This window comes from Apium graveolens, chromosome 6 (genome assembly GCF_009905375.1).
Source record: "Apium graveolens cultivar Ventura chromosome 6, ASM990537v1, whole genome shotgun sequence".
NCBI classification, from domain to species: domain Eukaryota; kingdom Viridiplantae; phylum Streptophyta; class Magnoliopsida; order Apiales; family Apiaceae; genus Apium; species Apium graveolens.
Window position 1 is genome coordinate 246,577,514 of NC_133652.1, and position 60,948 is coordinate 246,638,461.

General features: G+C 36.0%; 2 protein-coding genes and 1 pseudogene across 8 annotated transcripts; 2 read left to right on the plus strand and 1 right to left on the minus strand.

Moving 5' to 3' along the window:
• The first annotated feature begins 36,870 nt into the window (after positions 1–36,870).
• LOC141667005 (uncharacterized) lies at positions 36,871–39,904 on the plus strand. Its single transcript, XM_074473279.1, has 3 exons — positions 36,871–37,068; positions 37,886–38,056; positions 39,506–39,904. The coding sequence occupies exons 1-3, from the start codon at positions 36,964–36,966 to the stop codon at positions 39,587–39,589; spliced, it is 360 nt and encodes a 119-aa protein (XP_074329380.1). The 5' UTR covers positions 36,871–36,963; the 3' UTR covers positions 39,590–39,904.
• A 1,176-nt stretch (positions 39,905–41,080) lies between these two features.
• Positions 41,081–46,808, plus strand: LOC141667006 (uncharacterized; annotated as a pseudogene).
• Positions 46,809–47,125: 317 nt separating this feature from the next.
• On the minus strand, positions 47,126–59,483 carry LOC141667003 (BTB/POZ domain-containing protein At5g47800). 7 transcript variants are annotated; one of them, XR_012552445.1, is made up of 7 exons: positions 52,266–53,911; positions 50,291–50,400; positions 50,122–50,191; positions 49,477–49,887; positions 48,632–49,372; positions 47,700–48,503; positions 47,126–47,579 (listed from the first exon to the last, which is right to left on the minus strand). XR_012552445.1 is itself a non-coding variant. In XM_074473275.1 (7 exons), exons 3-7 carry the CDS (start codon positions 50,353–50,355, stop codon positions 47,913–47,915), a joined length of 1,878 nt encoding a protein of 625 aa, XP_074329376.1. In that variant the 5' UTR covers positions 50,356–50,400; positions 52,266–52,396; positions 59,465–59,483; the 3' UTR covers positions 47,581–47,912. The 7 variants fall into 7 exon arrangements, 6 of the variants coding, with proteins under 6 accessions (XP_074329376.1, XP_074329375.1, XP_074329379.1 ...); XM_074473275.1 differs by lacking the exon at positions 47,126–47,579 and adding an exon at positions 59,465–59,483 and having other exon boundaries at positions 47,581–48,503; positions 52,266–52,396; XM_074473274.1 differs by lacking the exon at positions 47,126–47,579 and having other exon boundaries at positions 47,581–48,503; positions 52,266–52,396; positions 52,586–53,911.
• Positions 59,484–60,948: the final 1,465 nt, after the last annotated feature.

Genomic DNA, 60,948 nt, shown 5'->3' on the forward strand with positions numbered 1-60,948 from the left:
TCTCTGGATCTCTGACTCATGGCAAGTCTGGACCTCCAATCTCCTCAAGCTCCTCTAGAACCCACTTAGCCCACTCCACTAGAAAATCAGGGGTGATGTCCTCATGTGTAGCCTCAGCAATCCTCACAGCAGCTGCTCTACGAAACACCTGAAGCCTCTCTCTGAGTCGCCTCTCACCACTCCCAACCTCTCTGGTACGCATGATATGTAATAACTCCTGAATCTGACCCTGTAAGAATCGCTGCTCCATGAGGCAAACCTCAAACTGATGATATGGGACATGATAGGAAGAGAACTGGAAAGGTACTCCTGTAACTGAATGACCAGTAAAGCCTGAATCAGCAGGTGGGGGTCCTCTGATAGGTGGCCTCATGCCTGGGGGTGGAATAGCCTGCAGTGGTACGGGTTGCAACACAGGTGGAGGTAAAATAGCCAATACTGGTGAAACAACAAGACATGGATCTGAAGATGGTACTCCAACTGAAGGCTCTGAGTGATCAGCTGATACGGGGATGAAAGAGTCGGCCATCGCTGCTATCTGAAATCATATCGCAGTATAAGAATCTTGAACCATGACGCGAATTATACTAATACCTATTATACCGTAGCACTCAACCTCTCAACGTTCTATCTTTCTATTTCTTACTTCTAATCCTAACCCTCTACCCATTCCCGTCAACCTAGGCTTGTGTCAGTGACTTATAACCTGTAGCTCTGATACCAAACCTGTGGCGCCCTCCAAACCCGGGTCAGAAGCTTGGGGTCCACACACACATACCTTATTTATAACCTGCTTATAACAATAATAAATATAATAATAATAATATGCAGTGACCCTACTTACCAGCTACCACGGACCGCAACAGGTTAAAGTATGCACACAAGCCAAACACACCTACTTATATTACAAACGTTGAAATCCCAACTATCCAAACTTAGAACTGAGTATTAAACATTATTACAAACTTTTACAAACTTAAATTACACCAAAAGGTGCCTACTAGCTTAACTTGATTAACCTGAACCCCTAGCTCTCGCGCTGGACTGGGGATCCTCGTTACCTACTGGTTCCTTCTTAACTGGAAAAGAACATAAACAATATCGCACAAATGAGCTAACTAGCTCAGCAAGTCACAGTGACAAAACTGAGAATAATGATCATCAAATGGAAAGGGTTATGATATCGAGTGAATAATGAATTATGATTTAGAATTGGATATTATATTTTTATTTTAAAAACCAAGGTTAGGCTGCTGATCAGTCACGCACTTACCCCGAGCAAAGCACACAGCACTGCTCTAAAAACTGGATCCAAGGCACACATTGGCCTAACTTGACCATTATATGGTCTGACCAAGAATCTGGTCCACAATTTTATAAAAACAAATCCAATTCTAACATAATAACAGAATTAACAGTAATAAGCAATAAACAGAATCATTAACAACATTGGACGTTCAATAATGAAATGGTTTCAATCTTCATAAGGATCAATATGACATTTTCAAAGCTTGGTTGTTAGGTAATGAAAGAATTGGATAACAAAGGAATCAATATTTCAGGGTTACCATGAATTGGTCTTTCAAATCATAAGGTACAATGGTTTGAGTATATAAGTAATTCGATTCAGTGTTTGGTATTTAGTTTGTATGTATTTGTGGAGTAGTATCGTATATCTGTGGTTTGTATTTGGGTGTACAACAATCAACGGTTTAGAAATAATAAGGTTTACGGCTCAAGATCAATAACTGGAATCAGGGTTTTGGGTTCAGTGCTTCAAAGCACTTGCAATATAAAACAGGACTATCAATCCACTACAATATATCTCGAGAAAGTTCAGAACACTTGCCTGGTACTAGCTTGCTATACTGTACCAACTTTCAATCACAACTGTCTTACTCCTCGACTATCTGTTTCCCTTTCCTACGCCTTGCCTCTTCTGTTCACATATCATAAGCATCTATCAATATTCTAATCATACGATTCTATTCGAAACACACTTTTATCTACCCTTCATTTCACCCAAATCCGATTAACGGATTGAAAGTTACGCTATAACCAAGTAACCACCGAACATATAGACCGACAGTTAACTAACAAGTCACATATAGCACATAACACGTCAAACAATCAATGATATATCATTTATAATGGAGTCTCGGGTCATAAACAGGCTTTCAGGTATTTAAAATGATTTTTAAAAATATTTTTCGGAATTAAAACGGGTCGTTGGATCAATTTCAGAGTAATAAACAGGGTTCGGCTAACCAAATCTGGCTTCAAAACAATTTTATAATAATTATCGAGCCTTGAAAATAATTTAAAATAATTTAAAGCTCGAAACTATTTTTCGGAATTTTTAAATCATTTTTAAATAATTAAATATAATAAATAATTAATTAAAATCAATTAATAATTAATTAAATTAATTAATCAATTAATTTTTGAATTAATTAACCAATTAATCAATTAAATACTAACTGAAATTAATTAACTAATTAATTCAGATTTATTTTTGAATTAAAAAATAATTTTTGGAATTAAAATAATAATTTTTGGAATTTTCAGAAATTAAAAACGGATTTTTTTAAATAAAATAAATAGAAAATATGATTTTTAAATATTTTTAAAACAGGAATCCTATTTTTGTAAATTCTGGAAACCTGGGGGACTAAACTTCATCACCTACTAAAGTACAGGGACTAAACTGCAATTTTGCAGTTCAGTCGCCGGAAAATACAGGGGTGGCCGGAGAACACGATTCCGGCATCCTCACCCCACCATCTGCTCCAGATATAATCTACAGATAACCAGGAACACAACCATGCAATCAGATCACATCAATAATCCCTGTCCTGGCCGGAAAATGGCCAAGAACATAGCCGGTTTCCGGCGAACCGACGAAAACTTCAAAATACAACTCCCTTCGATTCTGACATCCTCTGTTAACGAGCTATATACCAATCGATTGCAAATTTCATAAGGAACACAACCCACTATAACACAACAGCTAATAACCCCTAAATCAAAAAGCCCCAAATTTCAATTAAAAACATTCATACGGGTTATAAACCCTAATTTTAAAATTCGAAGATTAAACTCAATTTTGAACATGTTATTGAACTCCAAATCAGTCATATGACATATGAAAATCATCAGGAAAACAAGGTCTACAACATGCAATCATCAAATCATTCAAACAATCATCCGAACAAAAATTCATATTTTTAATAAAAATAATTCGAAAATAAATAAATTTCCAGAAAATAAACCTTTGACTCTGCAGGTGTATGGATCACAGATTCTGGTAGAGCTCTTCAAGACTTTCAATTTGGTTACTCGAGCTTTCCAAACAAAGATCAATAACACCTTCAAAAGTTGGTTTGATTTTCAGAAGATTATATGAATATAAGTATTTTCTCTGGAAAATTATATAATTACTGACTGCATATGATTTTTGATACGGAATAAAATACGGTAAAGGCTATTTATATTTACGGAAAATTAGTATTCCATTGGATCATTCCAGATACAAAATGGTGCGTTTATTTATAAAAACTGATCCAAACGGTATCGGTTTTCGGGATAATTATCCAAACCAGTACAATTTGTACTGCGGTCTTGGTCTCGGTGCCTGGTTACACATATTACGAGGTGATAATTGTGATAGTTTAATAAAAAGATCTCGTTTATCGAAAATACGAGTTTTATTGATTTACCGAAATGAATAATGTATCGAAAATATTGTGCCGGGACCCGCACAGGACAAACCGTACGCCGAATCGAAAAGTCGAAACATGGAAAATGCTCGGAATATAGTAATTAGGTTAGGAAGGAGTTCTCGGAAGAGTTTCGGGTTATAAAAACGTAACAACGGATGATGTCGGTTGGTTCCCGATTGAATAAAATAGTTTTTAAATACTCGGTAAAAGATTTTATAAAATCCATATATTTCCTATAAAATCATAAATCATCATAAAAATAAATAGGAAGATATGACAATTATCTATATTTTATTTTGGTCATATAAAAATTAAAATACTCAATTAATATTATTTTTAAACATCCAAACACATTTAACACTTTACAAATAATTCACAGAATAGATACTGAACACATATAATAATTATTTATTAGCAAAATAATTACACGATATATCCTGGATATTACACTTAATATCTAACCATACAGTCCACACCTACCTTATCGAATTCTTCCAAGAAGGTAGCATAATCATCATTCATGATTTATGAAGAATACTCCTAAACTTGACATACATATGACATGAAGCAGATAAAATTGCATGATTTATGAAGAATACTCCTAAACTTGACATACATATGACATGAAGCAGATAAAATTGCAGAAGAGTTTCAATAAAAGCAATTATAGCAGGTTAATACCATTCTTAATCATATGTCTTTATTAGGAGACATGAAGTTCAATAGTTTATTTAGTCCTTTCCCAACATGGTCCTGGCTAATCTCAAGATAGGACCTTCTAAGATAGGTAGCCCGCTCACGGAAATTTAATGAACTCAATCTTTACAAAACTACTAATACGGTTGGGTATTGCACAGTCATCAGAAGGAATGTCAATCTTCCATACTACAATATAACCTTTATGGTTTCACCCAGTCATTACTATATTCCTTTGGCTCGAGTACCTACAATTATTCTCTTACACTTAAAGTGTCGTCCACCTCATTGGCCTTTCCTGATAGTAATAGTTCCTTATAATCAATGTCTTTTGAACGATCTCCAACTAAATTTTCTACCTCATTTCCAATCAATGCTTGTGTGAAGATGTTTTCCTTAAAATCTGGTGGGAGAAAAAAAAATCACCATTTTTCCATAAGTTATTTCCTCGGTCTTTGGGGGGTAAAAGTATTAGTTTTGTTTAGGCAGGTCCATGAATTGCCTCATAGGAGTACCGTCTTGGTGCTCCCTTCCTTGCTCTAGTTCTGTTTTCTTAGTCTAAATATTTCTTCTTGATCCCCATAATCAAGGTCATCTTATATTTTAAAATCCTCATTTTCCACTTCATTATGTTTTGGGTTCCTTATATCTTAATTATGACCTCCCTGATTATCACATTCAGGGTTTGCCCCAAATCTTATTCTTCGTGGGGGCATAATGCTTGGAAAATTTTGAGAATCTCTTTATATTTATCTTACTTACTTTTCTTAATTCTTTCCCTCGTTCAGTCCTTACATGATCGTAAATTATGAATTCTCAAATTGTATAACTTCATCACACTCTTAAGTGTTAATGGTGCAATTAACAATATGAACTTATTCACAAACAAACTGATCTGAACTGAAAGGAAAGAATATATTCATAACTATTTATTCGAGGGTACAACAACTAAACACCTGAAAGAGAATTACATCATTTGGCCTGATCGCTTCTATCCTAAAAGTACTACCACAGATAATCATCTAGTCATTAAAAACTAATCATTCATAACTTAGGCTAAACCTCCAAAAGCGGTGGTGCATGAAATCCTTGTCTGATTGCTCATACTCTGCACACTATTATGGATCAAGAAATGCGGGCACGCACGACATCCCTAACCTGCTCCATTAAAGCGGTGATGAGTTCTAAGATAGTCGCCAGTAGATCTGGATCAATCTGACCCTCAAGATGGGCTCTAGCTGTAATCCGGGTGGTAGCCTCAATCCTTTCCATGCTATAAGCTAATCCTGCCGGAAGTACCCCACCCTCAATCCTTGGTGTAGTAAGTCGATCCAACAGATCACTCCTAACATTACGGGCCTCAGACAGGCCACCCAAAGTCATATGATAATCAGCGATAAGAGAAGCCTGAACGGTAGCATCTAGCATTCCATGGGGTGCATGTGGTGCATACCCAGGAGATCCAAATGGATAACCAAGCATGGTATCAGGTGACAATGGTGCAGGAGATAATGGTGGCATTTCCTCAGTAGGTGCTGGGCTATGTACAGGGGAGGGAACAGAAATTGGTGGAACCTCATGAACGTCTACAAGAACCTCTGGGAGAGGGTCTGCTACTGGTATAATTGGTGTTGTGGAAGGTCCCACTCCTTATGCCCTCACTATCCTTTGTGCACTTGGTAACTCTTCATCATCTAGTACCACCCTCGCGGCCATCCTAGCTCTGGTAGTCGCCCTGACTACGGTCATTAATTCCTCAGCGTTCCTCTCCTTATTCTCGTCAGGATCCTCCTCAGCAGCAATCCCTTATAGGATAACATCCTCGACCGCAACATTCTCAGTATGAATCTCATCCAGTCCCTCGTTAGGGTACTCTATCGGATTCATAATCTGATCTCCAACATGTAATAAGACATCCTCATGCTGATGCTCCTGAACCTCAGGGTTCGGTGCCCCACTTTCCTATACGATAACGAACTATGTTACTATCATGATACTTATAAGGGTTCTAATAAGGGTTTTAACTGTCAGCGCTACTTTAAGTAGTCCGACCATGAACTTGGCAAGAGTTCTCATTATCTTTATGAGTTTATTATTATATCGCTGCATCATCTATGAGGTTTATAACGCTTAGCTCTGATACCATTTCTGTAACACCCCCAAATCCGGGTTCGGGGATCCGGGTTGTCACGAGTTCCATTTCCCTTAATAACACATAATTCTTAATAAACAATCAACTACTGCGTACTGTGACCCCACAATATACACACATACCATAAGTTACAGTCTCAGAGATGAATACCAAAAATAACACGAGTCATTTTATTCCACAATTATAAGTCATTACACCTCAAAAGAGTTTCTGAATAAATTTACATATTCTTTGCCATTATTACAATTCATAAATATACATAAGTCTGATACATCAACAGTTGAAAACCTGGCCTATTAGTAGTTCCTACCTCAGCTACAGCATCATCAACACCTACAGGAAACTGCGGAACGTTTCTTATCCGCTTGCAAATTGGGAGCTTAGTCATGTTCATCTTGTCTATCTGTTGTTGTGTAATGAAAGAAGAAAGCAAGGGTGAGAAACAAGCCCACCAAAATAATATGTATAATGATTAACAATATATGAGCATTCTCATAATAATACTCATGAAAGTCTTCGTCAAGCAGATATGAACCAAGTTTGATATCTTAACGTGACCAAGTCGCAAAATATTCAGTATATATGTATATATACTTTTTCAAAATCTTGGAAGTCCTCTTCCACGCATAATATACACCGAGTTCCAGTTTATAACTGTATAAAAATATCGTTGCAAGGTGATCTCATATATCTAACCTTATCTTAACGTCTTTCTGAAAGTCTTTGTCATGCGTAAGATAATCATTTACTAGATATATGTTTAAAAGATGAAGTTACAAGATACTCCAATATACTTATATCTTTTCCGAATACTACTTGAACTGCCACCGTTCAAGGTATAATCAGTTTCAAAAGTTCATCACATAGATGAGACTACAAGATAAGACTTGAATAGATTCAATCTTTGAAATATCATTTCAAGAAATAAAGTTACTAGATACTTCATTAATTCCCGATATATATATAAACCTATATATATATATATCTCATACATTTCTTGAAACCCTCTGTTATGAAAAGTATAAACAGAGTTATAATACCCAATGAATTTGGAACGAAGAGAATTTTGGCATAAACCCGATATCTTGCTGATCAGGCAAAGATACCAATAAGTAACCTTTTCTACTGTAGATGGATGAATTCCTCGCCGATCATCACCCTGGCCGCATTAGGTACTCGCACTAGACTGTTACCCGGCCACTCACGCATGGATGGACTGTCACCCAGCCTCTTACACCTTCATAGACCGTACCCCGACCTGTCGCTTATGCCGACTCAATTAGATGGACTTACTTCCCGAATATTGGGCAAGTAATCAAATTGTTTTCTCAAAACTGCAACCTTGTTGCGAATATAAAATACACCACAGAGCCGGATCCCTCAGATTTTTGATCGAGTACTCAAGTCCCCTTCGAAAGGAAGATCTTAAATTTGAAAACGAGTTTTGGGATCTGCTCTAACTTTTAAAAATCATTTTGAAGACTCGAAAATATTTTAAAGAATGTTTAGAGTAATGTTGATTTAATAAAATAAATCAGTCCCAATTTGTTAGAGAATATATGAATATTATTATTTAAATAATATTCCTATAAGGATTATCTTTATAAAAATATTTGAAGTAGAAGTTTTAAACTCATACTTGAAATGAGTAATAAATAACAAAAGATATACTTATATGAAAGTATGATCTTTATTTGAATAATTGAAAATAGTTTCATTATTATTCAAAACTATCGAATATACCTTATCCGATTAATAGTTATAGAAAACTATATATATATATATATATATATATATATATATTATACTCGGGAACATCGACTCCCGGTTTAGAAAAATGTTCACCTTTGGGTCCCCTATACTAAGGGTATACGAAACTACTGCTTATCTCTAGCATAGATATAATGCAACTTATAAGCATTTGAATTGACAATAGAGTATCAAGATTACGAAATAGGCATGCATATAAATATCATATCACATGCTCCAATATATCGCAAGTCTTTGCTAATAATAACCATGCACTTATCTCAAGATAATGCATCAATAAATTACATCACAACAATAATATAACGGGTAGAAAACTTGTCTGAGTGTTCCGGGATAGACTTAAGCTTAAAGTAGGTCCGGTAACCTATGAACAACAATATAATCCGGAATTAGACCTTGGTCACTTAAGAAACTAGTCAAAACTCACTCAAACCCTAACGGTCGCTTACACACTCAACAATTCACATAAGTCACTCGAGTACCCTCAGCTCTACCAACCGTTATGAATTTTAAGGCGACGTTTTCACGAATACCCTACCAACTGACCCTTTAACCTTACATAATTATTTCATACTCCAAATAGTCACTTAAGGACCTTAACCAAGGTTTCAAAGTAAGGTGAGGGGAAATGGTTCATTCGCGAAACGCCGTTACTTAAAACGATCGTTTCTCCTAAACCGTACATCGGATTCAAGCGAACCACATATCAAAACGAAGCTTACGACATAATCTAGCTAAAAATGTCAAAGTCACAGATTTAACAGTTAGCTCTAGGTCTTGAACACTAAGAAAAAGCAGTTGTATAAAAACAGGCATTACGACGGCTATGTTTACGCGATTAAGTTTTAACTACTTCAAATCAATCACAAACCAACTCACAACCAACATTACAACCAATATTCATCCAAAACTTACTACATCAGTCCCAAACCTCAAGATTTTCCAATTTATTAAACCACAAACATGAACTACTAACTATACTTAAGTTTCATTAACTATAAACAAGATTTCAACATCCAAATCACTACAAATCCAATCCAAATTCTAAACACACAAGCATCATGCTTCTCATTTATATAACAACCCAAACCATCATAATACTCAAAGTAAAGTTAGGGTTTGGAGGTGTTATACCTTCCTTGGAGTGATTAGAGTAGCTAGGAAGCCTTTAGAAGCCTTGAGATAGCTTAGGAATGCTTAGATCTTAAAGGAAAAACAAAGAAAACAAGTTAGTAATCTTGAAAACACTATTCATCATCTTCTTCATTGATTTATTGGAAGAGATTCATGATGAATTGGAGGCTTAAACTTCTAGGATAGCCATAACTAATCATAAGGAACCTTGGATAATTACCTTGTAATTTAACAAAGCTTGAATCTTGATTTTTGGAATTTTTCTCTTCTTTGGGATGAAGAAGCCGAGAGCACTTGTTCTTGAGAGGGTTTTTACTTTGCTAAATGAGTTTGTGGTGGAAAATGGAAGTGAATGGGATATTTGGGCGATTAATTGGTTAAATAAAGTGAGTGGAGTGTGACTAAACATGACATCACCTTGGTGACTTCATCATTTGCCACTTGTCATCACTTGGTGGTGGAAGCATCTTTCATGATAATTCTTGCTTAGTTGCTTGATTATCATCCTTAATCCTTGCACTAATCTCTCTTGCATTACTTGTCATTTAATTGTTTTACGACTCCTTTATCGTTCGTTCTTGCTAATTGTTTGAGGGATCATATACGGGATCTTATTACTTGGGTTCCCTTAAACCTTTCTCAATATTTTATATTCCTTTTATGATCCTCTCTTATAATCCTTGAATTTAAATCCTTTTAATCATGTTACCTTATACTCAATTATTTCGGTATCTGGTGGATTTTCGGGAAAAATCAAAGTGCTTGAATTTGGATTCTGACGATCTTTACATACACTTATATACCATATAGAGTACTAATAAGATCTCAGAATATCAATAAAAGAACTGCTACATAGTGTGGCATGAAAGGTTTTCTTAATCAGTAAAATCACTATTCATAAGGGTTACAAAAAGTCCAAAAATTGGGGTTATTACAAACAACATACAAAATGTAATCTTCTTTTATTACACTCAAATGTACTTTACAGGATCTCAAACAATTATTTATAACCTCTACATGAAGTTACAATAATTACGACTGATATCTTATATCTATCTGATACTCTAGCACACCTAAGTCCCACACCGGCATACTGGTTATCTGTTGTGTTGTGTCATTTAAAAGAAAGCAAGAGTGAGCTATAATGCCCAGCATAATAGTGTACAGTATGAAATGATTGTATGATAAACTCAAGTAAAATGTCATATATGATAAATACGTTTTCTTCAAAAATAGTTTTCCTTGGTGATACACACCTTCTTATGAAAACAATCCTTTAGTGAATTTTATTAACCTGCGAATACCTTAATAGTAAACCCAGCACCTAGGCTTGGGTTACGGTATTGCATCACAATTCCAATTGGAAGAATAGGACACTCGTTGGAGCCACTGTATACGATGATCAGTCGTAATACGATAATAGTAACCTTTTCTACTAGTAGAAGGACGACACATTTGTATCCCGGTTATCACCCTTGCCGCATTCGGGCTACGTGTCCCATTTTTAGGTATACACGTACTTCACAAGTTCCTGAGTACACTGAGTACCTTCGCCTGCGGTACCTTTGGTAGTCCATCTAGCACACATAGTACCAGAGTCTACCCCTCCCTTGTCCTTTTTTTAAAAATAATTCTATCATATCTCGAGAACTCGAACCACATCGAAGTTCCCCAAGCATTTTGCTTGTTGATAGAACAGCTTATCTCACTAAGATATAAATGTATATATGTATATACGTACTTCCGAGATTTTTGGAGGAAGTACTAAGGATGTGAGTTGACCGTTGTCAATAGATAATTAAATAAGGGGGAAAAGTTTCTCCTTGAAACTATATTCAAAACATTTTAAAATAAGTCGAGATAATATTCTCCGACGATCTGAAATTATTCGAATGATTTTCCGAAAATCAGAAAGTATTTTAAATCAGGTTATATGATTTTAAATCATAAATAAACCCTTTAATAAATAATAAATAATTAAATGATAATCGATAAATAATTAACCTCGAATGGTTTTACTCTCTAAAAGAATATTTAAAATAATGTTCCTCAACTAGTTTATGTCTACATAATTAATAATCTTTAATGCTTAATCAGGTTTGAGATAAATATTCACTGAAGAATACTTCTCCCAAAATAAATGAATAGTAAATAGATATTTATTATCCGAACGATAAAGTATAGTTGAGGGAACGCGATCTTTGGAAATTGTTTTAATAAAAGTTCGAGGTGTCTAGTATTTCGTAATTGGAAGTTGAGTCCCTTTAAAACATACTACTATGGACTTATAACCGTCCTATAATATCACCGGGATGATTTTCGGGTTTATATATTTTATAAAACAAAACTGACCGACTCTCGGTCTTACGACTTATACATCACGCTCTACTATAGCGCTAATATTCTTAAATAAGCACCTCCGGAATACTTCCGGGTTTTCATCAATCTTAACTGACCGATCCTCGGTCTAAAATATATACACACCACGCTACTCGATAGCGTTAACGTTCTCAATTATAAACTCCTCCGGGATACCTCCGGGTTTTTATAAGCTTACACCGACCGACTCTCGGTCTAAATATAACATTTCGAACTCGGTATGAACATATACTAGAAATTATCAACAATTGAGTAATGTAATACATCTCAAACTTCGTAAAACAATTTAAAACAATCTCATGCATATATCACAGTTTTGTAAAATATTCACAACACAACAGTTCTTAAAAGGTAGGGTTTGAAAACTTGCCTGGGTATCTCGAGGTGGAGGATGCTCTAGGTTCCGCTTGGAAATCTATAACCATAATGCGCTACTTATTATGCACCCTCTCAACTTATACTACCTTTATTTTTTCTTTAAGTCCTTATCCACATCATGGTCGCTTCATTTTTCTAAGTAACTTAGGTTCATTCTCATTATCGTTGTCGGCTCCGCTTATGGATTCTTACGGTTTCTACTCGCGCGATCTTGTCTCCGATATTTTTATAAAATTTAAAACTTATTATTTTCACTTGAAATTTTTATTTCAATTATGAAACTCAATATTTTACCCTCTGTAAAAATTTCATGATTTATGAACACTTTTAAGTCGATCCTTTATATTTTCAAAGTTCGTGATTTGTAGCAGTTTTTGTCGCGTAAATCACTTTTACTAAAACGACCATAACTTTTGATCTGTAAATCGGAATCAAGCGATTCAAGCGCCTAAAAGATCCTTATAACATTTCCTATCATAATCAAGGGTTATTTTTCAAGAAACAACAGTTTAAAACTTCGGGACTTTCTGTGAAAACTTTAAGTTACGATTCGTTGGTTTTAACGGAGTTATGTTTACGATCGGGGTTTTCGTTTATGCCCTAACTCTTAACACAACCACCAACAATCATCATTTCATCATCAACACACAAAATCCTCTTAATAACATCATATTCTTGAGACAAAAACAATCAACCTTAATTCTACTTAACGTAAACTTCAAGATCTCAACAATACCACTTTTTAAACTAAGTTTTCTACCTCATACTAAATGGATCTTAAAAATGAATCTTAAATAAAGTTGGGCCAAATATTTTTACCTTTCTTGAAATCTTGAGATGTGTTCTTGAGGATGGTGGAGGTTTGGAAGTGCTTGGTATGATTTTTGGAACCTAAAACCACCATTGAAATCAAGAAACCAAAGAGAGGTTACTATTCATACTATTCACTAGTGAGTTTCTTGATTTTATTTCACCCATCAAACCTTGATAAAAAGAGATGAAATAATTTTATTACCTTAATTTAATTTCTAGGAGGCTTGACAATTAATGGGATGATTTTACCATGGATAGATTTTGAGATTTGAAATTGAATTCCTCATTTTTCTTCAAGGGGGCCGAATGGAAGAATGTGCAAGGAGGGGGGGTATTTATACTAGCTTCCCTTGGTTACTTAGCTTGGTTGCTTTGTTAGGTTGCTTCTAGGAAATGGGGTGGAAGATCTTGCACTTGATTTTTATTCTCCTAGGTTGAATCCTAGGTTTATTCTTGTTGCAAATCTTAGGGACAAATCTTTGTAGCTTGCTAGGTTACAAGCTAAACTACATGTGTTAGCTTCCTTAGCACACTATTTTGCTAGCTAGCTTGATCATCATATGGTTAGCTCACTATTTGATGAAGAAACCATGGTTACTTTCTTACCATGATTTAGTTAGTGCGTTACGTTTATTTAATCGTTTACGCGTTCGCTCGGTCGCTTAAACGTTTTCGTAATACTTATTCGTAAATGGTTCGCGACGTAATTCCTTTAGTATTTATTCCTTATATTTTTAATTATCATACTTGAATATAAATCCGTAGGGTTTTAATCTCGTAATTATATTGTGATTCCCGTAATCCTCGATGATTCGTAAATATGGTCATTTTTCAAAGTTCGTTTTCTTCGAAAACTAATAGCGTTTACATACACTCATTTGGTACGTATAATCGTAATATCAACTCCGAAACTCGTTTTCTCATGCACTACATAGTGTGGACTAAAAAGTTTTTCCCGTCCGTCAGGGTTACTATTCATTAAACGTTTTATAAGGTCTCAAAAATTCAAGTTGTTATATTACTATTCATAAAGGTCTTTTACCGATGTCAAAAATTTGGGTTCTTACAGAAATGGCTAATAAAGATAAATTACCCGTAAGTCAATTTTGTCCTAGATGTTCCCTAGAGATTTTAGGGTATATGTTCCCTGTTGATTTAATACCCTTCGAGTTGGGAGACTTTGATATTATTTTAGGAATGGATTGGTTGTCTTTATATAAGGCGAATATTGACTGTAAGAAAAAGAGAGTTGTTATGTACACCCCAGATAATAAAAGGATCGGCTACAAAGGACAAAGACAAGATAGAAAGTTCCTTTCAGTAATGCAAGCAAAGAGATTGTTGCGGCAAGGATGTGAGGCGTATTTAGCTCATGTGGTAGATACGAAGAAAGAGACCCCTATTTTGGAAGAGATTCCCATAGTGAGAGAATTCCCTGATGTTTTCCCAGAAGAGTTACCAGGATTGCCGCCTGATCGAGAGATAGAGTTCTCCATTGATTTGATCCCTGGATCTGAACCAGTTTCTAAGTCTCCATACAGGATGGCCCCAATGGAAATGAAAGAATTGGCTAAGAAACTTCAATAACTATTGGATAAGGGAGTCATTCGACCCAGTGTTTCTCCGTGGGGTGCTCCAGTGCTATTTGTGAAGAAAAAGGATGGAAGTATGAGATTGTGTATTGACTACAGAGAGCTGAAAAAGTTGACGATAAAGAATAAGTATCATTTGCCACGTATCAACGATTTGTTTGATCAGCTTAAGGGAGCATGTTATTTCTCAAAGATTGACTTAAGATCTGGCTACCACCAATTGAAGATAACGCCTGAAGATATCCCCAAGACTGCATTCAGAACAAGGTATGGCCATTATGAGTTTCTAGTGATGTCGTTTGGATTGACGAATGCGCCAATGGCTTTTATGGATTTGATGAATAGGGTATATAAGGAGTATCTGGATAAGTTTGTTATTGTATTTATTGATGACATCCTTATATATTCGAAGAATCCAGAAGATCATGCAATGCATTTATAGATTGCCCTTCAGAAGCTAAAAGAAAAGCAATTATATGTAAAGTTATCCAAGTGTGAGTTTTGGTTGACAGAAGTGCAGTTTCTTGGACATGTGGTGAGTAAGGAAGGTATTAAAGTAGACCCAGTAAAGATTAAAGCTATATCAAAGTGGGAGCAACCGAAGACACTGACGAAAATAAGAAGTTTTCTTGGGTTAGCAGGATATTATCGAAGGTTTGTGAAAGATTTTTCGAAGATTGCATCCCCATTAACCAAGTTGACCAGGAAGAATGAGAAGTTCGTTTGGACGGAAAAGTTTGAAGAAAGTTTCCAGGAATTGAAGCGGAGATTAGTGACGGCTCCAGTATTAGCATTTCCAGATGAGACAGGAAACTTTGTGATCTATAGTGATGCTTCTTTGAAAGGATTGGGTTGTGTGCTAATGCAACATGACAAAGTTATTGCTTATGCCTCCAGACAACTAAAACCTCATGAGCAGAAATATCCGGTTCATGACCTTGAGTTGGCGGCTATAGTGTTTGCTCTGAAGTTATGGCGTCACTACTTGTATGAAGAGAAATGCGATATTTATACAGATCATAAGAGCCTGAAGTATATATTCACGCAGAAGGATTTGAACATGAGACAAAGAAGATGGTTGGAACTGATTAAGGACTACGATTGTTCGATTAATTATCACCTAGGTAAAGCCAATGTGGTGGCTGATGCCTTGAGTAGAAAAGAAAGATTGAATATTATTAAGGTTGTGGAGGAACTAGCACAAGACTTGGAAAGAATGGAGATTGAGGTTCGAGTACCTAGTGAAAGTCAGGAGCAATTATATGAAGTTACTTTCCAGCCATCATTAATGGAAAAGATCCAAATGTGTCAAGAAAGAGTTATGGAACAAGAGTTGGATACTTTGACGGGAGAAGAGTTGTGTACTCAAAAGGATAATCAAGGTTTGTATAGATTTTCATCCAGAGTTTGGATTCCTAATGTAACGGAATTGAAGAATGAAGTATTACACGAAGCGCGTAACTCTAGGTTTTCTATCCACCCTGGTAGTACTAAAATGTACCAAGACCTGAAGAGAAATTTTTGGTGGCCAGGAATGAAAAAGGATATTGCCAATTGGGTAAGTAAGTGTCATGTGTGTCAAACGGTGAAAGCAGAGCATCAATGACCAAGCGGATTGTTACAACCTTTGGAGATTCCCCAATGAAAGTGGGAAGGGATTGCTATGGATTTTGTAGTGGGATTGCCAAGGACGAGAGCAAATCATGACGCTATTTGGGTAATCATTGACAGATTGACTAAGTCAGCGCATTTTCTTCCAATCAATGAAAGGTATTCATTGGAAAAGCTAGTTAAGTTATACTTGGATGAGATAGTTACTAAACATGGAGTGCCAGTGTCTATAGTGTCAGATCGAGACCCGAGATTTAATTCCAGATTCTGGACTAAGTTCCAAGAGTGACTAGGAACAAAGTTGAATATGAGCACCGCTTATCATCCTCAGATGGACGGCCAAAGTGAAAGAATGATTCAGACCATAGAGGATATGTTAAGAGTCTGTGTTTTGGATTTTAAGGGTAATTGGGATGAACACCTACCTTTGATTGAGTTCTCGTATAATAACAGTTACCATGCCAGTATCGGGATGCCGCCTTACGAAGCTTTGTATGGACGTAAGTGTAGATCACCGTTGTATTGGGATGAGGTAGGAGAAAAGAAAGTGTTAGGTCCCGAGTTGGTTCAGCAAACCAGAGATGCCATAGTGTTGATTCGGAAAAGATTAGAAGCAGCCCAAGATAGACAGAGAAAATATGCAAATTTGCATAGGAAGGATATGGACTTCGAGATAGGAGCTCTGGTGTTACTAAAAGTATCACCTTGGAAAGGGTTAGTACGATTTGGTCAGAAGGGTAAACTCAACCCTAGATTTATAGGACCCTTTGAGGTTTTGAAGAAAGTGGGAAAGGTTGCTTATGAGTTAGCGGTATCACCGCAGTGGCAGCACATTCATAATGTGTTCCACGTATCTATGTTAGAGCCCTATAATCCTAGTTCAAATCAAGTCATAGAATATGAACCGATTAAGCTTCAGCCAGATTTGTCCTATGTGGAACAACCGATTCAAATTCTAGACCGTAAAGAATGAGTCCTTAGGAATAAATCGATTCCTATAGTGAAAGTCTTGTGAAGAAATCCTCGAGTAGAAGAGTCTACTTGGGAATTAGAGTCAGACAAGCTTGATAAATATCCTCATCTGTTTAGCTAAGTCAGATTCTGGGGACAGAATCTTTTTAAGGGGGGAAGGATATAGCGACTCGTGAATATTCTTTTATTTTTATTATATTCAAAGTGTAAGAAAGGTTTACATAATTAAATAAAATGTGTGTATTGACTTTGGCAGCAGTGGTTGATTGTTATTTATTTATTGGTAATATGTTGATAGGAGGATTGGATTATGTGATCTATTCGTGAGTTATACGATTTTATTTTGCCTGTAAAAGTGATTTTATTATAGTTTTAATTCCATAAATATTTGGATTGTTTCTAAAATTGGTTTTATAATTTTATAATTCCAATAATTATTTTTGGGATTTTATAAAAATGAGAAATCAATATTTTATTAATTATTTATTTTTAGGTGATTTTCTGAGTGTGTTTATTTGTAAAATCCATATTTAATTCAAGAATTCTTTAAAAATCATGAAACTTGTATTTTATTAAGTTCGTATTATTCCGAGAATTTTAAAATTATTTTGGAAATTTTCGGGATTCGTTTCACCCGCGCGTCGTTTCGTTATTCGTTAAAAAGCAGGTACAAAGCGCACCTTAAAAATTGTTTTAAAATTTCAAAATTTATGTTTTACTTAACTTCGGGATATTTAAAACCTTTTAAGACAATTTTCGTAATTTTCTGAAGTTGTTTTAAGTGTAACTCGGTTCATTTAATTGGAAATAACGAGTCAGAAATTAACCAAAAGAGTGACACGGGACATGTGTCATGCTCTCAGTTTAATAAAAGGCTGAGTGTTTTTTTTGGTTACACGCGGCAGTGTACTGTGAAATCTGTAACATCAATCTCTTTGTTCTCAATCTCTCTCGGCTCTACTCTCTCATTTCTCTCTAATCTCACTATTCTCTCCCTCTCTTAATCTCTATCTCTTTGCTTTCTCGCACTCTTCCTCCCCCGCTCGCTTCCTCCTCTCGGTAATTCCTATGCCGCCTGTCTTCTTTTTGTTTCATCGCCGTTTTTTCCCTTTCTGGCCGCTATCGCCGCCGGTTCTCCGGTTTGGTGGCGGCGGTAGGTGATTATGTGTGTGTATTGTGTGATTATGTGTGTGTATTGTGTGATTATGTGTGTGTATTAAGTGTTTGTATGTGTGTTGTATGTGTGTGTCATGTGTGTGAGTTGTATGTGTGGTTGCAGTGTATGCGCGCGAGTGCGGCGCGTGTGTGCTGTTGGCCGTGTGGTTCATGTGTTGTGTTGCCTCTCTGTGATTGATATCTATTTTGGCTTGATTATTTGGGCCTTCTGTTGGGCTTGTTTACGCAGTTGATTTGGTTATTGTAAATTGATTTTATTTAATTTTCTGCAGGGAAATAAATGAGTATCATTCGTGAAATAAAAAAATTCGTTGCGGGAAAAAAAATTATTTTTAATCGGTGTAATTTATTTGGGAACCCGAATTATATCGGGCGCCAATAAATTATACCGCCGTTGACGATGAACTTCGGTGAGTCACGGTGGATGGTGATGACGATGTTCTGAGTCCGAAATTTTATAAATAAATAAAATAATTTATGAAAATACTTTTGGATTTCAATAATTAATTATGAATGGTGTTGTGATGTACGTTGTATAAAATGGTGGAGTTGATATTGTGGATTGTTGTGATTGTTGACGTCGATTGTAATCGGCGGGTAGTCTTATAAACAAAGAAGTTGCTGCCAAAATTTTCTAAAAATGTATTTGTAAATGTACATATTTATATTATATGTGTTACCCCTATTTGTGTTAGAATTACGTGATTACATGATTATGTATATAATAATTATACGAGTCGGGTTATCGGATTGGGTTACTAGGATTTAAGGATATCAAGCATGTCGGTATAACTGATTAGGGTACTCTGTATTTGTAGATCCCAGTCGAGTTTCCCCAGGACCGAAGTCAGCGTGAAAGCTACTTAGGGTTTTGTAAAGCGTTACAAGGCAAGTACCCCTGACCATTCTTTTATGGTTCAGTACGTATGAATAGCTAAATGTTTTATTCTCGTAATGGAACAGAAACATTTTGAGTTACGTATCCCCTGTAGCTATAAATCACTGTTTTCAAATTATTTTGGGGAAAAGTAACTTCGGAAGGTACCTATCTCGACTAAAATGATTTGCGAACTGGATTTTATATGTGTGCTGGTAAAACAAATGATTTTGAAATGAGATAGGTACAAGTGTTTTGAAAACTGGATAAAACGATCAGATATGGGATACATTGGGGCCAGAGTAGGCCTATTGAGGTGGCGTAAGAGGCTAATTCGGTTGCGTGCAATATATAACCGATTAGTCCAGCAGGTCAGAGAACTAGCTAGTCTCTGAGTTCCGGAACAGGTAAATGGGATGGCAGTTAGAGCCATCTGGTGTTGATAGCCTGATCAGCTGTCTTCACATATCCGTTATGTATCTGATTTGGATTTGTGATTCCAGTAAGGGTATAAGTAGTTGATACAATGGTTTTATAAATGTGATTAACATGCCAAAATTAGACTCTGGTACTTACACAGCACACTACTACGTTGTTTTGATAAAGCATGCTAGTTAGTGATATCCAGTTATCTCTGATTTTCATTATATAATGTTGATATCATGATTACAGCTCTGTTCCGATTATTATTACATTACTGTTTTATTCCGTTATTCATAGGTTGGTGCTGCTGAGCGATTATGCTCACCCTTGCAAACTGTTATGTATATCTCGCAGATGCCTAGAAGACCAGTCAGACAGACCCATGTTCCCGCCCCTTCAGGATCCGGCTCCTCTGAGGTAGTTTGTATCAGGCCATGAGGTCTGATAAGTTGCTGAATAAAGTTAGAGTGTGTCAGATGTTGAATAAATGGTTTGTAATAATGTGAATATGAATCATACTTGAACCTGGATCGGATCTTGGTTTGGGGTCAAGTTAGTATAATTTAATAATAATCTTGTTGTTTATATTTTGGTAATTGTGTTTGGTGATGTCAACTCCTGACCCCAGGGTTGAGGCCGTCACAAAAGTGAGCCGTTTAAACCGAACCGTTTAAAGCCATGGATTAGTTGGGTTGTTCTTTACTTGGGCTGTTTACAATGGGTCGAGACAGATTTTACCTATTTGAAACCTTAAACCAACCCAACCCGGTTCTATTGTTAAGCCCAACCCATTTCAAATTTATTACACTCTGGACCATTTCAATTCAATTACATCCCTAACAAAAAAACCTACAAAAATATCTATATGTTAATAATTTCAGTATATAACTTATAATCCTAGCAGTGGCAGCCTTACTCCTCACCTTACAAATGCTTGAAACTATATAATTCATACAATCAACCTTGTAAAGCTCTACTTGAAGTTAAAAGGAAACCAGAATAATAGAGCCGAGCTGAATAATATACATATATGTTCAGAAATATTTAGAGAAGTAAACCTGAAAATGTTACGAATAATTATCAACTAAGGTAGTTAAAATTTATGTGATTTTGTTTAAGATTCATGGGAATGCTTTGGTCTAACTTTACTTGTATATCCATATATATCTTTGATTATATAATTATATTCGCATCCTGAGTTTATATAACACAACAAATTTAGTTGCATATAGTTAAAATGATTATCATAATTTTAATTATTTCTCCTTCAAAGATAAAGTGTTTGGCACAGAGCCACAAAGCCGGATCCCTCAGGTTTTGAGAGAGTATTTAAATCCCCTTAGAAAGGAAGATCTTAAATCTAAAAATGAGTTTTGGGATCCGCTCTAACTTTTAAAATCATTTTGAAGACTCGAAAACATCTAAAGAATGTTTAGATTAATGATGATTTAATAAAATAAATCAATCCCGATATATTAGAAAATATCTGAATATTATTATTTAAATAATATTCCCATAAGGATAATCTTTATAAAAATAATTGAAGTAGAATTTTTAAAAACTCATACTTGAAACGAATAATAAATAATAAAAGACATATTATACGGAAGTACGATCTTAATTTGAATAATCGAAAATTAGTTTAATTATTATTCAAAACTATCGAATATACCTTATTCGATTAATAGTTATAGAAAACTATATATATATATAAAAATATATATATATATTATACTCGGGAACATCGACTCCCGGTTTAGAAAAATGTTCACCCTTGGTTCCCCTATACTAAGGGTATACGCAACTACTGCTTATCTCTAGCATAGGTATTATGCAGTTTATAAGCATCTGAATTGATAAAAGAATATCAAGATTTCACAACATGCATATATCTACCATATCAACATGCTCCAATATATCGCAATATTTGCTAATAACAGTCATGCACTTATCTCAAGATAATGCATCAATATGTTTACATCACAACAACAGTATAACGGGTAGAAAACTTGCCTGAGAGTACGGGGGTAGTCGGGGGTTTGAAATTGCTCTGGTAACCTACAATGTCATCAATGTACAAGGTTAACCTTCGGTCACCATGTGAATACTCAATTCTTGACACTTAGGAGCGCTAACGCTCGACTACTAGGTTGTTTACTAACGGCGTCGCTTACGCACCCTCGGCTCCACTATTTTTATTAAATTGAGAAATAACATTTTTAAGGTGAATCTAACTCGAGACTCTTATTTACTGTCCCTTACAGGTTATAAAAAAGTTTCGGGACCAACGAAGTCTTTTACGATTTCCGAAAACATTTTACAAGTTCGGCGTTTAGTAAAAGTATCGCCGTGAAACGCCGTTTACTAAAACGATCGTTTCTCCTAAACCGTAAGTCCGTTTTAGGCGAACCACATATCAAAACGAAGTTTACAACATTCTCTATCTAGTGGGTTGGGTCTGGAGAGTGAGGCTTGCGTGCCTACTGTCTAGTGCAAGTTCGGTTTAAAAGAAATCGGGCATTATGCCGGCTACATTTATATGCTTTTCCACTTCTAGACTATACCAAAACAACAACCAAGCATCAACCAATCAAGACCTTGTACTATAATACTTAACCAATTCAAAACTCTTTTATAACTAAACCATTTCAAACCACTCCTCCAATGTTTTCAACCAATAACAACAATAACCACTAAAAACCAACCATTAACTAACTATACATACATAATCAAACTACTCATCACTTTTAACCACAAATCTTAAACAAAACTCAAAGTTAAGATCAAGATTCTAGAGCTTATACCTTCCTTGGAGAGTGGGTAATGCTTAACAAACCTTAGATGATCCTTAACTAGCCTTATAATGATCAAAACCTCAAAACAAAATCAAGAACACAACATTAGTTCTTGAGTTAACTATTCATCTGAACTATAAAACATTAAAAACGGAATTGAGAATCAAGGAGGTGAGGAGAGTGGTTTCCTTAAATGTGTAGAGCTTCTCGAGGGCTTCGATTTGATAGGTAGAACACGGAAAACGGCCAAGGGAAACTCAAGATACAAGCATTTCATCTTCCTCCATTTTCATCTCTCTTTCCTCTCGAGTTTTTTGATAAAAATGGGGGAGAGAAAGTGTTTGACTTGGTTTGTAGTGATAAGGAAGTGACGAGAAGATATTTGTTTGGTTATTGGTTGATTAATGTGAGCGGAAGGTGACATAAGCTTGTTTGGTCACCAATGAGCTCATCCTCATTGCCACTTGTCAAGAGCTTATGGTGGAAGCATCTTTTAAGCTTAATCTTTGAATTAAGATGTTAATTAAGTGTCTTAATTTTGCACTAATTGACTCTTCTTCTTGCCACTTGCATTACTTAGTCGTTTAATTATTTTACGATTCGTTTATCGTTCGTTCTCGTTAATCGTTCGAGGAAACGTATTCGTGGTTTCATTATCAAGGGCTCTATAAGTCCTTCTTAATATCCTTTATTCCTTATTTAATCACCTTTTATAATCCTTGGGTTTAAATCCTAAATTCTTATTCCTTCCACATAATTCCTTCAGTGTCTGGTGGATTCTCGAGAAAAATGAAAGTGTCCGGTTTCGAATTCTAACGACTTTTACATACACTCATTCTCATTATAAAATACTAATACGAACTCAGAATTTCGATAAAAGGACTCCTATATAGCGTGGTCTGATAATTTTCCTTCATCAACATCATCTGAAAAAGTTACTATTCATCAGGGTTTCAAAAATTCCAAAAATTGCGGTTATTACAGTCTCCCCTCCTTAAAAGGATTCCGTCCCGGAATCAGATAGAAAATGAATAAGGATACTTTTCTAGCATCGCACTTTCTAACTCAAGTCAATTTTTCCCACATGCTGGTTCTACCACCAAACTCTGACTAGTTTGATAACCATCTTCCTAAGCACTTGCTCCTTTTTGATTAATAACCCTCACCGGTTGCTCCACATAGGTTAAGTCTGGTCGGAGGTTTACGTGTTCATATTCCCCTATGTGTCTCGCCTATGGATTATACTTCCTTAACATTGATACTTGGAACTCACTGCTAACTTGTTGCAAGTTCGGGGCTAGGGCTAGTTCATTTGATAACTTCCCAATACGTCTTAATATATCCAAGGGTCCAACAAATCGTGGACTTAGCTTTCCTTTCTTTCCGAACCTCATCAATCCTTTCCAAGGCTTTCCAAAGGGATATCTTTAACAACACTAGGTCCCGTATTTCATACTCTTTGTCCTTTCATTGTCAAATCAGCATACTTCTTATGTCCATCTTGGGCTACTACCAACCGTCCTCTGATTAGATCTATTATATCCTTGGTCCTTTGGACCATGGCTGGTCCGAGCATCTTGCGCTCTACAACTTCATCCTAACATAGGGAGATAGACATTGTCTTCCCTCAAGGATCTCATAAGGTGACATCTCGATACTGAAATACGATCTATTGTCGTAAGAAAAGTCAATCCGCGGTAAGTGATCATTCCAAAATTCTTTCAAGTCTATTGCACAAACTTTCATCATAGTTTCTAGCGTTATAAATTTTGCTTCTCAATACCTACTCTTTTCTAGTTCGTAATCGATACTACCTTCCGTACCTAATATTATACTGGTTACACTTTTGCTCGTTAGCATTTTATAACCTTTTAATAACCGCGTCAACCTTAGTATCACGAACGCGTTAGATTCGGAATACCACCGTACTAATACCACTTCATCTCTAGCTTCTTTCATCTTCCAAAGTTTGATAAATCATATAGAAGTAAAGAATTTATTGAGAGATCACTATGATCATGAACACTTGTTCTATTGCATAGTTAGTACAGAAGGTGGTCAGCCTTTAGTACTTGATAAGAAATCTAACAACATGTGGTATCCTACTAGGCTTCTATCATACAGATAGATAGTCATTCGGCAATACCTCCCCTTCTGGAAGGGTGGTTCTTCTCAGTTTACACGAAAATGAAAAGAAGAGAAAAGGAAGAATTTAAGAGAATTATATAAAAAATATTGCCACAAAACATCTGGCTTTGAGTCTACCCTTGAACTATAGAGGTTTATCACAGGAGAACAAAACATAGATATGTATATATCTCAACATCTAGTATTATAGCATCACAATTCATGTTCCTGAATCTTTTCCTATTTCGCCGATCATTCTATGGACCCATGCTCTTTCTCGAGCTTAAAAACAATCACCGTTGAAACTCCCTCGACAGCGAAAATAGAATCTCGGATTTCATTCTAGACATCGCAGTTACTAGAATCCATTGCAATACCGCAACCTTCTTCGTATAGTAATACTAGTCTTTATTGATAAGAAGGAATAAATATTCAATAGGTAGATAATAGACTTAATTAGTCTATCAATGATAACTTATACATCACCCCAACCCGATTAGTGGTACTCAATCTCAACATCCATTACAATACAACTCTTACGGTTGTAATCGGCTCATTATTCAAAGAATCGTTGATGCATTACTATAGTCCACCACGGACCTACTATAGTCATTCGTTTTCCATGAAATCTTAATATCTAACCATACAAAGTCCATAACTATCGTATCCAATTCTTCTAAGGAGGCAACATGATCACCGTTCATGATTCATGAAGAACACTCCTGAACTTGATGTACATATGATATTAAGCAGATAAAATTGCAGAAGAGTTTCAATGAAAGCAACGATATCAGGTTAATACCATTATTAACCATATGTCTTTATTAGGAAACATGAAGCTCAAAGGTTCATTAAGTCCTTTCGTAACATGGTCCTGGATTATTTTCTAGATAGGACCTTCTAAGATAGATAGCCCGCTCACGGCAATTATATGAATTAAATCTTTACCAAACTATTATTACGGTTGAGTATCGCACAATCATCAGAAGGAATGTCAATCTTTCACACCATAATACAACCTTCACGACTTTAACCTTCATCACTATATTCCTCTGGCACGAGCGCCTATAATTATGCTCTTATACTTAGAGTGTCGGCCACCTCATTGGCCTTTCCTGATAGTAATAGTTCCTTATAATCAATGTCTTTTAAACGATCTCCATCTAAATTTTCTACCTCATTTCCAATCACTGCTTGTGTGCAAATGCTCTTCCTTAAGCTTTGGTGAGAAAAAAATATCACCATTTTTCCATAAGTTATTGCCTCGATCTTTAGATGTGAACATTGTCATAACTGACTCTCGATCATACTTAGGACATCTCTTATCTTGGGTCCTTCTTGTTTTCACCAATATTGACCCTCATTGGGTCGATCTATACTTTCTTATGGTTCAACATGTGCCTACCTGGCATTATTATAATTATATCATATTTCCCTTATCAAAATTTCTATTCTTCAGAACTTTGAACAATACCTTTCTCCTTGTAAAACCTCTAAGGTTATCCTTTAATCGTCCCTCCTGTATTCTCTTGATACAGGGCATATCAAAATACCATTTACTAATACTAGAACCATTGTCTATGTACTTCTGAAAAATTTCCCCACCGATCCTTAAAGGTTGTTGTTGCCTTAATCCTTCATTATGTATTACCCAAACTCATAATGTCCCTATTAAGGGTGAAATGCCAACCTCTATGCATTCCCCCATGGTTCATCTCAAGTTATTGAGGTTATATCCTTAATTTTACCTTTAAAAAGGTACTTACATCCTTCCATGGATAAATCAGGTCATATATCCCTGTTAAGGGTATCTTATTCAATCATTTCCACCTCGATAGTCTATACCAAATTTCACAATAGCATCTTTAATCAAGTTGAGGTCAATCCATATGGCCTCCAAAAGATAAAAATGGTTATTCGCTTTTCTTTCCTGTTTTGGTAATGATAGCATTGATGTTCTGGAAGATATTGGTCGTATTCAACATGAACTTCTTCTTCTTTTTTTCTAAATCCTCATTTACTTTTGTTGTTTATCTCAATAGTCATCTCAATGTTGAGATATCTTCTATACTTGGTGTCTCCCTTTTTGGGCATCAAGTCACAGGTCTTACATACACTTCACATTCTTGAAGGTCACTTCCTTCATCCCATTTTCCAAATTTCTTGTTATCATGTCTCCTCAGTCCATTCGTGTTTCCTTATTAACCCATCGATCAATCTCAAAGTTTCATCAAATACTCTTGACTTAAAAGGGATAAAATATATGTATCTCTTATGCCTTCAACCATCAACTTTAACTCATGGTGAATCACCCTCATCCTGACGATTACATACTTTTCTATTTCTATTGCTACGAATCTTTAGGGTTTCCTCATACCCAACTCCCTTATCATTACTCAAACTATATTGCCTTTATATTCCTTTCCACTTCAGTTTATTTTTTTTTCTTTTTTTTTACAATCATTTCATGAACCCACTAATCATTGATTTCAAACATCACGTCATTCTGGGATTCTTGTCCTCAGAATGAATCTTGACAACTTTTACAACTTAGATTCACAATTCATCATACTCGTCCGCCTTTGTTCTGGCTCTAAAGCTTTTACACTACCTCTATAACCTTGGGAAGTACTTTCCTGAAAATAATTGACTGAACTTTAATCCGTTTATTATAACATCTGGCTCTGTGCCTTTCTTGGCCTTTCACCAACGGGTGGCCTCTCTCTTAGAAGGGTAAGTGACAAAATAGTCTTTTGCGCTTCGTCAATCATTTAGAATCTCAAATTATTCCTATATTTCCTTTAGCCAGGCTCTTGCCTCGACTGGGTCAACCTGTTCCTTGGAACTCTGAGAGCTTAGCGACTTAAAGGTCATGAAAGAATTTCACACCATATTGTTTCCTCAGGGTGGTGTTTGGGGGTAAAAATATTAGTTTTGTTTAGGCAGGTCCATGAATTGCCTCATAGGAGTACCGTCTTGGTGCTCCCTTCCTTGCTCGAGTTCTGTTTTCTCAGTTAAAATATTTCTTCCTACTCCCCATAATCGGGGTCATCTTATATTTTAAAATCCTCATTTTCCACTTCATTATGTTTTGGGTTCCTTGTATCTTGATTGCAACCTCCCTGATTATCACATTCAGGGTTTGCCCCAAATCTTATTCCTCGTGGGGGCATAATGCGTGGAAAATTTTTGAGAATCTCTTGATATTTGTCTTACTTACTTTGCTTAAGTCTTTTCCTCGTTCAGTCCTTACATGATCGTAAATTATGAATTCTCAAGTTCTATAAACTTCATGACACTCTTAAGTGTTAATAGTGCAATTAACAATATGAACTTATCACAACAACCTGATATGAACTGAAAGGAACGAATCTATACATAACCATTTGTTCGAGGGTACAACAACTGAACACATGAAAGAGAATTACATCTTTTGATCTGATCGCTTCTATCCCAAAAGTACTACCACAGATAATCATCTAGTCATTAAAACTACTCATTCATAACTTAGGCTAATCCTCCAAAAGTGGTGCTACATGAAATCCTTGTCTGATCGCTATGACTCTGCACACTATTGTGGATCAAGAAATGCGGGCACACACAACATCCTTAACCTGCTCCATTAAAGCGGTGATGAGGCCTAAGATAGTCGCAAGTAGAGCTGGATCAATATGGCCCTCAAGATGGCCTCTAGCTGTAATTTGGGTGGTAGCCTCAATCATGTCCATGCTATAAGCTAATCATGCCGGAAGTACCCGCCATCAATCCTTAGTGCAGTAAGTCGATCCAACAGATCACTTCTAACATTACGGGCCTCAAACAGGCCAAAATCATATAATAATTAGCGATAAGAGAAGCCTGAACGGTAGCATCTAGTATTCCATGGCGTACAGGAGGTGCAGACCCAGGAGATCCAAATGGATAACCAAGCTCAGTATCAGGTGACAATGGTGCAGGAGATAAAGGTGGCATTTCCTCAGTAGGTGCTGGGCTCTGTACAGGGGAGGGAACAAGAATTGGTGGAACCTCATGGATGTCTACAAGAACCTCTGGGAGAGGGTCTAATACTGGTATAATTGGTGTTGTGGAAGGCCCCACTCCTTCTACCCTCATTATCCTCTGTGCCATTGGTAACTCTTCATCCTCTAGTGCCACCCTCACGGCCATTCTAGCTCTGGTAGTCGCCCTGACTACGGTCATCAATTCCTCAGCGATCCTCTCTTTATTCTCGTCAGGATCCTCCACGAGATCCTCCTCAGCAACAATCCCTTCTGGGATAACATCCTCAACCGCAACATTCTCAATATGAATCTCATCCGGTCCCTCGTTAGGGTACTCTATCGGATTCACAATTTGATCTCAACATGTAATAAAACATCCTCATGCTGATGCTCCTAAACCTCAGGGTTCGGTGCCCCGCTGCCCTATACGATAACGAACTATGTTACTATCATGATATTTATAAGGGTTCCCGTAAGGGTTTTAATTATCAGTACTACGTTAGGTAGTCCGACTATGGACTTGGAAAGAGTTCTTATTACCTTAGTGAACCTATCATTTTAACAACGCATCATCTCTGAGGTTTATAACTCTTAGCTCTGATACCATTTCTGTAATACCCCCAAATCCAGGGTCAGGAATTCGGGTCGTCACGAGTTCCATTTCCCTTAATAACACTCAATCTTAATAAACAACCAACTACTGCGTACTGTGACCCCACAATAAACACACACCACAAGTTATAGTCTCAGAGATGAATACCAAATAACACAAGTCATTTTATTCCACAATTATAAACCATTACACCTTAAAAAGTGTTCTCGAATAAATTTACATTTTCCTTGCCATTTTTACAGTTCATAAATATACATCAACAGTTGAAAACTTAGCCTATTGGTTGTTCCTAACTCAGCTACAGCGTCATCCACGCCTACAGAAAACTGCGGAACGTTTCCTATCCGCTTGCGAATTGGGAGCTTAGTCCTGTTCATTTTGTCTATCTGTTGTTGTGTGATAAAAGAAGAAAGCAAGGGTGAGCAACAAGCCCACCAAAATAATATATATAATAATTAACAATATATGAGCATTCCCATCATAATACTCATGAAAGTCTTGGTCAAACAGATATGAACCAAGTTTGATATCTTAACGCGACCAAGTCGCAAAATATTCAGTATATATGTATATATACTTTTCAAAATTTTATAAATCCTCTTCCATGCATAATATACACAGAGTTCCAGTCTATAATTGTATAAAGATATCGTTGCAAGGTGATCTCATATATCTAACCTTGTCTCAACGTTTTTCTGAAAATCTTTGTCATACATAAGATAATCATTTACTAGATATAAGTTAAAAAGATGAAGTTAAAAGATACTCCAATATACTTATATCTTTTCCGAATACTACTTGAACTACCACCATTCAAGGTATAATCAGTTTCAAAAGTTCATCACATAGATCAGACTACGAGATAAGACTTGAATAAATTCAATCTTTGAAATATCATTCAAAAGAAATGAAGTTACGAGATACTACATTAAGTCCCGATATATATATATACACCTATATATATATATATCTCATACATTCCCTGAAAACCTCTGTCATGACAAGTATAAACAGAGTTGTCATATCCAATGAATTTGGAAAGAAGAAAATTTTGGCATAAACCTGATATCTTGCTGATCAGGCAAAGATACCAATAAATAACTTTTTCTACTAGTAGATGGACGAATTCCCCACTGGTCATCACCCTGACCGTATTAGGACCTATGCCGGACTGCCACTCAGCCACTTACGCATTGATGGACTCCCACTGAGCCACTTACACTTTCATGGACGCCCACTGAGCCCATGTTGCTTATACTGACTCAAATAGATGGACTTACTTCCCGAACGTTGGGCAAGTAATCAAAATATTTTCTCAAAACAGCAACCTCGTTGTGAATATAAAATACACCACAGAGCCGGATCCCTCAGGTTTTGAGCGAGTATTTAAATCCCCTTCGAAAGAAAGATCTTAAATCTAAAAATGAGTTTTGGGATCCGCTCTAACTTTTAAAATCATTTTGAAGACTCGAAATTTTTTTAAGAATGTTTAGAGTAATGATGATTTAATAAAATAAATCAATCCCGATATATTAGAAAATATCTGAATATTATTATTTAAATAATATTCCCATAAGGATAATCTTTATAAAATTAATTAAAGTAGAAGTTTTAAAAACTCATACTTGAAACGAATAATAAATAACAAAAAACATACTTATACGAAAGTACGATCTTTATTTGAATAATCGAAAATTAGTTTGATTATTATTCAAAACTATCGAATATACCTTATACGATTAATAGTTATAGAAAACTATATATATATATATATATATAAATATATATATTATACTCGGGAACATTTGCTCGCGGTTTAGAAAAATGTTCACCCTTGGGTCCTCTATACTAAGGGTATACGCAACTACTGCTTATCTCTAGCATAGGTATTATGCATTTTATAAGCATCTGAATTGATAAAAGAATAACAAGATTTTATAATATGCATATATCTACCATATGAACATGCTCCAATATATCACAAGATTTGCTAATAACAGTCATGCACTTATCTCAAGATAATGCATCAATATGTTTACATCACAACAACAGTATAACGGGTAGAAAACTTGTCTGGGAGTACGGGATAGTCGGGGGTCTGAAATCGCTCTGGTAACCTACAATGTCATCAATGTACAAGGTTAACATTCGGTCACCATGCGACTACTCAATTCTTGACACTTAGGAGCACTAACGCTCGACTACTAGGTTGTTTACTAACGGCGTCGCTTACGCACCCTCGGCTCCACTATTTTTATTAAATTGAGAAATAACATTTTTAAGGCGACTCCAACTCGAGACTCTTATTTACTGTCCCGTACAGGTTATCAAAAAGTTTCAGGACCAACGAAGCCTTTTACGATTTCCAAAAACATTTTACAAGTTCGGCGTTTTGTAAAAGTATCGCCGTGAAACGCCGTTTACTAAAACCATCGTTTCTCCTAAACCGTAAGTCCGTTTTAGGCGAACCACATATCAAAATGAAGTTTACAACATGCTCTATCTATTTATGGTATGGGTCGGGTCTGGACAGTGAGGCTTGCGTGCCTACTGTCTAGTGCAAGTTCGGTTTAAAAGAAATTGGGCATTACGACGGCTACGTTTGCATGCTTTTCCACTTCCAGACTATATCAAAACAACAACCATGCATCAACTAATACTATAATACTTAACCAAGTCAAAACTCTTTCATAACCAAACCATTTCAAACCACTCCTCCAATGTTTTCAACCAACAACAACAATAACCACTAAAAAGCAACCATTAACTAACTATACATACATAACAAACTACTCATCACTTTTAACCACAAATCTTAAACAAAACTCGAAGTTAAGATTAAGATTCTAGAGTTTATACCTTCTTTGGAGAGTGGGTAATGCTTAACAAACCTTAGATGATCCTTAACTAGCTTTATAATGATCAAAACCTCAAAACGAAATCAAGAACACAACATTAGTTCTTGAGTTAATTATTCATCTGAACTATAAAACATTAAAAACGGAATTGAGAATCAAGGAGGTGAGGAGATTGGCTACCTTAAATGTGTAGATCTTCTCGAGGGCTTCGATTTGATAGGTAGAACGCGAAAAACGGCCAAGGGAAACTCAAGATACAAGCATTTCATCTTCCTCCATTTTCATCTCTCTTTCCTCTCGGGTTTTTTGATAAAAATGGGGGAGAGAAAGTGTTTGACTTGGTTTGTGGTGATAAGGAAGTGATGAGAAGATATTTTTTTGGTTATTGGTTGATTAATGTGAGTGGAAGGTGACATAAGCTTGTTTGGTCACCAATGAGGTCATCCTCCTTGCCACTTATCAAGAGCTTATGGTGGAAGCATCTTTTAAGCTTAATCCTTGAATTAAGATGTTAATTAAGTGTCTTAATCTTGCACTAATTGACTCTTCTTCTTGCCACTTGCATTACTTAGTCGTTTAATTATTTTACGATTCGTTTATCGTTCGTTCTTGTTAATCGTTCGAGGAAACATATTCGTGGTTTCATTGTCAAGGGCTCTATAAATCCTTCTTAATATCCTTTATTCCTTCTTTAATCACCTTTTATAATCCTTGGGTTTAAATCCTTAATTCGTATTCCTTCCACATAATTCCTTCAGTGTCTGGTGGATTTTCGAGAAAAATAAAAGTGTCCGGTTTCGAATTCTGACGACTTTTACATATACTCATTCTCATTATAGAATATTAATACGAACTCAGAATTTCGATAAAAGGACTCCTATATAGCGTGATCTGATAATTTTCCTTAATCAGCATCATTAGCAAAAGTTACTATTCATCAGGGTTTCAAAAATTCCAAAAATTGGGGTTACTACGGTTACCTTCACCGATAACCTTGCATTGATAATACCCGTGTTTATTAAATACATATACCTTATTGATACTCGTGTTTAATTGATAACTTTACATTGACACGACTTATACTGTTCGAGAACCAGTGATTATAGACCTGAACTTGATTATACCTCATGCTATTAATACCTATGTTCATTCTTTGATCAATCCCTTTCCCCATATATATATTTTTTAAATTCTCATACCCTGTAATGAAACTAAGAATGATTTTTGATTTGAAAGAGTCTGAATGATTTCAAAGGTCGGTAAATATTTTAAAATGGAATTATGTTCTGAAAAGTGAAATGATTTTGTTTTGCAATATAAAGGTTTTCATTGAAATCCTAAAGATCGGAGGCGTAAGCGGCCATGTAACAATAGTCCAGCCAAGTGTATAAAGTAGGAGATGGACCGGTGTGTTGTTGAATCCGGAGATGGACCAGTATATATATAAAGGCTAATTAGCGCCTTAGATATCTTTAATGACCAGATGGAGCTGATCACCGGTATTATTTTTTTATGATAATTTATACACTCCAATCGAAAGTCTTTGAATTTACTTTCAAAAAAAGATATTTGTGCAATGGCACTGTTTTAATTAGACAAGGAGTGGACTCAAATTTTTTGAAATTACAAGAAATGAAATGTTTTGAAAAAGAAGGATGCCTTGAAAGGAGTGGCAGAAACTTATTTATTACCGTCCTCATAACCCCCTGCTTAAACCCTATATCATATTGAAACTGAGTTTAGATGGTTAATTAGATTATACTGTCAAAATTAACTGTTATAATTTTTAATATTAGCTACTTGTTGAGCGTCGTGGCTTATTTAATCTGTTTTGATCTAATCTTTGGCAGTTAAGAAAAAAGATGGCAATTCTTAGGTGCACGGCGCGTAAGAGTGTTTTTAGTGGCTCCTTGCAGACTGTTAGGTTTGTTGTTCCCGCGCAGGTAGATGACAAGTGGGAGGATCGCTTTGGTTTTGGTTATGTAAATGTTGGTTCCAGATACTTATTGGTTAACTGGCAATTCCAATTCGGAATTGTAAACTGTTATACTTATAAAGTCGGTTATGTAATTTTAAACTTCTAGTTGGTAGTGGTAGTCTTGTTTCAAACCTTATCCAGTTTAGATCCTGTTATGAGTCTCGGAGTTAATTATTAATATATTAATTATGTTGTTTATTATGTGTGTCGTGAACCCTAAATCAGTACCTCGGGTTTGAGGGCATCACAACTACAAGGTATATTTGTTCGATTTGGTTGAGTTTTAAATTTAGTTTTGATTCGGTTGTGAATAACTTGTTCTCGTTTCTCACCATCTATCTGTATATCTATGTAAATGAAGGAGTAAAAGCAATTACAAAATAAAAAATATCCAAAAACGTTATTTTTCCGAGTTTTAACGAGTCGAACTCGGGACGGACGAGTTCGAGCCGAACATAAACAAACGCGACTTGAGCTTGTTTTGCTTAATAAACACATATTTGTATTCGAGCTCAAGTTATAAACAAGTCGAGTAGAACGAGCCATTAACGAGCCGAACGAATAACTCGGTTCATGATAACTCTAAATTTTAGTGTCCGAGTCGAGTTTGGTAATTACAGAATCGAACAGGAGTTGTTTGCTAGCCTACTTAATAATTCTTCGCAGAGGTTTATATACATTTAAAAAAATGATAAAAATACACCAATTTTGATTTATAACTGCCCAAAATACCCATAAACGGGAATAACCACCCAAAATAGTTACGAAATACGCATTTGAGAGATGTGTATACAGGTTTTTAAAGTATTAATAGATAACAGATATTTTTTATCTTTTTAAAGGGATGCATAATGTAGCAATGCGTGTCCGATAAAGGATAAAAAATTGATATGTTGTACATGCGTGTTCTTTATTAAAAATTTTAAAAGTTGAATATGCACCCTGGACGCGTATTCCATAGGTATTTTGGGGGGTTATTAACGTCTTTTAAGTATTTTGGACATTTTGACAACAAAAGTGAATATTTATGTACAACACCCTATAAATTTTATGACAAAAATATTTACATAATTATAGAATCAAAGTTTATATAAACACCATAAAATTGTTAAATTAGTTTGAAAAAAAATACTATATACCATTATACCGCTACTTTAATATTAATATTTTCGAAATAAACCACATATCAATTATCAATATTTGTTGTGATAAAAATATCTGGAATTTGCTAAAGAATATAATAATAAATCTATATTTAATACTCATATATAGTAGTTAATGTATTACGTAACATTTATTTTTAAATTCTTTAATCTTTTTCAATGTTATTTAATTTTGTAACTGTTTTTCAAATTTGATCGATTAATTCTGTTTCAGCCGACTTTTTAATCGAATTATTCCATCTCGTATGACTTTTAGCCGATATTTTAAAAATTCTATTATTTGACCCGATTTCCGATTAATTGAGACAGAATCCGTCCATCTACTATAAATACAATAAACTAACAATGCTATGAAAACCATTTAAAAAAGAACCATTTAAATACAATAATTTTGTTATTGAAAAACCTAATAAAAGTATGAAAACCATTTGTAAGTTTATTTGAAAAAAACTAAATAATCGATTAGTAAAAGAATTGGATCGACAAAGAAAGCCGACTTATATCACTCATCACGGGGTGAGTATGTAACGGTTCGCGCGGGTTTGAGGGGTAAAATTACCCAACTTTAAATTTTCAATTTTTTTAATTTTTCTAACCATAATAATAATCGTAATCGTTAGTTCAAAATCATAATTGCCCAAATTATAAAGATTTAGTTCGGCAGTTTTCATTCAAACCGTTAAAAAAAGTATGCATATATATTAGGTAAAAAATTAATAATTTCATAAATTATTAATTAGATCAAACAATATTTTGAATCTTTTAACTGTAATAATTAATATTTAAGTGAAATCAACACACTATGTAACTACTTATAATTTATAAATATCAATTATTCATGTAATATCTCAATCAATCAACTGTACCCGGTATACCGCTAATGCCAGTGTTTGCGGAGGGTATAATAGATGCAGACTTATCCTCATTTCCTCAAAAGACCGGATTATGTGTGCACATATTTGTGTACTCTAGTTACAAAATAATATATAATAATACATAAAAATACGTAAAGATTTATTTATACATATATTATAGTACTACTATATGTAAAACAAGCGAGACAATAACTTAACTCATGATTTTTTCAAATGGGACTTATATATCCCGTGAAAATCTTCGTTCATAGATGATTTAAGTCTTTCTCGTCCGACTTCCCCTTAAAGCATGTAAATACACATATCATCATTCGTAGCCCCATATGCCATCGTCGTAACCCCAAGACGAGAATCGAAAAATCCGATAATAATACTTAATCAAATTAACCAAGATGAAAATATCGCTTATCGTACTATTATGATTTATTTATATAAAGAATTGACATGGTCAAAATTAAGAAAAAAACAAAAGGGGAGATAGTAGGGTTTGTCCGAAATATATTTTTACTGTATAAATGTATCCTCAATATATATTTTTAAAATATTTCAATATATTCGGGTAGTTTGGATATAACAAACAATATAAACAACAAATTTAAATTAAATCGTTATTTTTCAAATCTAGAGAAAATAAAACTATAAATGATTCAAACCGTACAATTTAATGAACGGTATAAAAGACAAATTAAAATCAAACCATTATTGGAGTTTTAAAAAATAAAATTATGACCGATTTAAATTGCTAAAAAAGCATAAAATTTCGATTTGAGTAATTTGAAATTGTTTGTTTGAATGGTTATGAATTTTTTTGCTATCCCTGCTAATCAGTGTGGTTAGACGCTAGAAGTTGATGCGTTAATGGAAGAAGGTAGGAATAAGAAGACAAAGGGGTACGCATGGGCGATTGTAGCAGGATTCACCGCCGCTCTTGCTGCCATTTCCGCCAAGCTCTTTCAGCTTCAAGTACTACTATCCCCCCCCCCTCTATTCTCCGATCATATATATACCCTAGCTCTTATATTATATACTTGTTGTTCATTTCTTATCTGTAATTCTCGATGTTACATTTGCCAATTTCCTCATTTACCGCCTCATAAGATTTCAGATCTACAATAAATATATCTACGCTGACTGATCATTTTGATTTTATATCTTATTTTTTACAATTTACCTCATCATGCAATCACTGACTGTAGAGGTTTTAGAGTAATTTGTAGGGCAGAGTATATATTAAACAACTCACCGAGGACCTCCGTTTTGTGCCTTATGTAAACTTATCTCTTCTACAATTTCAACTACTTATTTGGCATTTCCAAGAAACGAAATTACTCAAGTGTGCTTGTAAATTTTGCATTGCTTCTGCCTGTAGTAGCAGTATACTGTTTAACTAGGGAAAAGGGATGCATTGATTATCCAATAACTTCTTGTCAGACACTCGGATCCCTGTACTCGTGTTTAAGTAGTAAACTGCTGCTCTTAGTGATGTACTAGTAATTATTGTAAATTAGCCAACAATCTACTATCTCAATACCTTGAAGTGTTGGGAGGAGGCTTTAATTGGATTATATAGCATTCAACGCTTTCCCTCACTCGTACGAGTGGACAAACAAAACACGAGTTAAATTAAACTAAACACAATTTGTTTTAAACCATATAACTTCTTCTCCTAACATCTTGAGAATTGAGATTTTAGGAGAGATGGTAATTCAACAATTATTTGAAAAATGTATCTACTCCTATTATGTTATATCTGCTAATAAACAAAGTATTTCTTGAACAGCTTGTTAAATATGGTTTAGTCATATTTTTCAACGTGTTGATGTGGGGATGCTATGTAAATAGCCTGAAAGCTCTGTCATCTCTACAAGCTACTGTAACAAACTTTGCTACCAACTTCTTGACCTCGGGTTTAGCAGGATTCTTCCTTTTTGAAGAGGCTCTTTCGTATAAGGTAATTTAAAAAGTTGCTGCCAGAATGGTAAATGTAATTATGTTATTACTATTTTAACTATCACTGTCACTAGTATTCCGTGTTCTCTCGTAAATATTATCACTTGCTTACTCAAATAATATTCATCTCTGTCTCACGTTGTTGATCTAATCTGCGATGTATATAACTGGAGACCAATTATGTCTGCAACAGAAAACTGTGAAACTGATTTTTTTGCAAATTATGACCACCTATGATCATCTATGCAGAAGTGTTGGTAACAGGATCATGCTAAATGTAAAATGTTTTTGAGCAGTGAGCACCGAGCAGTGTGTTACGGGGGCATCTTGAACTTGTATTACTCTGCAGGGTTTCTTAGTATATTCTGAAGTGATTCCTAATTCAGCAGCTATACATTCCATTTAAAAGAGTTTCACATGTGTCTTTTGATCTTTTCTGTGTTCTACATAATTATACTTATAAGATTGAAAGTTGTTTCTAACATAAACAATGTATTGTATAATATTGTATGCTCCAGTAGTCATGGTTGTCATGTCGGTCGACTAGTCGTTAGTCGACTAAGCAGTGATTGGAGGTCGACTCAACATGTCGACTAGCTGAATGTCGATATTTCGGTCGCCTGGGTCAACAAGTCGACTAAGCGGTCGACTAGTCGACTAGTCGAGCTGCTCAGTGTATATTTTTTCTTTCTGCATAATTTTTTTTACATGTTGCACTACCACATCAAATCACAGTTGTATCAGAAAATTGTTATTGAATAATTGTTACATATTTCACATGATTGCAAGTACTTTTTTTTGTTGTACTAAATTGTTAGATGATTGCAAGTACTTTTCTTTGTTATCATTTGTTAGATCTTCTAGCTTTTTCATCATTCTCTCCAAGTGTTGGATTCTTAATTCCTTACAATCTGAAATAAAACATTGTGGAATGAGTTGGAACTTAAAACCTAGAACTTAGAAATCTAAAATACATAATATATATACATTTGTGTGTGTGTATATATATATATGTATATTGTATTTTTAATTTATAATAATATATTATTTTTTTGTCGACTAGTCTATGACTAGTCAACGACTAGTCGACTAGTCTACGACTAGTCAACGACTAGTCGACTAGCGGGAAGTCCGTCGACTCGCCTCGACTCATCAACGTGACAACCATGCCAGTAGTTCAGAAAGACAGTGGGTAATTCGTATGAAAGAATGTAGAAGACCTTGCAAACATATTAAAGTTGACTGCTAACTGGGTAGCTAAGTGCATGTGATTCCATTGCATACTTATAACAAGACTTGGAACGAGTAAGACACTTACATCCAGTAAAGTTTAGACTAGCAACTGTCTCTTACTAACGGATGGCACAATATCTCTAAACTAGAAAAAGATCTTTTACAAACTGTTCATTTCATTGAATTATAGTATCTGAACTCGCAGTTGCTTTTACAGTGGTTCACAGGTGCTATTCTCATTGTTGTTGGTGTATTACTACTCAGCAAGTCGAGCATAGAGACAAAGTCACATGCAGATTAGGTGTCCTTTTCTTTTATCAATGTTGATGATGTATTTTCCGTGACTAGTGGGTAGTGAGATCAGAAAGATTCTACGGGATACCATTCGAAAGGCCCTACACAATCATACCGTTTTCGATAAAGTTCTGCACAACTCTCTCAAGGTAGAAAACCTGCGGAGTAATCGTTTCAAGACCAATCATGTCCAATTTGTTGTAAGATCTTATTTGCCTTGGACATTAAAAAAAAGACCAAAATATTGGTTGTCTTCAGGGTTGTACTTGGCATACGGTATGGTTAATATATATCTGTGTTTAATTGAAATATTCTTTTTGTTTTCTTGGTGACGTAATTTGTGATTGTAACACCACTCAAAATATTTGTCCTGGTTAATTGTATATACTTTTCTTTTTGGAACGGACTTTAATAATATAAAAAATAAACCCACTTATATTTACGGTCTCATCACTTTACCCACATTTTTTTTACCTTTTCTCATTAAATTATATTTTATTTAACCTCCTTGCTGCCACCCATATATATATACTATTCGTTGGGAGAGATGTATACTATTCATTGGAATAGAGTATTACTTTAATTTTTTTTTTTTCTTGATTTTCATTATAACTTTTACTATGGCCGGTGTCTAAAGTACACCTTTCATTCTTTCTTTGGAATGCCAGTCATCCTTATATAACATATTAAACATTCACTTGGTCAAACCTAGTGTCAATTTCTTCCTGGAATTTTTTGTTTTAAAATGGATAATTACTTTAAAAATTTAACACTGTAGTTTACTTAATTTAAACCTTGGTTTCTGGTTGGGAAAATACTGTTCTTATTAAGAAGTAAATTTATAATTACATACAGGAAAAACTTCCATAACATAGTATAATACCTAGTTAGTTATACATGGTAAATATGTATATAAATAATTTCTTTTACATCCAATACCAAAAAAAATTAATAAATGTTTAGTCAAATATATTTGTAATTTATTATAAACCAATATATTAATAAGTATTTATTTCACGGCTATAAAACAAAAAGAAATAAGTGAAAGAAGAAAACGACAAGAAGCAAGGTTTCGCCAAGGTGGCTGATGCTGTTCCTGATTTCGGTACTGATGATGACTCTGCTGTTAGATCACAGGTTTAGTTCTTATTTTAGTGCTTGGTTTATTTATCTTTGCGGTTTTCGACTATATATAGATGGCAGTACAACTAAATTATAGTTTAGTTGAAGATGCTCTCGCATTACAACAGAAGTTTGAGTATTAAGGCATGAATTCAATCAAAAGTTAAAGAGTATTGATCTTTGTTGATATAATGTCGGGGTAGAGTGCAAGGAAAACTTAACTTATCCATTGTGTCCAACTCGGAAATAGACTATTGAGATCATTTGTTTTGGTGAAGAAATGAGAAGCTCATTCGGAAGATTGTTATGCAATACTGTAGGGTTGTTTAATTCAAAATATGACTTGTGCTTTGATTGCGATATTCTCCGCTAGATCAACCTGAATAAGATGTTTTGGTCCAACCCCTATTCATTGGCTTTTCCTGCTGATTCTCCAATAAGATTTGAAGAACAAAATTATACGGGCTTCAAGCATATTATGATGAAGTTAATGCTGGCCTATAGTAAACAAAGCAGGTCCATTGAACGTGCAAACGTGATTTACCGTCGTGTAGTTGCTCATGTGGATCCTCCTGACATATATGATGGTTAGTCTTACCTTGAAGTCACCTGTAACTTTTTATATTATTTCATGATATTTGTTCACTAAAGGAAGCATCCACTTTTTTGTTCTGTATTTGGTTCCTGGTAATAATTTCATGTGTTAAGTGTAAAGTTCATCACAAAGTGACTTGTGATGAATTTGATTATCATTTTTATTGCCAATAACAAATAATTGTTTATTTTCGAGAAATTGAGAATATTCCACACTTTGAAAATTCACATAATGTGCTAAAATTAAGGATATATTATTTCGAGTTCTTTCATAATGTTTAATCCTTATGTTTTTCTCCAACTTCGTAGTTATTATCCCTTCCCATGTAATGTACAGCTACATTTAGTGAAACGAGTTTAGTTTTTAGTTTTACAAGGTTGCAAGGTTTATATGTTAGTTTATACACACTCTTCGAAATAGAACAAGTGAAGTTTATTTCAAATTACAGGGGTCGTTTAATTATTTTTCTTATTACTATGATGCATTGTCAAAAGGTCCCCCTCTTAATTGAGAAGTTGTTAAATGCTATGACCTGTGCACTTGAAGTAAGCATTTGTGGATAGTTTGCTCTATTTAATTGCAAGAAGCTTATCTCATAGAAATTGTACTTATTTTCGTATGACTTTATGATTGGTGATTCAAATGGAATTTGCAGAAATCAATGTAATAGCAAACTTGACTCGATTCGGTTGCTTTGATTTCTTATGATGATCCATAATTATTATCCGTTACGTTATTGACATTTATAAATGTATGTTCTGTATGTACTCATCTTCTGTGATATCATTGATGACATGCAAGGGACTGTGTCAATGTCAAAGAATGAATTCTTTGTGCCATGATTGTAGTAGAAATGTTTGAGGCATTTACATACATGAAAATTTTTACTGCTTTGTAATGCTAATTGTAACTAATTTTTGTTTCTTATCTGCAGTATTTAACCTGGAGAAAACCATTAGAACAAACTTCTCTTTGCTTGTACCGCACATTTGGTTGATCTTATATCGTTTGAAAGAAGAGGGAGACGAGGGTGCTGACTTGGGGCAAAACTTATATGAGATTTACAATCATGATGTGGAGCTTAGGGTCTATAACGCCGGGGTTAGTAATATGCGCATGTGCACACTTTCAATTTACTAGATTTAGTTTTTTATTTTATTGCAATACAATAGACTTCTAGCAAGAAATCTGTAGCCTCCGGTAAAGGATAGTTGGTCATGTTTTTTTCTATTCAGGGAAACTGATGACTAGACAATAAGCCAAATAACTGTAACTTTTTTCGCATTTTGTATAAGCGGAACTGTACTTTTACACGTACTTTGTCAGATTTGGGTTTGGAGTCTATAATTAACAGAATTTCACTATTAATTGAGCCACCAGGTTAACCTGCTGTTAGCTCAATGGATGAAGAATTTGGAGAAGATATTTTATGGAGTGTTGCTGCCTATGAGGCTGCGTTAGTTCCAGAAGCTAAACAGGACGAGTTGCAGAATGCTTTATGGAGGTAAGAAAGGCACCATAGCTAGTTATGATTAAGCACTTTTTTTTCTTCTCCAAGTAGACTTTAATTCAACACACGATTGTAAAATATAATTATAACCGATTACTTTCTGATAGAGCTTCCATTTGGCAACCTATGCCTGCAAGTTGGTCATGTTTGGAAGGTGTGAATTGTTAGTAATAATGCTCCATCCAGCCTTTTTTATGATTAAAAATCGTTTAAATTAAGAAAAAGGAGGCGTACTAGTTAAAGACCGATCATCGCTGTTATCTTGGTGATGCCAAGGCGACGGCATGGCATCACTTTGGAAAAAGGCAAAAAGCAATACATTTGGGTAGCCCATGATCTCTTGCCCAGATCTGCTTTATCCCAGATTCTTGTCACCCTGCTCATTATTACATGTTTTGACTAGAACTATTTGAGTGAATCAAATAATAAGCCGTAATTTAGTCTGTATATATTAATATTTAGGATTGAACTTAGTTTGAATTTGTTACGAGATTTAACTTTATTAGTAATATAGACTATCAGTAATATTATAGGTTGCAGTATATTAAATTTATGTGTTTCCTTATTATTAGGATGTTATTTCTTGGTTAGGGTCTTTACTTATATATAAAGAGATGTATTATTTTGTTAGTGGAAGACCTTTGATTCATTGAAATTGATATTGTTTACCTAGGGTGTGTTTGGTATTGCTGTTGTTGACAGTAACAGCAAGCAGTTAAAAAACTGTTTGGTAAAATTTAAAAGCTGCTTTTAGAGAAAGTAAGTCCCCCACGCTTTTAGAAAAAACTGTTTTTCAGCTTTTGCAGGAAGCAGATTCTGATTTCACCATCAAACCTTACCAAAAGCATTATTATTTTTAATTTTTTGCATTAAAACATATACATATCAAAAAAATTACCAAACAGTTATCAGATTTTTACAACAGCACTTTTTTTAACAACAACAATTTTTAACAGTAATCCCAAACAGAGCCTTAATATGAGTTGCAATCTAAACAAATTCCTCTTCTTCGCGGTTAAGAAATCCTAGGGGTTATGGTTCTTCATGTCACCATAGGGCTAGTTGTTAATTTTATGCGGTTACTCTGCCCAAAATTTTCCCTTCTATTTTCTTTTTCATCTTCATAAATTGTTATCACAATCAGCAACTTCACCAAAGGTTACAATTTCTCTGCATACACTTTTTTCTTCTTTGTTCTACTTGATTTACTTTATTACGTTTTCTATTCACTTTTTCTTTCATTTCTACATATTCCAACTTTCAAATCAAACGCCAAATATAATTAATACTTATATAATCAGTTATTTTGATTGATAATAAAGTTTATGTGGGGAACAGATAATATTATATAAATTATTATTGTAGCCTATATATATATATATGTTTGAAAATATATATGGTGGACAACATATCGTCATCGACCCATTATCACCCCTGGTGTCCCAGATTTCACTTAGGCTGTGGAGCCGGGTGCAGTAACACCAATGTTGTTCTTCACGACATGGTTTATTGAATTCATTAGTTGGGTGCTCAGTAATAAATGGACATGATATCTTAAAAAATAGATATTAATACATCGTCAACAGCAACGGAATATTAGGATAGTCGGAGTTTTATAATATACCTACATGAATTTTTTAGGAGGAAATTACATTGTCTGATTATTGAAAGCAATGAAAACTAGAAATTAGGCACTTTATACTGAAATTCCATTATTCCAGCAAACAATTCGAGGTATCCTTAATTCATATATTCATAAAGGACTTGTTTTACGGTCTCTCGAGAAGTACTTATGTTGGCACGAGGATGCAATATGTTTATATGTCTCATAAGTTGCAAGTAATATGTTTTTTGGTCATCTTTTACTGCTCTGCTTAATTAGATCGATGTTTGTTTGTGCGGCAGGAATGTCTTTGCAGAGGAAGGTTTGTCCATCGAAGATGCTTCACACGAAGTCCAGGCAAGTTATTTCCGTTTTTTTGTTGCTTGCATTTTTTTTTTGAGGTATTTACTTGGTATGAGACTTGTGCTCTTTTGAAAAAGAAAAATGTAATCAGATTTACAAAGTTATGATTATAACTTCTACTCTTTTCCTCCTATTTACCAGATTATAAGTTTCCCACCAGTTGATGTGCCCATGTTGGCAAAAAGTACTAACAGTACAGTGATGATGATATTTTAACGTTTAAATGTTATTGTAAGAATATATTTTGTCCATTCATTTTTGACCATCTATATTGTGTTTCTGCTCTTAATCATAGGCTATGTGAAGGTATGTCCGCCGGGAAATTTCTTGCATGTCTTTAACAGGTCTCTCTCTCTCTCTCTCTCTCTCTCCCTCTCTCGGTCTCTCGGTCTATCTCTCTCTCTCGTATGTTTTACGTCATTATTTAGGGATAAGTTTGGCTGTGATTTATGACTATTTTAATTTGTGTTAAGAAGGTTGGTTGTTAGAAATATTAGCTAGTTGAGTCTTGGAATGAGTTTTTTACTTTACCAATTTATCGTTATTAGAACGTAGATATCAGTTCCACCCCCTGAGGCCACCACTTACATGCGCAACAGATGGTTCGCCACAATTATCAATTTCTTCATGATCAATAGGAATAGACTAGTTTCTTGATTTCTTCCTAGTCTGACTGATTGTGCAACCTAAGTTTGGAATTTGGAGTCTGGATGCGTCTTTGTAGATTATTATTACTCCCTCCGTCCCTCCCAATTGTTATAGTTTCTAAGAGAGTTTTCGGCACGCATTTTAAGATAAATAAAAAGTATAGTTCTATAACTTTTTTTAAAAAAATTTCTTTTTCTGAATAAAAGTTTAAACATTCTATTTTTATCGAGATTTTTTTTTAAAAGTTATAGAACTATACTTTTTATTCATCTTAAAATGCGTGCCGGATACTCTCTCAGAAACGATAACAATTGGCCGGGATTGAGGGAGTATATGTTATTAGGGTTTTCGTACCTTTATATATGTAAGTGGGTCGGATCACTGGATCGGGTAAAGCCTGATGGATCAGTTCCTTTTTTACAAATATTGTAGTTTACATCCCTTAAGTTGGTTAGAATTTTTGATTGAATCCCTAAGGTTGGTAATACATTTAAACCTGGCTTCTATAGTTTTCAATTGAGACCCTGAAACTGTTCAGTTGGCCATATGTCCGTTGTTCCAAAAGTCATTAATGTAATTTTAGCTTCATACTACATTATGCGGAGTCATACGTTTTTTTTATTTTCTGCATGAGAAAGGGGTTTCATGGTAGGACACAGGCATGCAACTCAACTGGAATCCAATGTTGCTGTTTCTAGTTGAGAGAAACAAAAAAAAAATATCCGAGTTATGCTGACCTCTTATTCATATGTAGTATGTGAAGCATGTGGGCGTGGGGCTGTAAATTTTTTATTTTTGATTTGTCGGTGAGTGAATTTTTATGCCTCAATATTTATTGATCCAATATTTCTGGGCCCTTGCCTTCTCTACTGATCTGGAGTTCCAGTCTTCGAAAAAAAGATCTAATTAAACATCTCAAGAGGAGAAAGTAACTGAAAAGATGTCAGTGGGTAATTATTTGATCTGTTTTTATTTGTTTAATACTGTTCTTGTACTCGGACTGTTTGTTAAGGGCTCTTAGATCTGATGATGTGCACCTGCAGTCATGTCTAAAATGAACTTGCTAGAAGATATTTAATTTTAACGCTATGATTGTAGGGATAATCTGAGAACATCCTTTGCTTGTACGAACTGTTTTTGTCTAGTTGATAATTTTACCATTTTTTATGCAGAAAAAGAAGCTATTCTATTTGGCAATTTCTTGTTCACTCCACTCGAGAATGTAGTTCCTTTGTCCAGGTAGCATGGAGAAATTGACAACTGAATAGACAACAGTTGCATCATTAACCAGAATATAGGTAAAAATGTCGCATTCTTGAACATTGTAGACGATACATAAGCAAATATGTAGTCATTGTCGTTAGACAAATTTTTGCCTTTAAATATATCGTGTATTTTGCCTTGACTTCTTTATATTACCAATGCTTGCAACAACCTAGACATAAAGGTTTGTTGGAATTATAATTATTTGTAGTTTAATTTATTTTTTTAGGATAATTTATAATTATATTTAATTACGAAATTGTATGTGCATGGATATCCCACTTTATTGTTTGGCTAATCTTTATGTACAGTGCAAATACATTGTTGGTTTGGATTACAAACTGTAAGCTCAAATCTCTGTTGTTTTATCTAATATCATTTTCAACTCACTATGTTGCTATTGTTCAACACTTCATGAACACATCAGTGTTATGTTGTATTATCATCTCAACTGTTTTCTCTATTCAGATGAAGCGTGTAATGAGAATCTTGATATGGCCGATGCTCAGGATCCAAACAAGTCCTTTGATATAATTGCTAGTTGCTCTATTTTTTATGACAAATGTCCAGCTGTGGTGGATGAGGATACCAACGAATTAACCCTTACAAAAACAAAACGAGTTCAGGAAAAAAATGGAAGCTAGGTAAAAACCATGACAATGATGGATCTAATAGCAAAGGATACAGGTTAATAACGTATGAACAAAAGAAACTTGTCTTTTCATCTTCTCTTCTTCAACAGAAAACTACCAAGCACAATGTAAAGGGCTCGGTCACATATGTCTGCTCCAAGGATTCCGGAATAGGTCCGATGAATATGGCTCTGTTGAAAATAAATCATGTTGAATCTTGGGCATAACAATGGCATGGGACTTCTGATTCTCAGGACTTAACTGAAATTGTAACCGGTAGATGCTTTTTAAAATTTTACAAATGAATGGCTGTCCAAATATTGTCCAACTAGTATATGTATATATATGCACATAACATATCTACTACATATGTTTCTGTACCTTTGGATGCTATAAAGATTAAAGAAGGTTACTGCAGCTTATTGTGCATGTCTAGTGACTTGTTCTTTCTTTGGCAAAGGTCAGCATTGATCCAACTGCAGATACATTGGAATTTTCATATACCAGTAGAACTTCGATTTTCGCTCTTTGTTCTTTGGCCACTATTTCTGGCTTTGTATAAAAAATCAACTAGCTAGCCCATAGAAAACATAATTATCTCTGTTTTCTATGTGTTGTCTTCTTGGGTTCAAATCCATTACCATGAGTTCCATGTCTGATCTCTACATTTCTTTCCTGGACTTGCTCTACCGTCATCTTCTGTTTTGCTTCCACTGGCACCCTTTGATCCTGAGTTATCAGCTTCTGATGTTCTCTTTCATCGCCAGTGCCAGGAGTTTTACTTCTTCTAGTAGGGACCTTATCTACAGAACTGTATATTAGGAGCTTTTTCTCTGCTCTCCTGGTGCCAGGAGTACTACTTCTCGTGCTCTCCACTTCACTATATTTTTTTCCAAGACCCAACTTCAGTTTGCTTAGTTCACGTGCTGCAGACGTGGAGGCTAGGGCTTGTTGTGTTGCAGCAGTAGGAGGAAGCTCCTCAGCATCCTCCTCTTGCTTTTTAATGTTGTCGGTACTTGTTGCCATGCCAGCTCTCTCTTGTTCAAAGTAGAGGAGTTGCACAACTGTTCTTAATGGCAGCCGCTCATTTCTAACAGCATGAGCGCACACCTCTGGAGAAAATCTCTGGCAGTCTAAGATGCGACATAACCTCTTCTTCTCCTGCTTGCTCAGGTCAGGATGCTCCTTTTATGTCAACAAAAGATCACCAAGACATATCAAATAATGAGAATATACTAAGCTATCTAATTGCTTATCTATGCAGCTATGCGAGCTATATGCAAGTATGCTATCAATGAACTAGTAGTGGTTACCTCAAGATAAATGTTAATAGCCTTGTAAAGGTCATCATGGTTGGGCCTTGCAATTTCAGGTAAAGATTCTGCAAGCCACAAGAACTTTTGTACTGGCGTATTTACATCCCTGGCTATTACTTGTAGATATAAATCGATGAGTCTTCCAACCTTCATAATTGATCTTTTATATCGGGTATTTCCTCCAGTAGATTGTCTTTTCCACTCCCTCAAGTAACTTTCCAGTACCGCTCCAACCAAGTTAATGTCATAAAAGTGTCCATCTTCTTCAGAACAAGAGTGGGAGGGAAGCAACAAATCATTCAACACTGCATCCTCCAGCTGAAGGCTTGATCTCTTTATAAGTTCTGCCTTTATCACTGGAGACACTCCTAGAAACTTTACCAAACTCGAGAGCCTGAGCAAGAATCCAACTGAAACAGATCCTCTCTGTTCCGGGATCATGCTAGCAATGCTTACAAGTATTCTCCTTTTTCTATCTAAAGATTCTTCATTTCGAGAATCAGAAGTCTCTGTAGGACTAATGTTCTTAATATCTGGCAGCCAACAGCAGGCATAGACATGCAAAGCCTCGCCAATTAGCTGTAGAGGCAGCATATTTGCAGACCTTACTGTGGTTATAATGCATCTGAACAAATCTATATCGACTTCACTTATGTCCTCAGTCCACCAATCCTTGGGGACATTCTGGTGCCTCTTTTCTGAATACCCTGGTCTTGTATAAGTGTAGGGCCATGTGACCTGCAGGAACTCTCTATGCATTCAGAACCTAAATTGCAGATTAGAAATAAACAACATTTCTGTTACGACAAAGAAGTGGGGTGAAAAGCAATAAATTTTCTCACCTTTGATGGCGGTGTCAGTATTTTGTCCACGATAGAATCGATGCACCTTCTGATGATTCCAAGGTTTTCTGCACATTCCGACAACCTTCCAGTAGTCTGTAGAGCAACAATTGAATCTTTCCAGCCTTCAAGAATACATGAACTGAAAAAAATCTCTAGTTTTAAAGCAAAATTTCCTTTCTCAACTGATTCAGTCATTTGGAGAAAGTGAGCAGCACAAAGTGCAGAAACGATGTTGTGAGCACTAAAATTAGTCATGATTCCATAGCAAAACTTGGCACATAGCTCAAAAGCGTCTCCACCTCCAGGGATCTCATGAAGCTCCAGTACCATTACATTTTCAGAATCTCTAACATGTGATGAGCAGAGTCTTTGTAGGAGGCCACACTTTGGAAGAAGCACAAACTGCAGCTAGATTTATGATGGTTAACAGATTTACTCAACATCTTGTCTGAGAAGACATAACTCAAGGTATTTACATTCTCTCTTAACGTATTAACTAGATTGCACCTTTGCTTTCAAATATATATGGATTCAAAGTAAACATGCTCTTAAATGATATAAAAATTGAACATAATTCTAATGCTATCACTTTAACTTGATTAAACCAAGCAAATTTGAAAGTCCGGATTGGATTAACCATACCGTATGGACATGGTAACTGATGTCGTCAATCAGTACTGTGAGATTGCTAGGTATATCTGAAGTTATCTTCCTGCGCACACATTTTCAAAACAAGTCTACATAAATTAATTGATGATTTTTATTGTTATCAGAATGCAAATCTACTTGTGAAAATAATATGTATAAGTACCTGGTTGCTTCTTCTGTGTAGAATGCGTCTGGTCTTGTTCCCAGTTTCATGAACTTCATTTTCATAGGCTACTCGATCGATCTTCTTGAAATGTCAACAACCACCTCAAGCTGTGAACAGATGTAAAAAACTTCTTTCATGACTATTGGTGCAAACCATCACATTTAGATTAATGTGTAGTGAAGTGCCAAAAAAATTATACAGAGCCCAATGCATAACTAATGTGTAGATAGGAATTCTATTTGACCTATGCAACATACAATTAGAAGCAGATTCATCCAAACTTCAAGTTAATTAGGATGCAAGCAGAGATAACACTGATAATTAAGGAGAAAGTATTAAGAGAGGTAAGGTGTTTGTTTAAAGATAGGTAACTAACAAAAATCCCCCTTTTTTATTTTTCCTACACTGCTTTGTCACCTAGCATCTACAAGTACAAAAGTGGGAGTAAAAGGAGAACAAACTATAGAATATCGACATTCTATAATTTGATATGGTAGAAGCTAATTAAACCAAATATGCCCCATACATCTCACTTGGAAGTATTGTCGGGGTGGGTAACATGTACGCCTGGAGGTACAGAGGCTGCAATATCGTAGAACTGAGCTAAAAAAGAGTACATCACACCAGACGATGAGAAGATACAACTGAGGATTATTAAAACAGAGTGAAATAAGTCCTGATTTAATTGTTACAGTAATAGAAGGAGCTTCAACTCACCATGCACTTCAACTTTCCTCCTCAGGATTAACTTAATCATCGTCCTAGCCCCACACACTCTCTACTTTTATCAGTCCGAGAAGATGAAATCTAAGAAATCTCATCCACTTATCTGCTGTTATGCACTTGTAAGCTTTAAGTGTCTAGACATTACAGAGACAGACACTCCACTTTTATAATTACTCCACCAACTCTCCTAATTATCCTTAACCACACCTTAATTATATTTCCAGGAAGAAAGTAATAAAAACACCACATAACATGCTTTATATAATTAAGATGATAAGTTGACTGGCTGACCACAACTTATAACCGAAACCTAATTAACCAAGTGGCTGGTAATATTCCCATCTTTCAACAAACCAATGATGTCCTGCTACAACAGTTAGCTTGTGCATGTATCCTTATAGTGCTACCTGTGGCGGAATCAGTGATAGACTGACACTGACACCCGCTCCACCCTCGACTGACCTTTGAAAATTGACATACTTTATTTCAAATCTCTGACCACCTTTGATGTTAAATAAGTTTAGTGCTGGTTGTTCTAAAATTCTTGTTCCTGAGTGCTGCTGAAATATATCTTAAATGTATGTATGTGCGATATTCAGGTGTGTCCAAATTTGGCACAGTATCAACTACCTTTTAAAGCCATCTGTTTAAAAGAAAAACTGAAACAATTTTCTCATGTTTTTGTACAGTGAGAAACCAGAGAATCTCCCAGACACTTTTTCTTTAGTGGATTCAATAGCTAGATTCCATTACCACATTTTATGTGCATGAGTATGTACTATTGTATACAATGAAAATGTTCATCAATAGTTACTATATATTGGCCTTACAGTGAAATATGATCTAATAACTGAAAATGTAATGTGCCAATCGCTTTACCTTGTAGATACTGCTAACTGAAAAGTAATGTCTTTAAGTCTCTCTCAAAATTGATAAGGATCACTAGGTTAACCTCGCCCGTTCATACCAAAAGGGCCAGGGCTACTTGCACATATATGCTTGTCCACAATCATGATAGGAATCTAGTTTGTGACTTAATTAGTGCAGGATTATGATCCGATAAGAGGTTAATTAGTCAACTTCCAAAACCCCCGAAAAGTTCATACTAAATTTGCCAACAAAGTGAAGAATGATGAGTGTTATAATATGAACTAGCTTGTAGTATCAGCTAGAACTGGACTAGCTAGTATATGTGTGTAAAGACATAATTTTATCATATAGGCATAAAAGTATTATTAACACATACCATTAGCCAGCAGAGGAGTACTGTGTCGTGCAGCTGTGAACCTCAAATTAAGAAACTTGTCACCAATCTGAATAATGTGTTCTGCAATGTTCAATAACATGTAGATATTTGTTTGCATGCGATTACGGTGTCTGCAATACAAGAAAGTAATAAGCATGAACAATACAACAACATCTATTTCTTCTTTCATGCATGCAATGATGCTCTCCTCACATTCTTCAGCTAATAAAGAAGAAACAGAGCTAATGAGCTATATGTCTACATATACTGATAAAACTACATATATAACACCCAGATGCAAAAGAAAATGGATCAGGTACCCTCAAAAATTATTATACAAGTAAAGCTAGGAGCCAGTTTTTGTGCTCCAAGTGTGATATATAAGTCTCGTATCCAATGTGTGAAGTGGGAGATTGTTTGACAATCGGGATTGGTTAATTTATCGGGTGCCAAGTGGGAATATATAATCAGTATGCGGAATCGAAATCAAGAAACGACAACTAATACAACAATGAGAAATAGTAGGTGTTATAGCCAAAATTTGGTATTGGATCATCTCGGGTCAAATACGGGTCAATTGGAATTGAATTGGGGCAAGAAGATGAATAATTAGGTTTTGGTCTACATTGTATGAAGCGAAGACGCGCCCTGTATATGTAGGATGCGTCCATGATTGTGTAGGCTGTATTTTGGGTTGTCATGTAAAGAGATGAGGAGGAAGATATTGAAAGGAGGAGGACGCGCCCAAGGCGCAGGACGCGCCCTGATAAGTATAAATAACGGGATGAGCTGTACAGGTAATAAGGTTGTCATGCAAGGAGAATATGTGTATTTTACAAGGGGAGGACGCGTCCTGCCTCCTGGAGATGCACACTTTGGGATGGTTGAGCTTGTTCTCATTCAAGATAAAGCAAATAGAGATACTTGGAAGATATAACAATATGTGGAGTTCGTAGCGTCAGGACGCGCCCAATCGTTCAGGACGCGTCCTATGTGTGAAGAATGCATGATCAAGAGTAAGTTTAAAGCAAGACAAGCGTGGAAGGAGCAATGGAGGATTATTTTCACTAACATATTTGTTGCAGGTACTCTTTGAAGAATTCCCTCCTTGAGACGGTCAAGGAGGGGGATGTCCGTGAAAAGCTTGAAGGCCTCCAGGGGTATGCCTGATGATTGAAGGCCTCCTCCTGTATTCAACGGGTGTCCTCGTTGGGGATGCGGGGTTAACTTTGGTGTGTGCTTTGGGAACTCTGTTCTTGTATTCAACGGGTGTCCTCGTTGGAGAACTTTGGAGTCATCCTGCACTTTGCACCCAAGAGCTTGGGATCACCTGTCCTGCTATCTGGTGGGTTATCCTCATTCGGGGGACAGGGACGCGTCTGGCATTTGGGGTGAACCGTGGCTATACCTGCGTTCGTAATTCAAGGGAGATAGCTGTAGCGGAATGTTATCCTTGCGCAGGGAGATGCATTATCCGTGAAGTCCTGCGATTACAAACGAGCCTTGGGCCTTCGCGGTTGGGCCTCATAGTTGGACATTCCTAAAGCTAGCGGAAGATGGATTCTGGACCGGGCCTGAGAATAAGAAGTCTAAGCCCATTAGATTTCTTGTTCCCCAAGAACTACGTGGGCTTGATTCCCTATAAATAGGGATACGTAGGCAAATTGTAAGGGGTGGGAAGCGAGAGCCATAAGGAGCCACCACCAACCCTAAGCAATCTCAGCCCCCAATTTATCACAACCACCACACTCTGCTCACTTTTCAGGCGAAGAACCACCATCGTAGATCTTGATTCCGGCGACGAACCTCAAACTTTGTTGATACCAAATTCCTCCGTCAACAAATTGGCGCTAGAAGGAGGGCTGCTGATCAAGATCATAATCTCAGGAGGAAGAGATGTCTCGTCACGATGAAGGTTCTTTGACGCAAGAATTGAAGGATAGCCACGGAGGAGTTGCATACAACGACCACGAAGGAGATCCGTAAAAATAAATATTTTTGGTCGGGGGGTCAAAGGAGATTTGAATGTAGTATCCACGGCCACGAGGGAGATCCATGGATGATGATTTCCAGCCATGAGGGTTGAAGTTTACAACCATGTCCACAAAGGAGCAAAGTTGGATGAAAAATTCGGATTTGGTGGGTTATGCGATTTTCTTACACTGTTTGGGCCGTATCTCGAGTTCCGTAAGTCAGATTTGAATGATCTTACAGCCTACGCGAAGCTTATTGAATTCTCTTTAATTCAGAGATGATATGGATAGGACAATCCAAGTTGAGCAGCCCGGAAACAGAGGAAAACAGCAGCTACGAATTTTTACCAAAAAATCCTATTTGGCTTAGAAGATTGCAAGAAACCCATTCCATTAAGAAGATTGGGAGAAACCTATTTGGTATAGAAGATTGAAGAATCCTATTCTAATTAGAAGATTGAAGAATTCTATTCTATCTAGAAGATGGGAGAATCATGTTCTAATTAGAAGATTGGAGAATCCTATTCCATTTAGAAGATTGGAGAATCCTATTCCAACGAGAAGACTGAACAATTCTATTTGATTTAGAAGATTTGAGAACACTATTCAATTCAGAAGACTTAATCAGGCGCAAATCTGAGGACGATCGGGAGGAGAACACTCCAAGAAGAAGGCATTACTATCATGAGCTAGTCATCGCCTTTAACAAGATCCCTCAAGGTAACACTCAACTAGTTTCGTTGTATTTTCCATTACTTGTTTTTGGGACTTGTGCAGGAAGAGGACTGGGAAAGAGATTTGGCATGGAGAAAATCCCCACAAACTCTTAGGACGCGCCTTGATTTTTGGGGCCCAGATGACTTTCAGCAAATTCCAGGAAAATTCACCGACTGGACACGTCCGTCCCTCTAGGACGCGTCCTCCAGGTAACATTCCAAGCTCCATATTAATTGTGTTTATTGTAGGTAGGAAATCTTATCAGGGAAAAATCTCATGAGTTACCAAGTGTCGCGTCACAATATATTAAGGCGCACCCTCTGCATGTGAAACATTCAGTGGAGAATTGCCCTCCCAGGGCGCGCCCTCAGAAGAAAAAGTCTATGGAAGTTTTCAATGAAGATGTCATGATAATCAGATGAGTTATAGTCACTACTTGAAGAATGACTCGACTGGAACTAATTCCTCATCTTTCAAGACGCGCCCTTACTTTAAGGCGCGCCCTCGAAAAAAAAAAAATATTGATGGTGAGGTGAACTTTATTGACCACAAGGAGAATCTTAATATTGGAACTTCAAGAGAAAAGAATCTATCAGATTAGAGGTACCATGAATCCTAGGACGCGCCCCTTGATTGTCAAGGTGAGGCCCCAGGACATGAATGAGCTCCTCCATCTAAGGATATAATGTTATATCCTCCACAGTTATAAGTAAACTCTCCAAGGCTATCTCTCTCAAGGCGCGCCTTCATTGAAATACCCATGTGATCTTCCTCGACATTACATACATAATTTATAAAGAAGCGAATGAAGTACATTGATCTTCCTAGTATGTCGAGAGTTTAGTTTCAGCGAACGCGCCCTCACATCCTCAATAATCTGAGTGAGTTTTCAGGACGCGCCCTGAGCATATCTGGCTCATATGTTAAGGCTTCTTCTTTCGATATGATTACCAAGGTCATCTAGTTGTCTTTAGCAAAAAGGGAATGTGGGAGTTGTATTAGTTTAGATGAGGAAGATGAGGCTACAAAGTACTTTTGACAAGGTGCACGCTCGGGGGGTAGGTTACCTCTCATTAGTTCTGTGGTGTTACATATTGCCACATGAGTAAGGTACATGGTTTTTCCTAAAAATAAGAGAGATGCGTAAGGTCGAAAAAATACTCATGTTTAAGGAAACGCTCAACTTCAAGAAAATGTCTCTGAGAGTGAGATGCCCTTTATCAGATGCCACTTCGTGAGATGCCTCATTGGGAGATGTTTCAACAAGAGATAGTTTTTGCATCGCTTGAGCTTTGTTGAAGATAAAAGCCTTCTAAAAATATTGATCTTTGATTTAGTTTTGTTACATGAAGATTTTGTAGAAGACCCTTGTCGAGGTAGATGCTCCTCTTATAGAGGACGCGCCCTCCAAGGATGTTAGCTTGTCGAGGTAGACGCGTCACTTACAGAGGTAGCTCCCTCAAAGAATGATTTCCCTTGACGAGGTGGATGCGTCTCTGACAGAGGACGCGCCCTACAAGGATGAATACCCTTGTCGAGATAAGACGCTCCTCTTAGAGAGGACGCGCCCTCCAAGGATGAAGACCTTGTCGAGATAAGACGTTCCTCTAAGAGAGGACGCGCCCTCCAAGGATGAAGACCTTGTCGAGATAAGCCGCTCCTCTTAGAGAGGACGCGCCCTCCAAGGATGTTAGCTTGTCGAGGTAGACGCGCCTCTTACAGAGGTAGCTCCCTTAAAGAACGATTTCCCTTGTCGAGGTGGATGCGTCTCTGACAGAGGACGCGCCCTCCAAGGATGATTTCCCTTGTCGAGGTGGATGCGTCTCTGACAGAGGACGCGCCCTCCAAGGATGAATACCCTTGTCGAGGAGGATGCGTCTCTGACATAGGACGCGCCCTCCAAGGATGAAGACCTTGTCGAGATAAGCCGCTCCTCTTAGAGAGGACGCGCCCTCCAAAGATGAAGACCTTGTCGAGATAAGCCGCTCCTCTTAGAGAGGACGCGCCCTCCAAGGATGTTAGCTTGTCGAAGTAGACGCTCCTCTTAGAGAAGACGCGCCTTCCAAGGGTGATTCCCCTTGTGGAGGTGGACGCTCCTCTCATAGAGGACGCGCCCTCCAAGAATGATACCCTTGTCGACGTGGATGCTCCTCTCATCGAGCAAGACGCTCCTCGTAAAGAGGACGCGCCCTCTAATGATGTTAATTATTTGAGGAAGACGTCGCCTCTTTAAAGGGCGCACCTTCTATAAATAGATGATTGAAGAAGATTGTAAAAGTTTTGACTTTGATTTGAATAAATGAATCACGCTATTTGTGGAAAAGATGAGATCAACGGTTTGGAGTCATGATTTGGAAAGAAGCAGGAAATCAAATATAGAATGGTATTGTGTCATCGGTGGAAGGATCACTATCACCAACAAGGCACGTCCTCCTTGCGTCGAAGATTATTTATTACTTGAAGATCAGAGAGCTAGTGTTTTATTCTGGTCGCGCTTTCCTTAGAGTGCGCCCTCATATGATGACCCTTTCAGTTTAAGGCGCGCTCATAGGAGACCAATATTGGGATGAAAAAGTTAGAGAATCCTCAAATCTTTGTTAATGGATTGTGCTTTTCCAAGGTATGTGAGGTGCACACTTTTGTACAAATTCTCTTGTTTCTTACGCAGAGTTAGCTCATGTAAGTTTAGATATATAGTACATAAGTGGTAAACCTGTCTAGACAAACCAAGGTTAAGGTTATCAAGAAGAGAAGGGGTATTCATAGGTGAAGGCAGGAAGAAATGTGAATGACAATTGTGAACGCGACAAAGAGTGAGAGCGCGCCGTCATGGTCAATAAGGAGGATAAGATTCCGAAGACGCGGCCTTAATTGAGAATGCGCCTTCATAGAGGAAGATGCAGAAGACGCATACTCATACGAGTGGAGGATGACACAAATTTTTGCTTGGATGTAGATATTAGAATTCCAATTTTGTTTCCAACTTCATATGGAATTCGGGGGGTAGTTGTTATAGCCAAAATTTGGTATTGGATCATCTCGGGTCAAATACGGGTCAATTGGAATTGAATTGGGGCAAGAAGATGAATAATTAGGTTTTGGTCTACATTGTATGAAGCGAAGACGCGCCCTGTATATGTAGGATGCGTCCATGATTGTGTAGGCTGTATTTTGGGTTGTCATGTAAAGAGATGAGGAGGAAGATATTGAAAGGAGGAGGACGCGCCCAAGGCGCAGGACGCGCCCTGATAAGTATAAATAACGGGATGAGCTGTACAGGTAATAAGGTTGTCATGCAAGGAGAATATGTGTATTTTACAAGGGGAGGACGCGTCCTGCCTCCTGGAGATGCACACTTTGGGATGGTTGAGCTTGTTCTCATTCAAGATAAAGCAAATAGAGATACTTGGAAGATATAACAATATGTGGAGTTCGTAGCGTCAGGACGCGCCCAATCGTTCAGGACGCGTCCTATGTGTGAAGAATGCATGATCAAGAGTAAGTTTAAAGCAAGACAAGCGTGGAAGGAGCAATGGAGGATTATTTTCACTAACATATTTGTTGCAGGTACTCTTTGAAGAATTCCCTCCTTGAGACGGTCAAGGAGGGGGATGTCCGTGAAAAGCTTGAAGGCCTCCAGGGGTATGCCTGATGATTGAAGGCCTCCTCCTGTATTCAACGGGTGTCCTCGTTGGGGATGCGGGGTTAACTTTGGTGTGTGCTTTGGGAACTCTGTTCTTGTATTCAACGGGTGTCCTCGTTGGAGAACTTTGGAGTCATCCTGCACTTTGCACCCAAGAGCTTGGGATCACCTGTCCTGCTATCTGGTGGGTTATCCTCATTCGGGGGACAGGGACGCGTCTGGCATTTGGGGTGAACCGTGGCTATACCTGCGTTCGTAATTCAAGGGAGATAGCTGTAGCGGAATGTTATCCTTGCGCAGGGAGATGCATTATCCGTGAAGTCCTGCGATTACAAACGAGCCTTGGGCCTTCGCGGTTGGGCCTCATAGTTGGACATTCCTAAAGCTAGCGGAAGATGGATTCTGGACCGGGCCTGAGAATAAGAAGTCTAAGCCCATTAGATTTCTTGTTCCCCAAGAACTACGTGGGCTTGATTCCCTATAAATAGGGATACGTAGGCAAATTGTAAGGGGTGGGAAGCGAGAGCCATAAGGAGCCACCACCAACCCTAAGCAATCTCAGCCCCCAATTTATCACAACCACCACACTCTGCTCACTTTTCAGGCGAAGAACCACCATCGTAGATCTTGATTCCGGCGACGAACCTCAAACTTTGTTGATACCAAATTCCTCCGTCAACAGTAGGGAAGGAGAGGCAGCATGCAGAAGATGTATAGTTTGTTGGCCATGCTAACAAGCCTAAGTGATTGAACTTATAAATCATGATTCAACTCAATTGAATTTCAATATAATAAGAGTGGGAATCAAGTAGGACCATGTAATACGAAGGTTTAGTCATGTAGGTGAGTTTAGTCATGAGCTTTACCAATTGTCAATCATACTTCACCCCACTAGAGATTATAAATGTACACACACAGACACACTAGCTTCATGTATATTCTTCTTCTTCTTCGCATTCGCATCATAGATTGATGTACGTCTTGATTTATTATTCACAGAATTAGTCGTGTCGGCCACATTCATTTCTTCATCATTCTTCTCCTTTTTCTATCTATTTATTATTTGACTATTACCCGACAACAGATTCTATACTCATGTATACAAATTTTGGTATAAAATTTTCCGTCATAAAGTATATGAAGGGCGATACTATATTGTAAGAAAATATATTTCAGTAGTAATGTTAGTTGTCCTACATTGTTTGCTGGAGAATTTGCCAGAGGTGCTAAATATAGGTTTAATAATTTTTAAGTCTTAAAATTTGTACAAATATAGAGCTTTTATGATGGAATTAGCCGAGTTTTAATTTTTTTGGGAATTTTTACATAAATACTGTATTTTAAAAAAAAAATTGAAAATACTGTCATTTTTAAACTTATTTTCAAAAATATAATTTTTAAAATTTTATTTTTAAAAATACGATTTGCAATTTTTGTTTTATTCTTTTCAAAGTTAATTTTAAGATTGTAAATGTTGCAATTAATTTTAAGATTGTAAATGTTGCAAACTTTAAATGCAATAAATGTAACCTTAAAATTAATTTTTTTTAAATTGAAAATTAAGTTGCATAAAAGATTGCAGAGTTTGCAAATCGTATTTTTGAAAATTACTTTAAAATTTTAGTATTTTATAAACAAGTTTTAAAACATGGTATTTTTATAATTTTTCTTTTTTTCTAACAAATCGAGCCGAGTTTTTTTTATGGAACAAAAAATCATATTTGAGGTCGAACTCGTAGACTAATAAGCTGCACAAGAACTTTTATCAAACGTAAAAAAGCTGAGTCGAACCGATCCGAACACGAGTTTTCTCCATTAAAACGAGCAGCTGAAGTAAAAAATTCTGGTTAAATCACTGGTTGACTATTGAAATAACAAATCAAATACAATTATTTTTTTCTGAAAATTTTGTCTTATCACTGAATATATGTATCTTGACATCCGTACGGTTGGAACATTCATAAATATTTTTAAAAAATCGAGACATTAATACGGGACTATAAACATGAGTAAGAAGTATTAGTCAAACCATAGACTGTTAAAATAGCTTAAAATAGCAAACAAAATAAGTTTATTTTTGTTTTGAAAATTTTGTTATATCACTAAAATATATAGATCTTGATATCGACACGGTTGGATTATTCATAATTTTGTTTTAAAAAAATCAAAACATCTAAACTGAACACTAATTAGAAGTAGTAGTCATGTCACTCGTTAACTATTAAAATATCAAACCATATAAATTTAAACTTTTTTCATATCACTAATATATATATATATATGGGTTTTGGTTCACAATCCCGGTGGTTATAGTAACCACCGGGTGCCCCGCATTGTTTAATTGCACCAG

Coding starts and splice junctions, on each gene's coding strand:
- LOC141667005 (XM_074473279.1), top strand. CDS start 36,964: ATGGAAGAAGGTAGGAATAAGAAGACAAAGGGGTACGCATGGGCGATT. Junction 37,069..37,885: donor CCAAGCTCTTTCAGCTTCAA/GTACTACTATCC, acceptor TTTCTTGAACAG/CTTGTTAAATATGGTTTAGT. Junction 38,057..39,505: donor AAGAGGCTCTTTCGTATAAG/GTAATTTAAAAA, acceptor TTGCTTTTACAG/TGGTTCACAGGTGCTATTCT.
- LOC141667003 (XM_074473275.1), bottom strand. CDS start 50,355: ATGAAAATGAAGTTCATGAAACTGGGAACAAGACCAGACGCATTCTAC. Junction 49,888..50,121: donor TCAGTTACCATGTCCATACG/GTATGGTTAATC, acceptor TCATAAATCTAG/CTGCAGTTTGTGCTTCTTCC. Junction 48,504..48,631: donor CTATTAACATTTATCTTGAG/GTAACCACTACT, acceptor TTGACATAAAAG/GAGCATCCTGACCTGAGCAA.